The following is a 72,089-nucleotide window of genomic DNA, read 5'->3' as shown; positions in this document are numbered from 1 at the left end:
AGGCTACTTCATATTTTATTTTTAGTGAGATATGACATCCAAAGAGTAAACATCCACATTTCCAGAGATGAAATGTTTGTTTACTCCAGAACCGAGTCTTGAAGGATCAAAATGACCCATCCATCCAAAAAACTGCCGTGGGGGACGCATGCCAGGCAGAAGGGAAAGCAAATGCAAGATCCCGAGACAGGAAAAGGTCTGGCATTTTCCAGGAACAGACAGGGGTTCCACCTGGCTGGACAGCAGTGAACAAGGGGTAGCTATGTGGCCAGGGACAAATCCCACAGGTCTTACAGGTTATGGTAACATTTCGTATTTTATTTTACAACAGAGGGCTTTAAACAGGGTTGACGTAGCTGACTGAAGTTTTAAGATGGTCAGTGGACCAATTTCATGTCTTGTTTCTGGCCTGTCTGTGATGGTATTTGGTTGGGGCTGGAGGCAGGGGAAGGACTTGGGAGTATCCAGCTTCAACTGGAGCTGAGGTGGGATGCATGAGAAAAACCATTCAAAGAACACTAATACTACATACATACAGTATGCTGAACCCTAGATATTGATTTGTTTAATAAAAACATGTCTTTGAAATATTACTGTAACAGGATTTATTGACACCTGTTTCAGAGCACTTAATTAGTGGGTGCTTTAAGATTTTTGTGTTAATTATATACAAGGGCCTGAAAAAATTCAAGTGGGGAGCTTAAAGGTGGCAGATTCAGACCTGGCGGCAGCAGATAAGACAGGTAGCGAGGTGGGTGATGGAGGCCCACAGGTGATGCTGGAGGTGGGTACCAGAATAGCGGGAACACACAATCGGTGCCCAGGGAAAGACAGTTGGCGATTGTGCAACAGGAACCAGAGAGGTTTTCTTTGATTTTGTGTGGCTTTGCTCTGATTTGAGTGTTTGAAGGCATATTGCAGGGAGGAGCTAAGGGGTGTCCTACGATGGGCTCCAGGAGAAGGGAGACAGAAGCAGAAGGCATGGAGTGTGCAGAGGCAATTAGAAGAAAAGAACCATTTGAGGTTCAGATCCTTCCTTTCTCCCTCCCTCTCTTCCCCATTTTTTTTCTTTAAGATATGGGGCATGAGGGAAAAGAGATTTAATCAATGGGTGCTACCTTATTACGATTGCCACGGGACAAACTTATACTAATGTACTGTTCATTATTTATCTGAAATTCAAATTTAACTGGGCTTCTAGAATCTTCATTTGCTAAATCCTCCACTTTACGGCTTTGGTTTTTTTGCCACTTCAGCCTCAGTGAGTTCATCTGAACCACTCCCTGGGAATCTGAGTGGCCACCAGGAGGCAGCGAGGGGCAGGGGTGTTGCTGTCACACAATATGAGGCCTTCTCTGGGATTCTAGGTGGCCCTGAGACTCTCTACCTTCCTCGCCCTCCAACCCTTCTGATGCCCACTCTCAATCCAACCACAGCTTTCCATTGCTCCCTCCTGTGAAATAGCTAAACTCTAAAGAAACATCTAAAACCCATTTTAAAGGTCAAAAGAATCCATAATAAAAGATGCATCCTGCCTTCCTAATGAATTGCAATAGAAGAAATTAATCCTTCTTCCTTTAAAATCCTGAATTCAAAGATTCCCAGCACCGGTGGGTCACCTGCCTGACCCGGGCGGCCCCCAGCATTCCCTCCTGCCTTCTGTCTCGGGCTCCCTGCTCTCTCTCTCCCTCCCCCCTTTCCTCCTCAGCTCGTCACTATGGTTACATGCGAACCTGTTTCTGTGGTGCCCTCTTCCCTAGCCTGTTTCTGAGATAATTTCCCCAGTGAATTCCAACTCCACTCAGTTATCTCTGCCCTTATCCTCCTTTAGTGGAGAGAATGAGCATTCCGGCAGCTCAGAGATCAAAATTCTTTCTATCTGCCACCAGGAGACTTTCTCTCTAGCTAATGCTCCCTCTTCTTTTTACTTTCCTTCTTTATGAGGAAAGCCTCTCCTGACCTTGTGCCTCTGGTTTAAACCTAAATCCACATTCAACACTTATTCACTAAGCCTCTTGGCCTTGTGGCTATAACAATGTGATTTTCTCTATTAAATGTCTCCAATTCTGAAAGTTAAAAGGGTTCCCTTATGAGAGAACAATGATTTGAACAAAGAACACCGGCTCTGTCAGCAGAGAGGACATCAGGCGATCAGTCCAGGTCTCAGGGAAGCATTCCGAGAGCAGCCTAGAACCACAAAGGAGATCTGAGGCCAAAGTCCCTGAGAGAGAAACCGAGCAAGAGCTGAAATGTATCCAATGGTGTTCAAGCAGCCATGTTGATTCCAGAAAGCTTTTGGTGTAGGGCAGCAAAGATTAGAAACAGCAGAGTTCTGATAAGTATATGTTGGGCTTTAAGTAACTTGAGATTCTGTGTTAGGTCATTTTCTAAGCTCCCTGTGAGGTACAGGGTAACCTACTCAAATTATACAAATGTTCATTGAAAGGAAGAGGTAAAATTATGTTAGTGTTGGGAAGCAGACTTGGCTCAGTGCTTAGGGCATCCATCTACCACATGGGAGGTCCGCGGTTCAAACCCCGGGCCTCCTTGACCCGTGTAGAGCTGGCCCATGCACAGTGCTGATGCACGCAAGGAGTGCCCTGGCACGCAGGGGTGTCCCCTACGTAGGGGAGCCCCATGCGCAAGGAGTGCACCCCATAAGGAGAGCCACCCAGCACAAAGGACAGTGCAGACTGCCCAGGAATGGCACCGCACACACTGAGAGCTGACAGAACAAGATGACGCAACAAAAAGAAAGACAGATTCCCGGTGCCACTGACAACAACAGAAGCAGACAAAGAAGAACACGCAGAGAATCGATACAGAGAACAGACAACTGCGGCAGGGGGGAAGGGGAGAGAAATAAATAAATAAATTTTTAAAAAAATTATGTTAGTGTCTTCTATAATTTTATTTAAACTATGATTCATGGGGCCCCTTCTCAAAGAATAGCTCCTCAAATGGATACAGTCCAGTAACATTTCTTTAACATCACGGTAGGGCTGTAACACAGAGGAGCCCTTCTTAAAACCACATGTTCTCTCCCACCTACTTCCTTTACAAAGCTCCTTCTGGGCCTTTCTCATCCAAATATGCATTCTGACACCCACCTCTAGTAGAACCTGTGAATTTATTTGTGGTGTTCTTCTCCTCTTCCCCCAATTCTGCTTCATGGGAGCTCCCAAACAGGATTCTGCTGGGAGGGCTGTAGGAGAAGGAACTATGGAGTAGAAAAAGCCAGAAACTTCTAGCCTGGAGGGCCAGGGGAAGGGCTGGGAACAGATTGATAGTAACAGTTTTGCCTAGTTAGATGTACATTTTTATAACAAAGCTATTAATAATACCCCTCATGCCATTTATATTGGTATGGATCAGACCTTTTAATTGCCTGTCTGTGACCCTTGCCTTCACCATGACCTGAATCAGAAAACTGACCTGCCTGATAAGGCAACAGAGGGTAGAAGACCTATTGGGGCAAACAGATGTGGCTCAAGCAGTTGGGCTCCTGTCTACCATATAGGAGGTCCAGGGTTCGATGCCCAGGGCCTCCTGGTGAAGGCAAGCTGGTCTGTGTGGTGGGCTGGCTCACACAGAGTGCTGCCCTGCATGGTAGTGCTGCTCTGTGCAGGAGTGCTGGCACAGGAGAGCTGGCACAGCAAGATGATGCAACAAGGGGAGACAGAGAGGAGAGACAATAAGAGATGTAGCAGAACAGGGAGCTGGGGTGGCACAAGAGAATAATCGCCTCTCTCCCACTCCGGAAGGTCCCAGGATCAGTTCCCGGAACTGCCTAATGAGAACACAAGCAGACACAGAAGAACGCAGAGTGAATGGACACAGAGAGCAGAGAAGGGGGTGGGCATGGGGAGAAATAAATAAATAAATCTTTTTAAAAAATCTTTATTTAAAAATAAATAAATCTTTACTTTCATCTATTGGGAAGATGAAACTAAAGTGTGTTTATTTTATACCCCCTTTGTTTTGGAGGAGATAGACATTGGTGATACAGGGATCCAAGGGTCACATCTGTTGTGACCCTTTTATACCCTTTTATACAGAAAAGGGTGGTGGTTGTTTCAAGCTGAATTTAATTAATTGTTTATATCTTGACTGAGTCTTTAGGAGTCTTTGTTCCAGTCTTCACCTTTGCATGATCTAAATTGCCATTCTAACTATTCCTCTTGGGGTGACCAGGCTCTGGAGGACTAATCTAATCTCTCAAGAAAGAGGACAGTGGATTGATTTTAGGGCAAAACCTAACCATCAAGAGGAACAGAATATAGGTGCTGCCTTCCCCTTGGAAACCTATTTGGAATACCAAAGCAAAATACTATTTAAATACTTTCCTCAGTTTCAAACTCTGACTCCCACTGCCTTCCTTATCTGGTGGAAGCAGGACCTTTGCATATCTTTGTTTGTAAAACCTGAATGATCACCCAGTTCTCAAACCTCAATAGCCCCAGAAGTCTGTTCTTGGAATCTCCAGAACAGTTTTGCTGCCTTTGTCTGGGAAGGAAATCTCTTTCCCCAAACCCACTTCCCCGCTCTAGCCATGCTTTTTCCGGGGAGGACTCTTTGTGGTCTCAGTTTCCAGGAGCACAGATGTCCACAGAGCTGCCACATGGTCACTGGGCCACCTGCTCCAGCAGCCTGCTCTCCTGCCTGGTCCTGCTGGCCTCTGCCAGCCTGTTAACCATTTGGTTTCAGTCGCCCGTCCCCAAAAGGTTGCCTTTCCTGCCCTCTACCTCTCCTTCCTCAACATTGCTCAACAGGTTCCAGACCCTCCTATTATTAAGGAGTGTGGCATGAAGCCACACTGCAGCTTCCAGGTAGAGTTGATCTAACATGCCCAGTGAATGATTCTGGCATCCATCGTAATGGCTAATGGGTCATTTCTGGGAACGGCATAGAAATATGGCCAGAAAATCTCTGAGCTCATCAACTATGCCCGGACTCTCATTCGATTTGTTGTCAGACAGTGATATCTCTCTACCTTGCTCCCACATACTGAGGAAGAGTTCCCATTTGGGGGCCTCTAAACACAAAGCCACTTGCGACAGCATAATGATAAATGTTATTATGTTCACCCGCTAAAGTATCCTTGAAGTAGTTGCTGAGTATTACAGAAATTGCAAACATCAGCATCGGGTTGTCCCTTTAAACTGCAAATAAAGGGGACAAGATTTGGGAAGGTGTGGATGGAGGTAAAATCTGGTATTTTGGACACAAAGGACACTGAATAGATATCCCAATGTACTGGGTCCTTAAGGATCAATATTACATGTCAAATTTTCTTTTCTAATGTAGATCTCCTTAGAGTCTTGGGCTGGTCCCCCTGGCCCTTCCCAACTCACTAATGAAGGTTGGCAGTGTGACGTTTGGGATGTACTGTGGGGAGGATCCACTTACTGCATAGTCTCTTCTTTGCCGTGGAAGAGCCTTTTAGTAAATGGGTATGTTTAGAAGTGGTCTGCACTTCGCCGCCACATCAGCGTCAAGATTGTAAACAAGAACATCTGACTCATATTATCAATGACTGCAGGGCATATTGGCCTCAGTTTAATAGGGTGAGGCAGCAAAACTCTCATCAAGCACCAGTGGCAGCTCCAAGGGATGGCTTGGGGCAGGGAAAGATGAGTCCTTTTTAATCTTCATTTTTGGAAAACTTTCCTTTAAAAAAGTTATCCAAAAATTTTATGAAAATAGCTCTAAAAAATCAAATAGTAATACAAGAGTTCCAATGAAGACAGTAGTCCCTGCCCTACCCCTTCCCAGTCTCACTTCCCAGGGACAAGCACTTTCAGCTGTGTAAGCTGTTTCTTCTGATATGTGCTTCTGTATTCCAAATGGAGTACTATATGTGGGCTAAAATTTCTTACTTATCCGCTCTAGATAAGATCTGTTGGTTTATACTAGGGTAGATGAGGATCTAGCTCTCTTCCATACAACCTCCTTGCCCACGTTTTTCCTCTCTTCATCTACCCTCATAGTTAGAGCATGAGGTAGCATAGCATCGTAAATGGCAGGGTCTTTGGATTTAGATCGCTTAAGTTTGAATTCCAGCTGTGTGATCTTGGGCAAAGTACTTAAGCACTCTGAGCTCCAGTGTCCTCATATGTAAAGTAGGAATGTAGATAATAATAGCGTCAAAGATTGATGGGATGATAGGATGAACCAAATAAGGGACAGCAGTCAGAACATAGCAAGTGTTCCATGAATGTTAGCTTTTATTAAAAATTTTGCCTAAATCAATATTCAGTGTTAGGTCTCAGGATCAGTTTCTGGAGCTGCCTAATGAGAATACAAGCAGACAGAGAAGAATACACAGCAAATGGACACAGAAAGCGGACAACAGGGGAACAAAGGTGGGGAATACTCAGTGTTTATATTATTGTAAGTATATAAATATTGGTCCCTGCTAATCATTGCTCACTTTCTCTACTTATACGACTTTTATTTTTCTGGAGTTAATAATTGCATCGCTTTACTATGTACTTAGTTTTCTGTATACCTATTAACTGATTCTGCTCAAATCTTTCAAAGCTTTTTTTTTTTTCTTTTTATTTGGCTTTTTTTTGGTCTTTATTTTTTTAATGTTACATTCAAAAAATATGAGGTCCCCATATACCCCCCACTCCTCCCCCCATAACAACAATCTCCTCCATCATCATGAGACATTCATCGCATTTGATGAACACATCTCTGAGCACCGTTGCACCTCATGGTCAGTGGTCCACACCATAGCCCACACTCCCACAGTCCACCCAGTGGGCCATGGGAGGACATACAGTGTCCAGTAACTGTCCCTGCAGCACCACCCAGGACACTCCAAGTCCCGAAAACGCCCCCACATCACATCTCTTCCTCTCACTCCCTACCCCCAGCAGCCACCATGGCCACTTTCTCCACACCAATGCCACATTTTCTTCGATTACTAATCACAATAGTTCATGAATAGAATATCAGTAAGTCCACTCTAATCCATACTCTATTCCTCCATCCTGTGGACCTTAGAATGGCTGTGTCCACTCCACATCTATATCAAGAGGGGGCTTAGATTCCACATGGATGCTGGATGCAATTCTCCTGCTTTCAGTTGTAGGCACTCTTGGCTCCCTGATGTGGTGGTTGACCTTCTTCACCTCCATGTTAGCTGAGTGGGATAAGTCCAATAAACCAGAGGTAGCAGTTGCAAGTCTGTTGAGGCCCAGGCCTGGCTATCATATGGTCAGTCCAGAGATTTAGGTCCCCTGGGTATACATTAAACCCCAGCACCAACTACAGTTCCGGTAAAAGTAACAGGAGAGACTTGTGGACAAAGATCACGTCTAAGTCCAGCTCCATCACACAGAAACACAAACTCCAAAATAGGGCCAACTGACATGGCACTGAACTCCATCTGCCATGACCATAGAAACTGTGGGTCTCTGTAGCCCTCAGAAGAACCAATACCTGGGGTTATATCTACTTTATCTGTCTCTGGGACTCTGCTCAGGTGTGCATAAGGGCAACCCCTCTGATAACCTCCCGGCTCTTTTTGGAGATTCATAGCCATATAAGCTCATTTGTCCTTTCCATTTCCCCCTTTTATTTAGGTCAAAAAGCATTTTTAACTCCTGGTATTATATGTAGATTGAGATATTCTGCTGGTCCAAATTGATCCTTTTATTCAAAGTCATTTTCTAGTTACATCATCAGCTGGTACTTGGTAGTAATCCCTCAGGACCAGGGATGCTCATCCCCGGGAGTCATGTCCCATGCTGGGGGGAAGGCAACACATTTACATGCTGAGTTTGGCTTTGAGACTGGCCACATTTGAGCAACATGGAGGATCTCAGGAGGTAACTCTTAAGCACCCTGCAGCTGTAGGCCTTGTTCTTATTTCAGGTGCACAGGCTCACAAGCATAGTCATTAGTATCAAGGGCTCATTGTTGGCCCTCCCTTCTTTTTTGGTCTTTGCCATTGCACTTGGGGGATTGTTGCTGTTCCTTTAGGGACTGTGATAGAGCTCCTCTGGCTAGGAACTCAGCCCTCCCTCAGTTGTTGTTTTTAATTGTAACCACTATGAAAATATCTAAACATTTTTATGTATCCTGGATATATGCCCCATAGAACTTTCAAAGCTTCTTGATAATAAAAATATATGTATATATTACATAATCTCTCAGCCCCTTTTTTCCCCAGGGGCCTCTCTCCAGGAGCCTCCTATTCACCTTTACCTTTTTGGCCCATTTGCTGCCTGCCAGTTGCACAGCAATCACCTGAAAACCTACCTTTCATCATCATCCTAGGAATCACTCTGCCACTCTCCTGTTTGAATTCCTCTTTCTTGTTCCTATGTCTTTAGGTTTATGCCCTCATTTTGGTGGAGTACATCCTGCAATAGCTTCCAAGAGCAAGGTTTATGGAAGGTAGAATTTATGAGACCTTGCAAATCTGAAAATGTCTTTTTGCTACGCAGCAGGATCAAGGAAGAAGGCTAGGAGTCCCACCCTTTATGCAGGCTTTTAGATAACCCACTTGTTTTCAGCCCTGCACTTTATGCTGGTCTATGCTGTGCCTGGTGTCCTCAGCGAGGGTCTCTTTAGGTCAGTTTTCCCAGGGATCAAAGCTTTAGTCTCCTGACTAAGGTGTTGCTGGAAGGGGTTGTACATGATTGTATGAAGTGACTCAGGAGAACTAGGGTAAGTCTAACTGCTCCATATGGAGACTTTGGACCATTACCTCCATTCCTTTGTGGAACTTGGTGAATCAAAATCCAGAGCCTTTCTGGTATTCTTTGTGGAGATGTGGCTTACTTTTGATGTGCTCCCTTCTGCCAGTCCTTAGTTGGCAGTTTCCTTTACTCTGTTAAATCAGTTACAACTTTTCTTTTATCTTTAACCTCTGTCCCCTCTTTTGATGAGGACAATTGGCATTTTCTTAATCTTACATAAAGTACCATGCAAATGCAACTTTGAGATCCTCTTCCAACCTCCATACTGCAATTCCAAAACCCTTGCATATAAAATTCTGGAGCAGCTATCAAACTTCACCACAATAATTGAGATTATTCCAGGGGCTAGAGTTAGAAACAGATCTAGGCAAAGGACTCTCATGGTCATATGTCCTGGTCATGTTTCCTTGCAATTTTAAATGTGTTTTCTTTCATTTATCTATGTATCCATGCATGTACGAAACACATGTGTTGTGCTTCTACTATATGCCAGTAAGTTTCTAGGAGTTGTAGGTCAAGTACAGGCATGAATAGAACACAGTCATTATATCAGCATGGTTGTCATTAGGCCTGTTGCCAGTGGTTTGTTTCATTCTATTTCCTTCCAGACTCATGGTAGGATTACATTTCTCTATTCCATTGGTCTTAGGCATGACTTGCTTTAGCCAGCCAGTAAAATGTGAGCAGAAATGGTGTTTATCATTTCCAGGAAGATGCTTTAAGAAGTAGTGCGTATTTCTTTTTCTCTCTGCTGTCATTACTTAGCAGTGTTCTAATAGTAGCTATTCCATTAATTCAGGTCTCTGTAGGAAGACTAAGATGATTTGGAACAGAGTTGCCTATAGCATGAATAAGAAACAAACCTTTGTTATTTTAATTAACTAAAGTTTGGGGTTTGTTGTCTTAGTGTTACCCAGGCTATCCTGACTGATACAATCAATATAAATTTAGTGGTCCATCACTAGCGCTCTAATTTCAAACAAATCTGGGTTTTAATCCTGGTTATACTATCTGTTAGCGATATAACTTTGGGCAAACTTTTTAAACCCTTTGAATTTCAGTTCCTTTTCTAGAAAAAAAGGGATAAAATTAGGAACTGCTTTATACCATTGTTGTTAGTTTTAAGTGACTAAAGTCACAAAAAATATTTAGCATATGTTCTGCGCATAGTAAGTAATTAATGGTAGCTACTATTATAGCTTTCGATCATTAACAACATGTTTAGCCTATTAAACATAAATAGTCAAGCCATCTAAAGGCAGAGGGAACGTATGTGAGTCAGCAGAATTATTGCACTTGATGGAATACTCCTTTTTGGGAAATATATAAAGGGGTAAGTTCTTCAAGCTTTGTGATGAAAATAAACGTACACATGACTATTTTGCGATAATGGAAAGGAAGAAGTTTTTATATTTGGTCTTTTAAAACCGTATCTTTGCTTGCTCACAGTCCATGTAGTATACAAATCCTTCTTTGCTAAACCTTGGTGAATTCTGTACTAAAAATACTCTACTCCCATTTTGTGCAGTGAAATGTCATGTCCATTAAACACCAACATACCAAATGCTGCTTACAGATCCTCATTCCAGCAAACCCAAGTCAACAGGAAATTGTGATCTTCCTCAGCTTGTTCACACTGCACATCTCAACAGATACTTCTGAAGGATTATCTTGCTACCTTAGAGCTACAACTTGGAATCTTAAAAATGCACAACTCATCTATTGCAACTCTCACATTTTTTTTGAAGAAAGAAGACTGTCCTATGGAGCAAAAGTGATTTCTCAAGGTCACAAAACTATAAAAAAGGTATTAGACCCAGGTCTTCAAACTTTCAAGCCATTTTTTTCCCCATTAAAACATAGAATTTCAGCATTTTCAGAGCTAGAAGGAACCTTTACGATGACCTGTTCCAGTTCCATAATCTTATAAAGAAAACTGAGACCCAGTGAAACTTAAATATCTTGCCCAGGATAATACATAAAGCTAACATGTTCTAGAGCTTTTGTCTAGCTTATTCTAACCATAGGCTTGGTGGTCTTGACATGCCACTGCTAAGTCCAATGTGATGATTTGGACTAGGGGCTCCCAAATCCCAGTTCAGGAACTGGTGATGGCCTATGGACATCAGAATCACCTAAGAGATATTTAGAAAGAAAGGTTCCTGGGTCCTATATTTGGCGGGTCTGAGATGAAGCGCCAGGAATCTGTACATTTAATTAGCTTTCAGGGTGATTCCAGGGGCACTAAGTTTGAGGAGCCCTTATTAAGCCAGTGCTTTATATTCTACTGTTTTCTACTGTTATTCAGATTGTCCTATGATTATTTTCAGCTAATGACTAGGTACCTACAGAAAAGCTAAGTCAGGAAAAGTCCTGAGCCCCTCAGGAGCCTCTAAAATTTTAATCTGAATGCCAACCTCAAGGTGAGTAGAACAAGGAGAGAGGCCGGCTGAGACTGCTCTTGCCAGATAGAGATTGACCCGAAATGGAAACACATCCAGGAAGAGAACAGAAAGTGATCTAGGAATGGTTGGTTTCTCATTTCCCAGGGAGGGGTGGCCACAAAGTCAGAATTGGCAGCTCGACTTCACTTGGGAAAATATCATTCTGAAACAAAAGATTTCAGTTTAAATATTTTAAAACAGACTATTAGAAAGAAGAGAATTTAAAAATGTATATAGAAAATGTAACAGTGAATCATCATGACTAATGGACAAGAATAGGAGATTATATTCTGCCACATTTCACAAATTAAGAGTTGGAAGGGACTTTTTTTGTTTTTTAGAGATCTCAGGGAACTGATCCTGGGACCTTCCGGAGAAGGAGAGAGGTGACTACTCTCTTACACCACCTTAACTCCCTGTTTTGCTACATCATCTTATTTTCTCTCCTCTGTGTCCCTTGTTGCATCATCTTGCTGCTTCAGCTCTCTGAGTTGGTTGGCACTCCTGCGCTGGGCCGCGTTCCCACGCAGGGCAGCACCCCTGCGCGGGGCAACACTCCTGCGTGGGCTGGCACTCTGCGTGGGCCAGCTTGCTTTCACCAGGAGGCCTTGGGCATTGAACCCTGTACCTCCTATATAGTAGATGGGAGGCCAATTGGTTGAGCCACATGTGTTTCCCTGGGAGGACTTTTTAAACCTTTTAGGCAAAGTCATCTCAACATCTGGAGGTGGTGCCTCATGTTTTGTACCTCTAGCTCTCCAAGCAGACGTTCTCAGTGGAGACCATGCTTCTTATAGAAGTCACCTGTTGTTTTGCCTGTCCAGCATCCTTTCCTTCTTTGTAATAGCCCTCCAATGTGACGGTACAGAATCACCTCTACCTCCTTCTCAGACCACGTGGTTCTTTCTGGTAAGTTCTAGGGGTGGGCATTGCAGAGAGAGTTGCTATTTGGTATATTGTGGGAACAGACTCAGGCAACAGAAACTTTCAGCAAATGGCCAGTTTATTACTTACACAGCACAAAGGGTCCAAAAGAGCAGAGGAAGAGATCCCGTTGAGGCTGGTCTCCTGGGGTGGCCCAAACTGCTCATGTCTGGGTAGGTAAATGGCAGTCCCTCAGCCCCACTTTGCATCGGAGGAGAGAGACAAATCTATGCTGAGTGTGGTGCTTATCCACCCTGGGAGAGGTGGAACCCTACCACTGAGAATTCCTGCCTTGATTAGCATCTGGAGGTGCTTGTTCCTGGTTTCCAGGTTTAAGGTCTGTTCAGTCCTCTTCATTAGAGTTGATCTCTTCCCCAGGTTCTGGAATGGAAACAGACTGAAACGATGTGACACAATGGCAGAGGGAATGGTAGGTCAGGGCTGGGAGATGGCTGCTGAGCATGTCTGGAACTTCAGCAGATTCACGGGCTCACAAGCTTGGCCAATCAGAGCATTCCATTTTCAGATTTCAACGACTGCTTCAGGGATGAGCTCGGGGATCTAAGCTGGGCCAGAGAGCATCAGCTCAATACTTTTACTAGAATAACTGGGAAAGAGGTACTGCCTTTCTGTTGGGTGTGAATAAATTGGTAGGATGTAATTTTGTAGCTCCTGGTGGGTATCTCTCCACCATGAAAAGAAAGACTTAACTTGGGAAGATGCTAAATTAGTAGAGGAAAATAGAGCCTATTTCTTTTATTTATGATAGACTTATGAAAATATCTGAGTACCTGGTCCATGTGTTTTTGAAGCCAGATATAATTTTATGTTTACAGTGGTTTGAGTTGGAGTTTGGTAACATACAATCAATGAATCCTGACCACTATGTTTCCCCAGGGATCAGAATCTGGGATGGGTAAATGGTCATGTGTATTTAGGAAAATCCCCACAGATAATTCTCATCTAGACTGGAGACTGGATGGTGTTCAGGGATGGGAAATGGGAGTATGCTTTTTCTTGCCTGACCACTTCTAGTTGAGAATGACATAAACTAGACCCTTATCTTATAGATGAGAAAATGGCCACAGTCACATAGGTAGAACATAGTAAGCCCCTTGTGAGTTTGAGTCTGTCTTCTTTTAGGAAAAAAAGAGAATATATATACATGTATTTTTTGTCTTTATTTACTTTTTTAATATTACATTCAAAAAATATGAGGTCCCCATATACCCCCCACCCTCCTCACCCCACTCCTCCCCCCATAACAACAATCTCCTCCATCATCATGACACATCCATTGCATTTGGTGAATACATCTCTGAGCACCGCTGCACCTCATGGTCAATGGTCCACATCATAGCCCACACTCTCCCACATTCCACCCAGTGGGCCATGGGAGGACATACAATGTCCAGTAACTGTCCCTGCAGCATCACCCAGGACAACTCCAAGCCCCGAAAGTGTCCCCACATCTCATCTCTTCTTCCCATTCCCTATCCCCAGCAGCCACCATATATGTGTGTATATATATATATATATGTACTTTAAAATTACAGACATATGTTGCAGTTTTAAAAGCAGTTTTATTAGAATATTATTCATATACCATACAATCCATCCAAAGTGTACAATCAATGGCTTTAGTATAATTACAATGTTGTGCATTCATCGTCATAAAAAATTTTAGAATAATTTCATTACTCCAAAAAGAAAAACCCCACACCCTTAGCAGCCACCTCTTAATCCCTCTATCCTTCTCCAGCCCTATATAACCATTAATATAATTCCATCTATATAAATTGATTTATATTTACATTTTATGTAAATGGAATCACACAATGTGTAGTGCTCTGTGTCTGGTTTCTTTCACTTAGTGTAATGCTTGTGTTTTTTGGCCCATATTAACATCTTATAACGTTAACATACATTAGTTCAGTTTCAAAGAAAAATGGTCTTATATATGCAATATAATCCACATTCCTATTTCACATGTGCTTTTACTATGCTATACAGTCCCTTGTTACATTTTTTAGCTTTCCTTCTAGTAACATACATGACCTTAGACTTTCCCTTTCAACCACTGTCATACCCATATAATAGCACTGTTAGTTACAAACACTATGTTGTGATTTCACCTTTTCTATTCATTTCCAAAGTTTAACAAACAACTTTTTTACCAGTTTTGCATAGGTTGATCCTCAACTTTCCATTCTCTAACCTCTGTCTATTTTCTCGTGACCCATATTCTAGTTATTAACTCTATGAGTTTATACAATATATTTAGTTCATAATAGTGCACTCATACAGTATTTTTCCTTTTGCTTCACTTAACATAATGTCCTCCAGGTTCATTAATGTTATCATATGCTTCACTACTTCATTTCTTCTTATAGCTGCATAATATTCCACACTGTGTATATACAGTTTGCTTGTCCATTTATCAGCTGATGGACACCTGGGTTGTTTCCATCTTTTGGCAAATGTGAATAATGCTGTTATGAACATCATTGTGCAGACATCTGTTCATGTCACTGCTCTTAGTTCTTCTGGGTGTATATACCTAGTATGAGTGTTGCATATTAATATAACTTTGCTGACAGAGGTAAGACAGCAGAATTACTTGTTTTTCATTCAGGGATGACTGGCTTTTATTGACACAAAACCCTACTCAGAAACTCGAAGAGCTATTTTCTACACAATACTCCCTCCACTGATACAAACAGTGGCCACATTGCAACAAAAGCAAGTTTTATTAAATCAGGCGATTTCTTAGCATCCAAAGTCCCTTAATGTTCCTCAATAAGAATGCATGCATGATCACCCTCTGGGACTCCTGCTGGCTCCATGCTGGAGCCTGGAACACTGCCTGGCTGGTCTGCTCACTGCATTCGGGCGATCTTCCTGCCCCTGCCTGGCTGGGCTCATTTGCCTCTGATGGCAGGATGGCCTGGGGTTTTATTCTATCTCTTCTTTTAGAAGTGCACTGATTTTCCCAGCTCCCAAAGAGAAGAGTAAAGTAGTGCATAGAAGCCCTCTCCCTTACCTGATTGATGATTACCACTTCTGCACCACAGTACACCACTTTTGCAATAGTACACCAATTTAGAGATTAGAGTGGAGGGGTCCGATGAGGGCTCCAAGGTCAAACGCAGTAGCTATGAGGAGGTGGGCAGACTACTAATGACATCAGTAAAATGCAGGTAATAACAGTAACTGCCTTGTAGAATAGTTGTAAGAATTATATTTAATCTGTAAACCAAGTTTGCGATTCTCATAATTGGCATTTACCAGCGAGATTGATTAACTGGCCCTAAGTCATGAAGCTGGTAAAAAGCAGCACTGGAAGGCAAATCCAGGTCTGCCTGACTCTAAAACCTATGCTACTAATCCCTGCGCCCTCCTGCACCCAAGAGACTAGACCAACAGGCAAGAGGTGGGAAAACATGGGTCAAGTTTCACTTCTCCTCTCAACCCTTGTAGAACATGCTTTTGCCTTTCTAATGTCAATTTTTGCATTCTGTGTTTTAGAAATGAATCTCACCAGTTTGTAAACCTTTTAAAGGTAGGGAAAATTTCTTGCCCATTTTTACTTTCTTTGTATCATCTACCAAAGTGCTTTGCACACCGTTGTGTTCAAGAAACATCTTCAATGAGATTGAGTTTGTTGTATAAATACCTTCCAAAAATTCTAGACTACTGCAAACACTCATATCCTGCCTGAGTTACCTCTGTCAGTTTACAGAGTTCTGAATTTTTAGTATGTACTTTCTCTTTAGATAAAGAAGTCAAACTTCATAGCATGGTGCCACTGATGGATACTATCTCTCGAATTGTGTCCTCCAATAAGACATTCCCAATTCTCAACTCTGGAACCTGTAAATGTCACCTTCTTTAGAAAAGGGTCTTTGCAGGTGCAGTTCAGTTAAAGCTCTTGAGATCATTCTGGGTTAGGGTGGGCACTAAACTTAATGACAAGTCCTTAGAGAAGAGAAGAGGAAACGGACACAGATAGGCAGAGGGGAAGGCCCTATGTAGACGGGGGCGCAGATTGGCGTGATGCGTCTACAAGCCCAGGCACACTGAGAATTGACAGCAGCCGCCAGCTAGGAGAAAGGCATGGAACACATTCTCCCTCAGAGCCTCTAGAAGGAGTCAACACTGCTGATATCTAGGTTTTGGACTTCTGTACTTCAGAACTGAGAGAATAAATTTCTGTTGTTTAAACCCACACACAATTTGTAGTAATTTAATATGGCAGCCTTAGGAAACTTGACTTTGCTTCTTAACTGGCTATGTGACTATGGGCGAGTTTAACTTTTCTAAGCCTCAGCTTTTTCTTCTGTAAAATAATACTATTGTTACAAAATTACAGAGGATGGAATGAGAATATAGAGAACACACTTGGTATGGAGGATGGCACATAATAAGTGCTCAATAAAGTCACCTAATATAATAATTAAGACATTAAAGAATATGTCCTATATTAAAACTATTTCATTTAGAATTGTTAAATATGGATAGACCAGGTCATGGGAAAGAAGGACAAAGGACAGTTGTCCTGGGGTCTGGCAGTGTCATATGGACTGATTTTTAGGACACAGTTTTGCTGGGAATTATTGTTGAAGGCCTCAGCTATGGGCAACTCCTGACCCTGTAGCTTCTCTGAGAGTGCTTACCATGGATGTGGCTCCCTCTCTGGTGATACAAGTTTCAACTGGCATAGTCTTTCTAAAAGAATCAGTATAAACTTCTTGCCCTTTGGATCTCCATGGATTAATTAAATCAGTTCTCATCCTTCAGTGTATAGACCAGGTTTGGGGTAGAACTGTGGTGTGTGTGTTGTGTGTGTATGTGTCATAAGGATTTTCCTGGGAAAGAATTGTGTCTCTTTTGCCTTCCAGCCCACCCTGGTCACCCACAGGGAGCAGGAAGGCCTGGATGGGCCTATTCTTTGGGGGTAATTCATGTCCAGAATTGCTAATGGGGCTGAGAATTTGTCTTTGGGGATGCAGCTTTCTCTCAGTTATGCAAACAGGAAGGCTGGAGCTGCTGAGGCTTTAAACCCTTTCATTCCCACCAACTTTATGGGCCCTCTACAAAGTAGGGCTTTTCTAAGAGCTTGAGGGTGGGGTGGAATGACTGATGTGTCAAACACAGTCCTGACCCTCAAGAATTGGGTCCTGGTGAAAGAGATGGGTGTACCAACAGCTAACCATGAAGCAAGCAGAATGAATTATCAGCCTTGCTCATGAAAAACCCAGTGACCAAGAAAGCCAGAGAAAGGAGAAATTACCTCTGCCTAGAAGGATAAGAAAGGCTAAGATTTCAAAAGGTAGGAAAGTGGGGAAAGGCACTGCAGATGGTTGGGGAAGCCTGGGCAAAAGCATGGAAGCATGTCAGTGTTGGATGGACAGGGATGGCAAGCAGCACAGGCTATTGGAATGTGGATGAAGTGGAGGATGCGGAAGGAGAAGAGTCGGAGCCAGATCTTGAACTCTACCTTCAGGACTTTATAGGGCCTTAAGACCTTCCTAGAGCTGTGGTGTCCCTGAAGGGCTGGTGCACTTGGTAGCAATCATATTAAAATGCATCTATAGCTGACAATAAACAGAATTGATATATAACTATATAAGAGCTGAGTTTAGTGAGTTCAGATGAAATTGACTAGTTCAGTGCACCCATAGATATGGTCTTAGGACAGTGCCAGTTCATTGAAACCAGTTGGGGCAAGATAAGTACAGAACTTGAGAGGAAACATTTAGAAACTTTTATAGCAACGTGGCATTACTATGACAACCCAGCATGTGATCATTTTTCTAGATATTCATTTTCCTTTTATTTTCCCAAAATATTGATCCATAATGGACTGGAAATTTTTTTGAAGATTTGAGAAACATTGCATTCATTGACATAGCATTACTTTTTGAAGAAATTTGATATTCATAGCTCCTTTGCAGTTCCATTGTTTGGAAACAATGATTCTTAGGTGGTGATCTGCTTTATGGTCTGTGCTCTTCCCTGCAAGGTATGGGGGCTAGAATCCAGTCTCCCAGATATTCTTTATACAAATAAAATACAAGATTTTTGCTTCTTCTAGGGTGGTACAAGATCACTCTAACCCCTCCTTCCTACTGATAACAACTAAAACTGTGGTCAAAATGTAAATGAAGAAATGAGCAAAAAACCCCAAAAACTTATCTGAGGACTCTGAAAAGTAAATCAAAGGTCGATTGTGAAGAGGACTTAAAACTTGGAGAAGTCACCATCCCAGGAATAAGTTTTCCATGTTTTCTTTTGCAGCTTTTCCCCATGGGCAGGCCCTAGCAGCAGAGAAATGTCGTGGCATAGCCCAGAGATACAAACAGCTGGGACCAGAGAAAACAGAGGAACCAGGGAAAGGGGACTCTGTAGGCCAGAGGGTATAGAAAGAATTATAGAGGGAAGAGTGCCAGAGAATTATGATCACTTAATTCTGTGTATGCATCATACAGTCTTGGGTTAATGTCTGAGACACGAATGCCTAGTATACAGACCCAAAGCAGTCAAGAAAATGTTTAGAGGACCAAACTGAGATTTGAACTACTGTCTAGGGAAGGTAAGATGGAATTTGTGACCTAAATCTAAACCTGTTTGATTTCCAGTTTAAACAGAAGGATTATAACATGGCTCAGAGTCTACACAACATAACATTCACAATATCCAGGATACAACATGAAATTATTAGACATATAAATGTGACCATCTCAAAGAAAAAGACAATCAACAGATGCCAACCCCAAGATGACCCAGATGTTAGAACTATCAGAGAAAGCCTTTAACCATGCTCCAGGTAACTATGCTCCAAGAGGTTATGTAAAGCACACTTGAATTGAATGAAAAGATAGAGCTTCTCAGTAGAGAACTAGAAACTATAAAAAAAGAATCAAATGGATATTTTAAAACTGAAATATTAATTGTTTAAAATAAAGAGCTCACTGGATGGGCTCAATAGCAGAACTGAGAATACAGAGGAAAGAGTCAGTGAACTTGAAGATAGATCAATAGAAATTATCCAGTCTGAACCACAGAGAGAAAAATTGAAAACATCTAGTACTTCACCATCATATCTATGTTATAGTGAATTGTATTTAAACACTCTGACTTAGAATACTATTGTGGCAAGTAAAGAAATCCATTAAAGCCAACCTAAAACAAAACAAAATGTGTGTGTTTAGTGGGGAGAGGAGTTGTTATGAGAAGGATACAGAAGTGTCTCAAGACATTTAAGGGCAGGGAATGCACTCAGCCTAATGAGGGATGGAGCAAGACATGGAAATCATCGGCGGTCAAGGCAGCTCTGCCCCTCCCCTCTCTCCCACCCTTCCCTCCCTTTTCCTCTATGGTAGAGTCTGTTTTGCTCTGCCCAGAGCTCATTCAAGATTAAGGGACTGATTTTCCCAGTTGCTGAGGGCGCTGCCAAAAAAAGGGCCTCAGCTGTCAACCTTCCTTGTGGAATTGCCTTGGCTAGAGAAATTGACTCTCCTTAGGCCATGCTTTCTTCCAGTCACTACCCAAATGCAATGACCAATCCACATGGAGGTATAAAGGCCTGACCCCCTGGCTCCAATTTGGACCACTCGGAAGGGACATCACAGCTCTAGAACTCTCTATAGGATTGCCTTGGGCTTTAATTGGAACCACATCTGGCTTTGCTTTTCCCACTGCCTGACCCTGCTTTTTTGCCCCCTCTTACACAGGTGTTGATCCTACGAATCCTCCCTAATAAATGCAGGAACTTCTCAGAGTCTGTTTCTCAGGAAATCCAATCTGGGACACCACACCTCACATTCTTCCTTCCACTTTCCCTCCCAACCTCCTCTCCTTCCTTTTTGGTCTCCCTGCCTCCCTTCTTTCCTTCCTCCCTCCTCTCTCTCCCTCCTTCTCTCCCTCCTTGCCTCTTCTCTCCCTCAGGCTACATAATATCTCACCTCTTCTTCTTTCTGGGCTTCTTAATTCATTTACTTCTCACTTTGCAGACCAGCTTCTTCTGCTCTTCTGGCCCATGGGCCATCAGGATTGCTCCAACATGGTGTCTTCAACTCTTCAGTCACCATCACTGTGGCATATGGTGTTGATATCCCACCCCAATGCCCTTTATTAGGCTGATGCTCCTGTCCTGCAGCTGCTGTGGGTGTCAATAACAACTCACATTTGTACTCTTCTCTGGAAGATTATCCTTAGCCTACTGGAGCCTTCTCTCCTGGAGATGCCTCAGAAGTTATGCTCCACACGTTTTGGCTAATGACTGTCAGATTAGGGGGTATAAAAGTCCAGTCTCCTTGCCTAAGGCAGGACCACTCTGTGGTACAATTCATGTTCCAGAGATCCCCATGGGATCAGGCGGGGGCTAGATTTCTGAAACCATATCTTCACATAGCATCATGCATGGTTGGTAATGTTCTCTCACTTCCATAGAGGCTTAATCCTGAGAGCACTCCCTCAATAAATCCCTTGCACAACTCTGTTTTTATGGAACCTACTTTAGCATTGTTACTTTACAAATTTGGTGCCTAGGGCTAATTGGCCCAGTCTCTGCTGTGCTGATTCCAAATATCCAGGAAAGAGAACTGGATGACTCAGGCTGAGCTTAACCCAGATTCTCAATTAAACATCTATATCAGGAGTTCACTCCAGGCCCAGTCATCTGTGGCCAGGGAGAGGACAGAGTTACATAGCAGAAAGCAGATGAGGGATATGGGGAGGGGTATCAACTCTCAGAAAAGGTGGTCAGTCCCTCCAAGAGCAGACCCTCCTTCATGTCCTGCTCCCCAAACTGTCTTGATGTTATTTTCTCCGTCTGCTTCCTCACTCCTCACTTCTTGTCCCACCTGCAATCCAGGTTCAGGCTGAAGAATGAGTTTTGACAGCTGCACTACGTGAAGGAGAGAGAACTGGAGTTAGGAGACCTGGATTATAGATCTAACTCACCCACTGTACTTCATATCTCTGGGTCTCAAGTTTTAAAGTAAGTTAGAAAGTCTGCTCATCAACTTAAATTGTCAATGAGTCTGTGAAAATGAGACCTTTAATGACTGTATTCCCTGGACAATGCTGGCGCAGAGTAAGAGCACCTATACTAAATTGAAGTAAATGGAGACGTCTTTTAAAAATGAAAGTGAAGAGAATTGATGTAGCTCAAGTGATTGGGCTCCTATCTACCATACAGCGGGCCCTGGGTTTGGTTCCCAGGGCCTCCTGGTGAAAGTGAGCTGGCCCATGAGGAGAGCTGGTGCAATAACAATGAAAAAGAAACAGAGGAGAAACAGTGAGGGACACAACGAACCAGGGAGCTGAGGTGGCTCAAGGGATTGAGTGCTTCTCTCCCACATTGGAAGGTCCCGAGATATGTTCCCAGTGCTTCCTACAGGGAAGATGAGAAGAAAAGCAGACACAGAGGAACATGCAGCAAATGGACACAGAGAATAGACAGTGAGTGCAAGTGGCAGTGGCAGGGCTTGGGGAGGGTTGGGGGGGTGATAAATAAATAAATCTTTAAAAAAAAAAGAAAGTGAATTACATTAAGACCACAAAGTAGACTGTGACCCAAAAGAGCACAATATTCTGGGTGTGGAGTTACTAGCAAGAGCATCCATCACTTGGTAAGCACTAATTTGTGCCAGTTCCATGTTAAGTACTTTATTTGCTATTCCAATGACCATTACTGTGTGACAAATCACCCCAAAATTTAGCAGTTTAAAGAACCTTTTATTATGCTCATTGATTCTGTGGGTCAGGAATCTGGACAGGGTATTATAGGAATGGATTATCTCTGCTTCACAAAATCTGGGTCCTCAGTTGGGAAGACCCGATAGCTGGCAGTGACTTGACAGCTGGGGGCTGGAATCGTCTGGAAGCTTCTTTACTCCCATGTCTGTTGGTGGACATGGCTATTGGCTGGGATCTCAGCTGGACTATTGACCAAAGCACCTATGTGTGGTTTCTCCTTGTGGCTGGTACTTCCTCACAGCCTGGTGACCCCAGGCTAGTTAAGGCTTCTGACGTGGCAGCTTAGGGCTCCAAAGGTGAGTGTCCAAGTTTACAAGGCAGAAACTTCATTATTTTTTAGGACCTAAACCCAAAAGTCAAACTATATTATTTCCGCCACATTCCATGAGTTGCAGGCAAGTTACAAACCAGCTCAGATTTAAGGATAGGAGAATTAGATACTGCCTCTTGATGGGGAGGGAGCAAAGTTCACATAGAGCATGTGCGATGGGCGCTATTGCTGTGGCCATGTTTGGAAAACACAATCTGCCACACATGCCTCATCTCATTTCATCCTTCCACTGTCTTGGGAAGTGAGAATTACTGTCCCTCTTTTGCAGGTGGAAAAACTGAGGCTCAGAGATGTTAAGTAACTTGCCTTTGGACAATGCCAGTACATGGCAGAGCTGGACTCAAACCTAGTCTGTCCAAAACAGGCGTCCTCCAGCAGCATAAGATGCTGATTACTGGAAAAGGGAACTGAAAAAAGTAAAAGAAATTCAAAGGCCTGTTCTCCCTGTGCACAGGATGGAGAGTAGGTAAGCACTCGTCTTCTCCCCCATAACCCTGATGCCAGAGTTAATATGTCCCCTACATGGATAAAGGAATCATTCCCTTGCATACTCTGCAGCATTAAGTCCTGAAGGGTGTTGCTTCCGGAGACTCTGTAACTACCCTGAATGCCTTGATGCCTAAACCTGCCAGCCATGCGCTGGGCAGGGGGCTTGCTGTTTGCTCACCCCCAATCCCAGCCATTTGGCCAAGGAGCCAGGGAAACAGCAAGCCAGAGGAAGCACTGAGCTTCTCTGTGATGATTGTACACACATTTGTGCCAGGAATATCTTCTCTGCCATGATCCCCTTTTAAAATCACATTTTCCTTTTAAGTTCGTACAAGGACGACCTCCTCCAGCAATTCATCTTTGATACTCCTGTGATATTTATGATCTGCAATATTCAGATGACTGAATATACTCACTACCTTGCTCTGTGGGCTTCTGTGTCCTACCTGCTCAGTTAGTCTGGTAAGGTGCCAGGGGGAGAGGACCCTACCTTACCCTTTCTCAGTTCTCCCCAACAATACCCTGTTCTTAATAGGTATTCTAAATATTGACTGATAAGGTCAAGGGGCCTAATAAAAATAAGTTAACTATTTTAACAGGAGGACACATTTGTTTCTTCCAAGGCATTTTTTTTTTTTTTTTTTTTGAGAGCCTCCTAAGTCCCAGGTGCTAAGGACCCATGTGATCAGGAGCAGGAAGTTAGAAAATCAAATAAGAACCTCCTGGGCACTCACTCTGCAGCACATCAATAATGTATCAACATTGACATCTTGAGGCAGCCTTCATCAGATTAAGGGGCCCTCATATTGGGTACATTTGAAGCAACGGCTAGAAGATTTTGTTCTCTATCAGCTGTCAGATGATTCTAGAGTCAGATATTTAGGAAGTCTCTGATTAGGATTTTAAAAAACCTAAATCTTGATTTTTAACTTCTCCTATGATTATAGCTGGGGCTATCAAAAGAGAAAAGGATGGGTCTTACTCTTCTTTATTTCAAATTAGTCTTCTTCCAATAGGCAAATTTCTCTACCTTTCTTTTATTTTGTCACCATTTCACATCAAAGTGTTCCTAAATGCCCTGGCCTTTGGAAGCACTCTTGAACGTTCAGGATCGGCTGATCCAGTTCTATAGATAATCTGTTAATAATTGTGGATAATAAATATTGTTTTTATCTTCAGTCATTATTCACCCCATAAAGGCTTTATCCAAATATAACCCTCTTGTATAAAACTATTTCCACCAAGAAGAATAGAAGTAGTCCTATAAATCATTACCTTTAGGACATGAAAGAAAATGTAAACATTTTATTTGGCAGTTGTTTCTGGACACATGAATAAATAAATGGAAAAGTACATATTAATAATTATTTTTGGAGTAACAGATACCATTAAACCTTATTTACACATCTTCACTGCAAAGAACAGTTACACAATTCAATTTTGTCTTATAAAATGTAACTTCCCACACCACTGGACTGGACAGTTAAGGATGGAGATACTGGTAGTGCTTGGTTCTAGCAGTCTCAACGTTTGAAAGGCATTCAGTTGCAAGTGATAAGAAGAGTCATCATGCATTGAGTTCATCCGGGTCATGTACTGTAGAAAGTTTCTGATGGCAGCCACAGAATTTGGTGTGTCATGCGCTTAAGTCAACTATGACATGTTTGTAAATCTGTGTATTTCCTTTAAAACTGGAAGCAAAAAGAAAATTGCGCTTATTAATTGAGACATGTGTGAATGATCTTGGCGCCTGAACATTTAATTCCTGAAATTTCACAAATTTGGCTTTCTCTGCATCCCAGTTATACACTTGAGTAAAGGAGTAATCACTTCCGAGAATTGCATATTGGTAATTATTTATCTGAAGAGGCTGGAACACCATGGATCCTCGCGACGGCATCCTCTGAATATCCAGAAAGGAGGAGCCTCCCCATTTCATTACTTTGGAATCGCCAATGAATCTCGTCAAGCAAATATACACGTCACCTTTCACTGAGAAGTGCTTTACTGCGTACACATCCTCCATGTTAGGAATGTCAGTTTGGTTAGTGAATAATTGCATTGCTTTGTTCCACTGATAAATTACAGGACGCTGGGAGCTACTGGACAGAATTAAATGAGGTGTTCTGAGTGTTTGAGGTGTTCTGGCAATTTCTAGATATTCCACATCAGTGTCCCTGTACCACGCATGTAAAGATTGATGGGAGTAGAATCCATTTCCGTTCCATTTGTAAATGGTGGTAAAACCAGCTTTTGAACTGTCAGCAATGACAAAGTACCAGTTGTTTTCAATCTTGAATGTTTCAATGTCATTGGGTTTTCGGATTTTGAGAATTTCAATATCCTGAATTTTTATGAATTTGTTTGCAAAACTGTCTCGCTTATAGATGTGAGAGCCGCCAAACAGCTGGGCCACAATGACATAGAGCTGAGTTTCAATGACTATAGGCTTGCACACTACAGTGGACGTGCCTGAGAAAAGACAAATGAAAGATTAGTTGTATGGCCACCCTCTTTTGGAGCATGTAAACACATAGGCTGAGGCCATACAACTTCCACCCAAATCAACTTGAAACAAGATTCCCCTGGTTGATTAGGCAAGGCTGATCTCTAAGGCCCAATGACCAAGAGTTCCTGAAATTCTGTCTTTGCACCTCACAGGACTTTCTCACCAGCAACCAAACTGTCAGGTCACATCAACCTGCATTAGTTTGTTCAGGATACATAAGGCTACAGCCAGGGTTTTCTCTTCTTGCTTCTTGCAGAAAGAAAGCATTGCTTACCCTGACATATCATGAGTTAATCCTAGTAATCTTTATGAAAGCTACCATTTTCTGAGCACCAACCTGTGTTCTGCCAAATCATCTATTAAACTTTTCCCAACAAGTCTATGAGAGAAATATTATTATCCTACCCTCCACTCCCCATTCGTTTTTACAGGTTAGCAAACAAGCTTGGAGAGGCTAAGCCCTGGTAGGAAATGGCAGAGTTGGGATTCAAACCCAGGCCTACCTGCCTCCAGCGCTCCATACTTTTAACTCAAGCTGTGCTGAGGTTAATTGACCCAGGGTTTCCTTCATGGGCTAGAATCCCATAGATCACTAGAATCACCCTAAAAGGGCTTGAGTTGTGGACTGGGCAGCCCACATCTCTACCTGGAATTGTTTTGCTCTATGTGTGAACTGCCTTGAGCTCTAGAATAATCTGACTTTCCTCTGAGGAAGTCACTTAATCACTTTTCTGGAGCATTAGGTCTCAGGTTGCAGGAACGAGGAGGAGAAGGGGGAGGAAGACCTTGAGAAAAGTGAAAGAGGGGTTACAGTCAAGGGCCATGTGGTGTTTTCAGAAATCTCAGAAACTGATATGACATCTGTCAGCGGCCTGACTTGGATTCCTTTTGGTAAGGGTTTGACATTTATCAATAGATTCTGATCTCCTAAAGGAATATAGGAAATCCAAAGAGAAGCAGGGAAATTCTGGGATCCAGGCCTTTTCTGACTGTAGTTCTAGAAGCGAGGGGCAATATGCTCTACATCAACTCTTTATACTAATTGGCTCCATCTATAAGCAAAATTATTTTGTTTTTGATCCTTTCAGGAATAAATTATTGTGTGACCATGGGAAAACTCTCTGGGATTTTGTTTTTTATACAATAAAGGGTTTGGACTTGATCAGGGATGGCCAATAGATTTCAACATGCAAACCAACATTCATTGATCGATTGAATGATAATGGCTACTTGGAGAACTGTGTTGAGAGGAGTCTATGCTATGTAAAAAATGATAGATTAGCAATGTCTGTATGGGGCATGGGAGAGGATAGCAACAGTGTATGTGCCATATATTTGTCATACTACTAAATGAGCTGTGAGGTGCCCTTTGAAAGCCCCCAAATATATGCTGCATTTTTCTTTCTAGTGTTTACCTAAAGATTCATCCCAAGCAATTGACAGACTGTACACAGGTAAAAAGAACTTGGCTTCGACTGCATGAGGCCCTGCTGCAGTTCCCTGGAAAACTAAGAGGGGCTAACCTTTGTACTTGAGAAAGGAGGAGGACTATGGGATGGTCCCAGTTTGGAGAGGATTGCTTTATCTGGCAACCTCAGTCTCAAGCTTTATCTTTTGAGCAATGGAGCTGATGGCCACTAGCAAATCTCTAAACCTTGTCTAAATGGTGAACTTTCATGGGGAGGTTTGAGTGCTCTTATGAGCAAATTTAAAGGTGTTAGAATATAAAGCTGATGTAAATATTTATGACATAGCATTTTAAAAAATTGGTAAAGTGGGGAACAAACGTAAGAGATCATCTGTGCAACACTTTTTGTGGAAAACATTGGTTCCCACAGTCAAATTAAGTGGGAAAAATAATGGAAACAGATTTCCTCACTGCAGGACTTTTCAAAGTCTCTAATTTGTACGCTCTGAATCTCCAAGAGGGAGATAAGGTTCACCACAGTCAGTCCATAGATTTATTGGACCATAAAACCCTTTTTGTCACAAGGCATACATTAACATTTTGTAGAAGTAATGTTTGTGTAACAAAAGTTTGAGGTTCACTGAACTATAATGACCTTACTTTACATTTAAGGATATAGAAGGCTCAATGAGGGTGAGTGGCTTGCCTAGCTAGTTTGTGGGGTTAGAACCCATGATTCCTTTTCTAGTACTTTTCCTTTGAAGTAAAATAATCCATCTTTCATTGAATATTTGGTATGCTAGGTCCTATGCTTGAAAAATGATTGTGTTATCTTATAACAACCATGTTACCATTACTCCCATTTTACAATTGAAGAAATGAAGGCTTAGAGAACAATCCCAGGCCATTTAGTAAAAGTAGAGTTAGGATTCAAATGCCCAAGCATGATCAAAGCATTGCTTCATAACACCCTTCTTTTCCTATTGCTCTTGGCCTAAGCTGCTTAGCTTTCCACTTAAAATATGATTAGATTTTTCATACCTGTAATGTTGTCATAATTCCGGAAGGTCTTTTCTACGTGGTCCCACTCAAGGAAAATGCATTTTCCAGTAAAAGGCTGAGCAATGACTACATACTCATCGTTCATATAAGAAAAAGTGTCTATGGATAGTGATTGATAAGGCAGGTCTTGAGACTTCGCAAATTCTGCAAAAAGTAAGAAAAGATTATGAGTAACTCTATGCTAAGGCTTCTTTCCTTGGCTAGATTTCAAACATCCATAGGAAATACATTTATTTTAGAGAAACACATTAAAATGGCAATTTTCCTTTGCTTTTTTAAACATGCAGAGTTTTAACAGTTCATCATTTTTTTTTTAAGTTAAATTGCTCAGTTGGTTTATAAGTCATAAAAAAAAAATCAATTCCCGCAGAGGCAAAAATTGTAGCCCTTCTTTTTATTTTATGAGGTGGAATGATTTTAAATTCATTACCTGTAATGATGCAATCAAAATCTTTGGAGGAGAGGCTATTGATTTTGCGCTTTTTGTATTCCGGGGGGCCTTCGCAGTAGATGTCCTCAACAGTTGCGTTGGTGTGGTCTAGCCATTCCACCAGCCATTTCAGTTTACAGTCACAGTTAAATGAATTTCCTCTCAGGTCCCTGAAAGACAAACTGCAGCTGCTCTTGCTGTACAACAGCCCTACTGACCCAGGCAGGAATTCTACATCAGCCACTGGTGTGCAGTACGAGTTTGCGAGACTTTAGGTCTCAGAGTTTACATGATGCCCCATAACCTGCCTGGAACCTGACTGACCATCCACTTGGGATGAGTGGATCCTTGAGGGCCGCCCATCAGTGGAACCTCATTATCTTACTCCTTTTTGGATTCAAATGTGCCTGCGTCTAGGGTTATGCTCGTCAATGGAAATATAAAGTGAGCTACACGTATAATTTTAAATTTTTCTGTAGGCACATTAAAAAAGTTAAATGAAAGAGGTGAAATTAATTTCAGTAGTATATTTCATTCAACTCAATACACACCAAATATTTCATTCTGAAATGTAATGAAATGCAGATTACTGAAATATTTTACGTTCTTCTCAAAAATACTGTCTTTTTAAGGCTACTGTGTATTTTACACGGACAGCATTTCTCGATTCAGATGATAAATTTTCGTCAGAAAAATACTTGATCGGTATTTCGATTTTTAAAAATTTATAGTGGAAAAAAATAGAGTCACATGCCCAGGTTATTCCAGACATTCTTAAAAGGTTTTCTATCATTGAACTGAGATTCAGTTTTTAAAATGAAATATTTTTAAATTTAATAAAACTTAAACTTCAGCTCCTCAGTTGCACTAGCCACATTTCAGTAACCATACATGTCTGGTAGCTACTGTGTTGGACAGTACACGTCTAGAGGACTGATTGTAGTGGCTATTGAATTATATTTAGTTAAATTGAGTAAGTTATTTGCTTTTTTTCTTTCTCATAGACATAGTTAATCCTGAGGCTATCCCATGGGTCACAATTTCAATTTTAATAGGAAATGACTTGAAGCAACAGAGTTAAGACAGACATACAATAACTCATACTATACTGTACTATGCAGCATAGACAGTTTAAATTTCCACATAGGATCCCAAATTACCAAGTTCTCTGTTTATATGCATCACTCTCTATTCATGAATTCCAATTCCTTCCTTAAACCTTACCTAGTTACACAGAATTCCTAAGATAGGTACTGCCTACTCTTCACACGACACATACATAATTTTTTCAACGCCCAAGCATTGAAAAACAATTTTTAGGAGATATATTCAAGAAATCCACTAAAAGGCAAGCTGGCAGGAATCCTTGTACTTCTAAGATAATTCTTGATTTAGGCATATGAGAGTAGGCTTAAGAGGCCAAATCCATTACGGGATTCCCTAAAGACACTGCACCAATCTTAAGTGTTTTTTTTTTCCCTAGTACTGGGCATAGACCAACATAAGAATGGGCCAGAGGATTCCCAATTAGCTGCATCCCCAAGTTCACCATGGAGCTCCATCTAACTTCCAAAGACATCCCTAGAACTGACCTCATGGCCTAAGAATACTCTGACTCAAAACAGTGAGTGCCAGCCTTTCTGGGTTATTGTAAACCAGAGCAGGTGATTGTGGTCTGGGGACTCTCTTGGTAGTATCCTGATTCTGGCACTTTTCTTAGAAATAGATCATCATTCAGGAACAGAGGGTGACTGGCATGGGGGAGGGGCTGGAGGAATACTGCAAGGAACAAAGGAAGTTTTTCATTAGTTTTTTAATTTGAAGTTAAATACTGGATTTAGAAGAAAATATTTGACTCAGATTCTTTGTTATTGAAAAGAGATTGCTTTGACTTTATGTTTATTCTATAGCAAAATGTCTGATAATGAGAAATCTTTTGTTGTCAAACAGTTTTCATTTGTTCCGGTATTCTACGTTATGACATTTAAATACCCTCCCAATGTTCTGGAAGGCCCGTAAGGAAGCTAAATTGCTTTCAAGAGGGTTAGGCATATATTACTTGCTTTGCTTTCAGAAAAATATATGAATTCCTTGCAAAGATCTTTCACTCTGAGGCTTAAAAGTCAAACTTTGAAAGCTCCTTTGTTTGAAAAAGGGTCAAAAATAATTAAGTTCATTCCCTTCCTGGGGTTTAGGCCAAATTCCTGGGGATTAAGCCTAGAGTTGTTGTTCAGTCTAATGAGAGAAAAGACAAACTTTCCTCCCTTCCCCCACTTCCTGCTCCACTTCTCTGTTGACTGACCAGCCCATGGGTGTAACCTTTCATCTCTGCTCTGTCAGTTCCCCAGTCTCCTTTATGTTTTTCCATTGTAGCCACATTTCCTGGAGCTCATAAAGGAGAAAAAAAGTATCTTGAAATTTCTTTCAAGGATTCCCCTTCTTACTCACTCAACTTTATCTTCACTCCCTTCCCGTACAGACACACATACTTTGTCAAAAGAATGCCTGGATACTGTATATTCAGAATTTCCAGTGCCATAGATCATAGAAGAGTCAAAAGTTAGTCCAAGTCAATTTCAAATTTAAGCCAATTAAACTTTTTAATTTTAAAATTCTAAAGTAATTTCAAAGCCAATTTAAAATCCTAATCATCAATACCAGGCTTCTTTGTGAACTGCTAAAAATTAATTAATTAATCAGCAATTTCTGAGGTCTTCTTACACATTTGTCAAAGAATCCAGGCCTTTGAAAATATCTTTTGGGAGTGTCTGGAGATTGTTGTTCGCAAGGCTCCTGAAAAGAAAATCAGTGTTGTAACTGTAGTCATAAATCAAATAAATGCATTTAATGATAGAGCTTAGTTATGAGTTCCTTTTGTTCTTTCTGTTCTACACTAAATTTACTTGCAGCACTTTTTTTTCCTTCTAAGAGGCCTGCTATTGTATTTTCAATTCCTGGCCTCTTTGTTGTGACACCCTCAGTGTGTGGGGGTGGGGGTAGGGGAGGGGTAAGGGGAATCCCCTAGACTTCCTGTGTGATTTTTCTGTAAATGTAAATTTAAAAATTCTCTAAAAATAACTTTTAAAATATGCTTTTTATAAACTAAAAACAAAACAAAACAAAACAAATGATGCCTGAGCATTGATATTATTTAGATCAGAAAACGAAAATCACACTCTAGACGTTTAGTCTAGCAGATGTTTCCCAAATGATGACTAACTAAACAGGCGGCAGCGTCAGTCTCCAAATGCCCTCTCTCCTGAGGCTCAGCCTCCCCTTCTGTTCCTTTCCTCCCCCAGAGACCAGCGAACCTCTCCCACTGCAAAGTGCCGGCAGCTCTAGAGCGTTAGGACCATCTAAACTTTCCCTTTGCCATCACATCCTTTCTGCTTTCCAAAGTACGTATCCCTTTTTCTAGAACTTTTTTCCTTTTAGCTCCATACATTCCATCTCAGAAAATAGCTTTCTCACAAGTATGTATCCATCCATCTATCCATCCATCCTCTTCTTTTTCCCCCACTTCCAGTTTTTTCCCCTATTATCACAAGGGTTTTTCCTTCTCTCTTTTTATTTGTTCTTCCACAGATTCCTGAAAATTTTCTAATCCAGGTTAACAAGTACAAAACAGTTTGGCAGTATAAAGGAAAGGGATATGTTCATATATTACAGGAAATGGGGACACAGTAAAGAGCTGATGCTGTGTCATCAGGGAGGGGCACCAGATATGGTAATTATTATTTTTTTTTAGGAGGTACCAGGGAATGAACCCAGAACCTTGTACACAGGAAGCAGGAGCCCGACTACTGAGCCTCATCTGCTCCCCAGTGAAAGCTAGTTTTTTTCCTTTGTTTGTTTTTAGGAGGTATGGGGATGGAACCTGGGCCCTCAGCCAGGGACAGCATGGACATGGACAGCAGGCGCTCAAACGCTTGAGCTACATCTGCTCCCAATTATCTATTTTTAACGTGCACTATACATATATACATTATATACTTTTCTATGGGGGAATATTAATATTATTTAATAAATACATTTAAAAAACAAAATTAAACTAAAACCTATGTTGTTGGCCTCCAAAGCCCTTGGAAATTCTCTAATTCCCTTGAAAATACTCTTAAAACTATTCCATCTCTTTTTACGCCCCTCTAATTTAACCGGAGACTTCTCAAGTGCAAACATTCAGTATTTTAAAATTCCATTTTTAAATTAGTTATATTGTTTTTCTAGGTTTTAGAAATTAGTACCCTGCTGGCAAATGTTTTTCAGTCTTGGAAGGTAAGAATGGGAACTAAGTCAGAATGTTCCAGATCCAGTGATTGTCCATTTTATGGTAAGAGTGTGGCTTTGGAGTCATTCCGAGCTGGGTTTGAATCTTGGCTCCAGTACTTGGCTATGTGATTGTGGTTATGTATCTTCTCTGGACCTTATTTTTTTTGTTTTGTTTTGTTTTTCCTTCTTTTATTTTAAAGTGGAGGTGTCTGCTCTCAAGAAAGGGTAGTTTTGAGGAGGAGAGGAGGATAAGGAGGAGGACTTCTGTAATACACTATCCAAGAAACAACATTTTGAAAACTGACCCCGTATATGAACTATTGTCACTGTCCATGTACAGTCGTATTAATAAACTACTGCTAAAGAAGAATATTCAAGGGAATGTGTCCATAATTCAGTTGCCTGACTGATGTTTGAATGAGATTTCCTGGTGTCTTGGACTAGTTCAGAGTCACTACCATGTTATGTGGCTCAGTTTATTTTATGGCATGTTGTGTCTTAAAGTTCTCATGCTGACTTCTCCCAATGGACATCCCTCCCCCAGAAATCAGTGAGTGAGCCAGCACAAACTCTAAATGCCACAGGGCACACGCTTAGAGGAGGTCTGGTCATAGGACAGTGAGTGTGAAATAATTCAACAGGAAGTCCTAATTCATGCTGCCAAGAAGGATGCACTGGAAGAGGCACCATATTTACCCAAAGGGGGGTTCTTTTAAACACCGTGTGAAATCTGGGAGTTCCACTTCCTGCCCAAAGAATTAGAGCTCTAGGCCTCACACAACCCAGATGAGGGTCAACTACAGAAGTCGCTGGCAGTATATTCAGAGACAGACTTGCAGCTATAAAGACATGAAAAGATGGAGGACTTTTAATCAGCCAGTATCCAGGGTGGGGCTAAGAAAGCCAGGCTCGCCTGATGGACTGTGGAATGAGGGAATGGCGTTATTCTTCTGGGGGACTTCCTTGACAGCTCGGCTCTCAGCCCAAGAACCAGAGGGTAGGGGAGGCAAGGCAGCATGAGCGGTGGTGCTAGGAGAAGAAATGGAGAATGGATTTACTGCAAACAGTGTGACCCTTTCCTTGTTCCATTCTAATAATTCAATAAAATATTGACTCACTGTGGATTACTTTTAAAGGGATATGATGGAGCTTCACGTCTAGGTTTGATGAAGGGTAGGCATGACAAGGCCACCTGGACTCATAGAGAAGTAGAAATAAGAGGAAATAAAGACTAGAAATGAGAGGGAGACTTCAGGAAACCCAAGGCCCCATAACTGGAGTTCAGATAGGCTCCCTAAGTTTCTCGGAGGACCCATGACATCTGGGTTCCATTTGGCTAAAAAGAAAGCAGGCAGTAGGGACTTGGGAAAAGAATATTTTAGGAAAGGAATGCTGACAGAACCTGGGATTATTCTTAAAAAAAAAAAAAAAGTAACAAGGACCCTGCTGTAACAAGGCAGCCTTCCAGTGCAGGCTGATTGGTACCAGGTAAAGGACATGGAGGATGCACATTAAGGAGGATCAGCAAAGTTAAGAAGGAAAACATGAAATGGCCCCACACTGAAAGAACTATATCTTAGCGGTGGTCAATAAAATTTTTTTTATCAGTTCCCAGGTGAAGAGAAACTACATTTGAAGCTCACTGCATGGGTGGGAAAAGATTAACCAACCATTGTTTATCTTATCATAGCAAAGAACTGGAAACAACCTACATTTTCATTAATAAAGGATCATGTATATAATGATGGTTCACACTTAACATGGAATATTTTGCAAGAGATTTTAAAAAACAAGGTAGATCTTTGTGATTTGGCATGAAATGATGCCTAAGTAGAAAAAGGAACTTGCAGAGCAGTATTTATATTGTCATCCCACTGGGGGTGGAGGGATCATGTCTATAGATGCACAGACAATGCTCTATAAGAAGATGTAAAAATGGTTACCAATGTTACATCTTGGGGTGAATTTACTGGAATTTTTTGCTTTTTGCTATGTAATTTAAGTGTCTAGATTATGCATGTATTATCCTTTTATAACCCGAAGAAGCAAAGAATGCAGTTGAATTTTTAAAAGATCCTTATGCCTTAGTATTTATGTATGTATACAGTTCTGACAAGTTAGGATTCAGTCATTCTAAATAAATTATTTGGTTGTATTCAGGTAGTTCCTGGATCTTCAAGGCTTTTATTATTTCTTCACCTTCAAGAAAATTTGGAAAGTGCAAAAGTTATCTAATAAAGGAGAAAATAATAATAATCCTGGCAGAGGCAACCACTGTTAAGATTTATTCAAATTTTCTTCAGTCATTAATACGCAGTCCAGTTCCTGGGGACATTAATGTGGAAAGCATGTGATTCCAGAGAGTCATATTCCATTACTCATCTCCAAGGTGTCTCTAGTCTTTCTCCCTCTAGACTATTACTCTGAATCGACATGGGGTGGGGTGAGGGGGTTGGACTCCTTCCTCTTCTGAGTTCTGTCAGCTGGAATATTCTGGCAATGGTGAGGGTCAAATCAGTGCTGGATTTTAAAAAATTAAACAGAAGTGCTTTCAGGCATAAGAGGAAGAGAAATTAGGGAGATAGGGAGAGAGACGGAGGAGAGGGGGAGAGGCAAGGAGTCAGAGGTAGCCACCAGACTGCCAGGAAAAGGACTTTCTATGTGGTATGGTTCTAGGTTCAAGGCTACTCCTTGGCCAAAACTGACCCCCTTGCCTGTCAGACTTGCTTTCGGGCTTCCTGAACTCAGCAGCAGAATGCAGTGGAAATGACAATGGACGACAATGGAATATTTGGGCCTGAGCTTCGGTAGTTTCCTTTTCTGTAAAGCAAGTTATCCTTTGATTTGAATGATCTCTAAGTTTTATTCTGGCTTCTAACTCACATCTTTTAAACTCTCGCTGTGAGAAGCTTAGGGCTTCCTCTTTAATAAAAATCTTGGAGAGGGAAATACTCCAAGACACATAGTTAAGAGTCAGTGAGTTTGAGAATAGATTTTGCTAGTGGGTAGAGAAGGCATCAGAATATCTGATGGGGTGGAGTGAAGCTGATGGGGAGAAGGGTGAAGACAAGAGTGATGAGAGATTAAGAGAAAATTTCACCAATGTTAATTTTTTTCTGGAATGATTCTGCAATGAGTACTAGAAGGATGTTTTTTCCTCCCCCACTGTATCCCCAGTGCCTAACATAGCACCTGGCACAAAGCAAGCCTTTAATAGATATGAATGAATGAATGAATGAATGAATGAATGAATGAATGGAGCAGGTTGGGTAAGAGTGGATGAGAAGTGCATGAGTTGGGGCACCAATCTAGACAAAGAAAAGAACAGAAGAAGCTTCTTTTAGACCCCTGATGCCAAGACTCCGAGTTAAGGTGAACTGGCAAGCCCCACGAGTGACCTTTGCCAACTGACTATCAAGAGGTGTGGGTCTGCTGCTCCCTCCCCTCAGCCTCGCAGTGGCTGTAACTCCAAAGCAATGTGGAGGCTCTTTAAAGGATGGCTCTTCAAAGCATTCTCTAAGTCTTGATTCAAAGTCCACCTGAAAAACATTTTTTAAAACACCCAGGATACTCACCCAACTGAACATCTAATTGCCTTGGACCTGGCTGAGTAGGGTCAAGCATTCTCAGTGGCAGATAGCCATTCCTCTCCAATAGACCATTCCCTCCTCTTTGGTGTTTTCATGGTTTACCTGAGAAAACCACTGATTATGACTATGGAACCCACTAGAAAGTCTTCTCTCTAAGGAAGATCAGACTGGCTCAGAGAGCAAGTTTGTTTCAGTGCCAGTGGGCTCTGCTGCAAAGAAAGCATTGCTCACAGCCATCTGGGGTGCTCTCTGCCTCCCTGCAGTGCAGATTCTCCACTTGGGTTTGTGTCTCACTGTACCTGCAGTGTTTTAATTGCAGATATTTTAATGTCATATAAAATGTTTAAAGGGGATAAGAACACTGTGGCAATTGGAATCCTGATCCAGGTCAACAGAGGTTAAGTAGTGGGTTTTAGTTTGTTTTATGTAATGGGACTTTCTACATGCTCTGCTCTAAGCACGTTGCATATATTAACTTGCTTAACCCTTAGCAACCCTAGGAATTAGGTCCTATTCTCATTATCTCCATTTTACAGATGAGAAATCTGAGGCACAGTGAGGCTAAACAACCTGCCCAAGATCCCACAGCTACTAAGGGGCAAAGCCAGCTTTGAACCCATGCCATCTGGTGGCAGAGATCACCCCTCACCCCCTACATTGCACTGCCTCTTTCCAGTGTTTCACTGCAGAGGCAGAAACAGACTCATCCTGCCACCTGATTGGGGACACACGGGCATCCTGAGTGTGGGTCTGTCATGTACATGTACATTGTACATTCTAGTACAGTGGTGAGCAACCAGTAGATAATCCACACACTTATAGATTGATGACAATTTAACCCTAATATTTTCACACATGCACACACACAGTCTCGCCTCCACGGGACTTTAGCCACGGCAATACTTATGTGACACTCACGAGTATCATTATGAAAAAGCTCATGGGTATTTGCAGAAATCAGTGTGTGGTGCTTGGGGATTTTGTCATCAATGGCCAAAAAAGAATTTCTTAATACTCATTACTAACTGGGGGGTGGCTTAACTCAGTGGGTATCTCTGTGTTCTCATTTCATTAGTGGGAATACTGCTACTGCCCTCTCTGCTACCTAAGATCATCAGGAGACAATAGTGAGGCCAAGAATACGAAAAAGCTTTGTAAACTGTTCTTGTGGTATTCGCAAGTTAGAGGGTGAGGCGGTCAATTTTCACAGCTTGAAGGTTTGCCATTCATTGAGAAGAATTGAACTGAGGTAGAGAAAAGGGCACTTTGAATCTTAAAATGTTAAAAAGGAAATCCATAGCTCAAATAAATGCCAGATTTATTTATAAGCAGTGAATAATGAAAAATGGACTTGAGCTACTGAACATGAAATCAGAAGGCTATTTAGGTTTCAAATGCTCCCTAACCGAACCCTCCTTAAAAGGAAGGAAGGAAGGAAAGAAGGAAGGAGGGAAGGAGGGAAGGAGGGAAGGAAGGAAGGAGAGAAGGAAGGAAGGAAGGGAGCGAGGGAGGGAAGGAAGGAGGAAGATACATTAAAGAATGGTATAATTAGAAAGGAGAACATAAATTTGGGCAAATGTACAGTGAGAAAATATTTGTTTCTCTAATTCCTCTGCTAGACTGAACTTTAGGGTGGGACATGAAATTATTCATCTCTATGAGCCCTACTCCTTGTAATGTGTTTGCAACACCCTAGAGACTAAACTAGGATAAACCATATACCATTGCCATTTTTGTAGGTAAAAAACAGTCTAATATTGTCAGTAGCATCTGGTTCAACCTAATGAGTGTTAGATAAAGATGCAAGAGACCTAAGGGTCATATTCATTCTGTCAACTTTAATCCCTGGTTCCTCACAATACCTCCTTCCCACCTCTAGCACCAAGCCAGGGCCTTCCCTTTCACTGTCTATATGACCCTGTAGATTCATACCTCTCTTCCTGAAGGCTGCACTTAGTGTTCCTTTGAACTTGAACATTTCTAGATTGTAAGAACATGCTATGACCAGGCTCCCATTCGTATAGGCTCCTTATCCCGTAAGAAGTTGCCTGATTATGACCCAAATTTAAATTCCCATTTTAGTGATGGACAGAATAGGCTCTACTCAGCAAAACTGGTGTCCTTCCCTAGGTGTTATACAGATTTCTTTCTTTCTCTCCTTCCTCCCTTCTTTCCCCTTCCCACATTCTCCCACTTTTCTCCTTCTTTACCTTTTTCTTTCTTTCTTCCCTTCCTCCCTCTTCCCCTCTTCTCTCTTTTTTCCTTCCTTCCTTCCTCTCTCCCTCCCTCCCTCCCTTCCTTCCTTCCTTCCTTCTTCTCTATCTCTTTTTCTCTCTTTCTTTCTTTCTGACTTTGGAAATAATTCCCTCTGGTTTTGTGCAGGAAACCTGGGCAAAGTCCCAGGACTTTAGGCTGGAGAGAAGACAAGCCTGCTTGGACTAAGGGGCATAGCCAGGCTCATATCACAGGTTCCTGGAGGGGACACCTAGATCTTCCATCCTTCCTCCAGCCCTTCATGATGCTGAGCATTGCACACAGGCCATATTGAATGGGATTTATGTGAACTGAGTGGCTGTCAAGCTGAGCTCATGAACTTTCATTTTTTTCCTTCTATGTATTTGCTTCTTTTCTTCTTTAATTTATTATTTTTATTTTTCATCTCTTTTCTTTTTTACCTTTGTCTGAAAATGGATGTTTGGCTCTGTGATAAAATAGCATACCATTCATTCTTTACAAAGCCATTGTGCATCGTATTATATTATTGACACAGAGAGCAGCAATGCAAAAGCTGTTTTTATTATAATCACTAAAAATGGAAGCCTTGAAAAGCATCATAATTTTATTTAAAAAGCCTGGCCATTGGCTCCCCTGGCTGCAAACCCAAACAGCAGGAGAGAACGAGACCTGGTAGAAAAAGTAAGATGACCACATGGACACACTGGAGTGTTGGCTTCTTTGTTCCTTGCTGAATCCTAGGGCCTAGAGCAGAGGTGGGGCTGAGGGGTTGTGAGGGAACAGGGGTTAAGGCCAATGGAATGATTATGACCCTTAGATTTCTTGCATCTTTATCTAGGCCCTGAGTGGATGCATAGGCATTGCAATTCAGCTATTGAGTCGATGTTGTCATAAATCCACAGCTAATCTCATCACTAGGCATATATCCTCTCCAAGCCTCCAAGGCTCATTTGTAAAACGGAGATTATTATGCCTATTTGGCAGGATTGATGAAAGGATTAAATAAAAATTCACATAAAGCATAATGATCACTTAATAAATATAGTATCTTTCCTGTAACACCCTTCTAGTTCTCTAAAAATGTGTGTGTGTGTGTGTGTATTTGTGCTCGTGCGGAGTTGGGGAGATGAGGGGAAACAAGTTGGTCATTTGAATCATGTAGTTCAGAGTTTCTTAACCTTGGCACTATGGCATTTTGGGTTAGATAATTATGTATTGGGGGGACTGACCTGTGCATTGTAGGATGTATAGGTGCATTCTTGGCCTCTACCCACAGCACCAGTTATAATAACCAAAAATGTCTCTAGCTATTGTCAAATGTCCCCTGGGAGGCAAAATTGCCCCCAGTTATGAATGACTGATGTAGCTCTAATAACCCATTGAATAATTAAATATTTCATTTATAAACGCATTGTTCAGGTACTGTGTTGGCATTGCCTATAGTTATAGTTACAGAAAAAGAAAATCAGCAAATTCAGCTATATAGTCAAGCTATAATTATCCATGAAGTAATGATGTAGATGACAAAAAATTATTTATATCACCCAATTTCCCTGCATTAGATTACTTTCCTAATTATGGTTGGTTTAGGCTAGTAATAGTAACAGTAATAATAATTTCCTAAGCACACACTGATGACAGGGAGAGATGGCAAATGTGCATGGAGCAGAATCATTTGAGTTTCTTAAATTTTCATGGACATTCAGAAAGTGGATGCTTTGCCCACTGATTATCAAACCACACTGTTCATTACCAAGCTTAAAAAGTGATGGCAACATTTATACTTACAGGTGAATTAAAGACTTTAGTCCCCGGAAAGTATGTCTTGAAATTGACTTGATGTTGTTATTTTCTATGAATCTGCAATAGGGTGTAATAATTTTTGTCAGAGAGCTGTAGGAATTTAAGAGAACTTGTCATGAGTCATTATGATTAATTTTTTTTTTTACTTACAAATACTCTAGATGTGGAAGACCAATAAAAGCATCATCACTGATCACATCAAAGGAGTTCGATGTGAATAACCTGCCCAGAAAAAGTATACAATGAAAATGATGAAACAGCCAGATTGTCAAGCTCTGTTGCTTTTATCTCTCAGAGAAACGAGTGTTAGTTGTATACAGAAAAATGTCTGGATGTCTGCCTTCTACAGTGTTATCTAGCCAGGTAATTTTTGCAACTCCCCCCACTCTCACCCCCAACTCTCGTTCAATGCTCATGGGGGGCGGCACCCCTACCCCTCACAGAGGTGCTGTCACATGCCCTGGGTGACATTGTGAGTTACAGACAGGGCAGGCATGACCGATGAAGCTGCCAAATCAACGTTTGGCATGCTTTTACCATGAAGCCGCGTTTGGAATCTTGTCTGCTTGCTAGAGAAACCTCTGGAGCATTCTGACCAGGCAAAATCATGGTGTTTAGGGGGTTCTAAGCCAAGAATACTGAGAAAATTGTAGCTCCATGGTGGGTTGAGTTGTGATATCTCCTGGCAGACAGGCTATTGACATGGTCTCAATGAACACCCACCAGCCTCCCTCTTTGAAAATAGAACAAGCTTCAGATGGGAAACATTGACGTTTAGGGAGAGTTTTTAGTCCATTTTATTGCTAAACAGTTGAAAAAACACTTGCACTTGGACAAATTGATATGCATTTTCAAAATCCTAGGAGATTTGGGTTTCAATATTACTGATAAAAAGGAACATCAACCAGTGGGCTCCTGTTGAACTCTCAGGAGAACCTGCCAGTTTTCTGAATGAGAAGCTTAAAAGAGGTACTTTTAGTCCATATAATATAAACCATTATTATTTTTTAGATTATTATTTTATGGAACTCTTTAGTAAAGTGCAGATACAAGCTGAAAATAAGGTTTTAAATGCACTGATGACAAATTTTAATGGGTTTAAGTGATGCACAGTCTATATTTGGAAGTTCTTGTGGGGGAACATCGTATTCCACTTGTAACTATTGTCTGAGATGTGATAGTGGTCTTGGAGCAGAATAGATGTTTGACTTAATTCGATAATTCACATCTCATACATACTGTATGATTCCACTTATGTAAAGTCCAATGTTCCCTGTTAGTAAATCCTGTGACTTTTAATTTTAAAGCTAAGGGATTAAAAATACCTGCCTCTAACTAGCTTAACTAGGTTAGTAGCGTCATCTCTCTGAGCCTGATAACTAAGCGGATTAAAACTAGATTGTCAGTTTTTGAAATTGAACAATAAATTATTTTTGACATCTGGGATTGGTTCAAAATAATTGGGGGTAGGCAGCATGGGATTAGAGATGAATTGGGCTTGAGTTGATAATTTTTGAAGCTAAAAAATGGATACATAGGAGTGTATTTTACTATTACTATCTCTATTATTATATGCTTGAAATTTTTCATAAAAATGAAAACAAAAATGAACCAAGCAAACAAAACCAGATGGTCTCTTGTATTTCTTCCAAAGATATCAATCCTAGGTAGTGTTGGATTAATTCTCCTCTGCTTTCTCTCCCTCTAGTGTCATGGCTTTATACTCAGGCAATAAACTAGGCTCTGAAACACCAATTCTAATGAACGGGGATACATACTTGGACACCATATTTATTAAAGGAAATTCAAAACCTTATGATTTCAATCACAAATTTGACAATAGTCTCTTCTCACTTCATGGTTCTGGAAAACAACAAGATTGTTCAGCCTCACCCCAGGTAAACTAACATCCAAAAGCTCGCTTAGGCTCAAATCTCTTCTTCCGCTTTGTATAGGTGGAGGCAGGGATGGAGAGAGAGAGAATGGAATAAGGCAGAAATGGGTACAGAAAAATACCTCCCAGACTCCCTGGTATGCAAACCGCCTCATGGTTCTAACAGCAATTTCGTAATCACACTCTCCAAGTTGTCAGAAGAAATAGCTTCCATCACCTGTTCCCCTCATGTTAAGTCAGATGCAAAACAGAGCAGGAAATGGATATTAGTGGGCAGAACCTGCCCACACATGACAGAGAAAAAAACCCAGAGGATTTCCACTAAGACTTTTGTCTACTTATTCATTACTTATCCCCAGCACCTATAATGTGCCTTTCCCATGGTAAGCGCTGAATAAGTATTTGTTGAACAAAGAGGAATTCACATTGCATTAAATTCTAATAATTACTAGATTACTATATTGAATGTTCCTACAGCAGAGACTTGCCCTTATTTATTTTTGTGTCCCCAGCACTGACCATAGTCTGGGCTGAATAATGTTTGTTGAACTAGATTTCAAGGAGTAAAGCCTCTAGATAAAACTACAATCTCATGCCAAACTATGGATGTATCTCAGAAGCATAATGTCAAGGGAAAAATCCAGAACACCAGAGTACATCTTATATGATTCCTCTTATACAAAGTACAAAATCCAGTAAAACTAACTATGCTGGTAAGTAGAAGCAGGAATTGAGATTCCCTGTGGAGGCAGGTAATAAATGGAAGGGATCACAAGAGGATCCTTTGGGGTAATGATAGTTTTTGGTTTCTTGACCTGGGCACTGGTTACAAGAGTGTTCGCTTTGTAAATATCACCAAGATGTATATTTATGACATGTGCACTTGATTGTATTTTTATTAGGCTTTAATAAAAGTTTCTTATAAAAGAAAAAAAATCCTCCTCACTAAGATAATGCATGCCATAGTCCAATTCTAAATTCAATTGTAGTTTTCTGTGGAAAAAGATTCTATCTTGTGATGTATAAAATTGTACATACATTCTAAATATAGTTGAGGGAGCTACCCATTTTACTATCTAATATATATTTTAAAAGACTCCTGGACCATTTTATATAAAGAGGGTGAAATTCTAGTCCATAGTTTAAAAAATAGATTCCTCAAAATATGTTTGCTTTTTCTATTATGACTTGTTATTGAACCAGATATGTTTCAGTACCCCACAGTCTTTGCTGAGGAAAATTGTGCCCCAACCCACCCCATCTTCACACACAACAGTCCTGGGGCAGATCTGGGTAGCTGTGTTTTATATGACATTTCTCCTTCCCTTTTCATAGATCAATCGGGTAAGAAAGACTCGGCTCCTCACCCAGAATAGCCAATCCATTAGCTAGTTACATCTCATGGTCTAAGGCACCTGGTCAAAAAGATGAGCTGGGCCAAGAGTTTCCTCTTGGAGATTTGGAATTGGTAGATTGAGAGGGGGGGCCAGTCGGCACTGGAGATTTAGAGTTGAGTTAGATCATGGAGACAAAAGTGTACTCTTAGGAGAAAGAAGAAAGTGGAGGAGAGTCCATAAAGCAGAAGTTCTTAACCTTTTTTGTTCCACAGACCCCTTTGCCAGTCAGGTGAAAACCACGGACCCCTTACAAAGTCCACACTCTACTGTGTATTATTTAATAAATCTATCACACCTGCACCAACATGTCCCCACAAGAATAATGTGTTTTTGAATTTCAATTCAAGCTCACGGACTCCGTGTTAAGAACCCCTGCCATAAAGCGAGGTTTGTGAGAGGGCAGCAGGGGGAGAGGCCTAGAGCTGCCCTAGAGCCTAAGCTGGTGGTTCTCAATCTTGGTTACACCTGGAATCACCTGTGGAGCTTTAAAATGCTAGCTTCCTACCCCTGGGATTCTGAGTAAGCCTTATACCTGGAATGTGGCCTGGACGTTGGGACATTTAAAAGCTCCTCATGTGATTGTTTTCTACTGTGAGGGCTGAGAACCACTACGCTAAACTCAGGTCAGTTACAATTAGCCCTGTTGGAGATTGAATCCTGTACCCCACTAAAGGTGTGTTCTTAATCCTTTTCCGCTTTCCTGTGGGTGTGAATCCATTTGTTAAGAAGACCTTTTGAAGATCTTGTTATTAGTTAAGGTGTGGCTAAATTGAATCCCAGGGTGGGTCTTAATCTACATGACTGGAAGTCTTATAAAAAGAGGAAATTTGGGTGCAGTAAGTAGAAACCAGAAACGGAGGAGCCAGAAGTCAGAGAAAGCCACTGGAGGAGACCAAAGACATCACCATGTGGCAAAGGCAGCCAAGGTGCCCCAAGGATTGTGGCAAACCAGCTCCAGAATGCTACAGACTCCCACAGAAAGCATGGCCTTGCTGATGCCTTGCTTTTGGATGTTTAACCTTCAAAACTGTGAGACAATAAATTCATGTTAAGCCAGCCCGTTGTGGGGTATTTGTCATACCAGCCTTGGCAAACTAAGACACACCCTTTACCTGTGGGGACGGAGAGGGCCTTGTTCTGTGCAGCAAGTCTGACTGGAGCAGTTGCTTGGTACATAGAAGTGCTGTGGATTGTCCTATCCCTCTAACCACATGCAGCAAGAATCTGTGTTAATATAATTCTCACCATGCTGCGGCATCATGGTGGGGTTTGGGGAGACCAGTGTACAGTCTGAATGAGACACAGATCAGAAATCAGGATGCCACAGACTTGCTAGGTAGCCATCCGTGGGTTTGTGCAGGGGTTGTATAGAATTTGCCCTTGGCTACTGATCCTGTGGGAACATTTAGGGTCTCTGTCACTTCTTCTTTTCTTAGGGAAGGGAAAAGCCAGGCAATTTCCCCTGGACTTTTGGTAGGGATGGACACAGGCATGTGCCTTGACCTACCTGGCCTTCCCCACCTAGGGTTGTGCACTTAGGTCTCTTACCATCAGCCCCCTGAATTCTGTAAGAAAAGGGCCGGTGGGAGGTGAGGAGGGGTGGGGAGGATTTGTTTCCCTCTGAAATCAAGGGAGTGTATATTCCCTTGCAAAGAGGAAAGATTTAGGACGACTATGTACATCCACTATCAATTTCAGGCAGGTAACAGCTTTTTCTTTAAATGATGGTCATTGCCTCCATAATACCTCACATTTCGTAGATTCTGGTTTTTGGAACAACTCTGTGAAAGTGGTAGAGCAGGTTTACCTTTGTTTAACAGAGGAGGAAACTGAGGCCCAGAGGCTGCTAAAGACTTTGTTCAAAGTCAGGAGGCCGAAGTCCCCTGGTCCAGTGTCCTTTCGTACACTGGAAGTTTCTCAGTATTGGGCCTAAATCTGCATAATGACGTAATGTCTACATCCCAGCAAACACACAGACTAATGCTGTTTGGTTAATGTGGATTTAAGAAATTTGATTGAGTAATAAATGTCTTTACAGGTCCCTTCCTCTCTCCCCACTTTCTTCCTTTCTTCCTTCCTTCCTCCCTCCCTCTCTTCCATCTCTTTTTCTAATTTAACTCTTTAATCCATTTAGAACTTACTTTTATGTTTGCTGTGAGGTGAGACCCTACCTTAATTCTTTCCTATTTTTTTTAAAGATTTATTTTTTATTTATTTCTCCCCTTCCCCCCCGCCAGTTGTCTGCTCTCTGTGTCCATTTGCTGTGTGTTCTTCTGTGACCAGGAATCTGTGTTTCTTTTTGTTACATCATCATGCTGTGTCAGCTCTCTGTGTGTGCGGCGCCATTCTTGGGCAGGCTGCACTTTCTTTCATGCTGGGCGGTTCTCCTTACGGGGCACACTCCTTCACGTGGGGCTCCCCTACGCGGGGGACACCCCTGTGTGGCAGGGCAATCCTTGCACTTATCAGCACTGTGCATGGGCCAACTCCACATGGGTCAAGGAGGCCCAGGGTTTGAACCACGGACCTCCCATGTGGTAGGCAGATGCCCTATCCATTGGGCCAAGTATTCGTCCCAATTCTTTCCTATTTACCCAAAGTTTTCTCCAGCTTGTGAGCGTCACTTCCTTTCATTTCTATTATTTTATTGGATTTCTCTAAGAACCAAATCTTGGTCCTTACCACTGTTTCCCAATTTATTATTTGATCTTTTTATCTTTATTATTTATTTTCTCCTGATTTCCTTGGGGGGGGGGGGGTTTATTGCCTCATTTATTGAGTTGAGTGCTCAACGCATGTATTTTTATTCTCTCAAATTCAAAATGAAAGTATTTAGAAATAAGACTTTAACTCTGTGTAAAGCATCCAGTAAATTTTGATATGTAAAAGTCTTAAAATTATTTTCTAATGAATCTACAGTAGCATATTTTATTAACAGGCATTTAGAATAGTATTCTTAAAAGTTTCTGTTGATGATAACTTTATAAAAACTTTCATAATTTTATTATTAATACTACATTGGAATCAGAGAATGTGGTCTATAAAATGTCTGCTAACACAAACAAGCTCTGTTCCTACTTCCATCTGCCTAAACATCCAACTACACATAGAGTGGGTCACAGCTCTTCATTAACAACAAATCAGCACCAAGGCCATGAGATTGTTAGGGGGCTCCTGGTTGGACTCAAAGCAACAGATGGCAGAATTTAATTGAAAAGAGCAGATAAGTGGGCAACAAAGTTAGCACAGCACTCAGAGTTCAGAGAGAGCCTGAGGTCAGCCACCGAGAAGCGAAGGAAGGACCAGAGAGTCAAGGGATGAGGCTCTAGCTACGCTAGAAAAGGATCTGGAAGAGCAAAAGGACTGGGCAGGCATTTTTGTTGGTGCCAAGGTTAAGGGGCCACTGCAGCAGGTTCCTGCCGCAACTTTTTACCTCTTCCAATGTGCAAGGAAAGGAGCACCCTGAAGGGGCAGTCAGGAAGTCTGAATCTTAATTCCCACCTGGCTATAAATTCTCCATGTGGCCTTGAGCACATTGCCTATCACTATGTTGTAAAACGAAGAGGCTGAACTAAATAATTTTGAGGTCCCTTCCAGCTCTAAAGGTGTATGAACCCATGCTTGTAGCACCGAAATCTTCCTTCATGGAAGAGTAGGCATGGGCCCTGCATGGGAAGACAGGGGTTGGTGAGGATGGCTGAACTGGGGAGGGGGCAGATGAGCAGATAACCCCTGTTGAGAAAATCTCCCCTTGTCTCAAACCAGACTACTTTTCTGGCTGTGTGTCAGTGCCCCCTGGCTCTAATGGCATTGTTTTCTTGACTCACTGCTCCCTGCAGTCACCTGTCACTTCTTGACCTCCATCAGAATTGTCCTTGGCCCATGAGTGGCCTGCATCCTATCTTCCAGCCCAGCGGCAGGTTCTCCTGGCTCTGGGGGGGAGGTGATTTAGGGAGCACTCCCATGCAATTACTCCCTTGGCAGTAACTACTCTGGATGGAGAAAAGAAGAGGGAGCACCTGACTGTTACTTGGAGACTGCATTCATTGGATGTAGAATTGAGAATCTGGTTTTTAAGCTTTATAAATACATGACTTATTAAGTAAGTGAATCTGTTGCATCATTTATTTTTATGGGAATTATAATGACAAAAAGACTTCATGAATGAATCATAGGAGATAATGTATATGAGCATGTTTCCTGTGCTTCTGCCAAAGAACAGCTAAGCAAAGAGCACAGATATAAAGTGTCAAAGTAGAAGAGACTTTAGATTTAGCAAAGGGCCCTAATTTTACTGCTAAGGAAACTGAGGTGCAGTGAGGTTGTCACCTGCCCAAGTGAACTTTCCTGGGCATCAAAAAGGGTATTAGGCTGTCATGGGTGGTATGTACAAATATGAGCGTGCACACACCTAGGTGTCTGTGTGTCAGTGTGTTTGGATATGCATGTGTATATGTACATAACAGAGCAAAGCATTCTGCACAGGTTATAGCTCTTGGAAGATTTGGGAGGCACAGCTGGAGGGTTTTGCCAACTTGTTTAAGAGCTGGCTTTGCCTAAATGATTCAGATCCTCTGGTTGTTAATAATATTTTCCTTTATCCAAAAGAAAAGGGCCAGTTGAATGCTAATTAACAATAGACTGATGATTCACTTTAGTTAAATGCACATGTTCCACATGAATAATTTTCATTTGAATATTTAAAAATATGCTCTAAAGACACGAGAGCATTAAAATGTGAAGCATCACACACGAGCACATGATTTGACAGTTCTTTTTGACTCTCATCCTTGAAAAACATATTCAATGTAATCCAGCTGATCTTTAAGTACACCACCCCTTCTTTGATTTGAATTAATTGAGAATATCCTTAATGTGGCTCTCCATAAATCCAAAGGGGGAAAGTATTCCAGAGAGATAGGTAGTTCAATGCCCTCATTTATAGACAAGGAAACTGCAGAGGTTAAAAGATGTGACCAAAGTCACATTTTTTGTCTGCAGCAGGAATGGGGTTAGGATATAGGTTTCAGGATCTGCAGTGTGGCCCTTAGGAATATGCACACCAGCCAAGATGTAAGCGTGGGACCTCCCCTTTGGTTTTATAGACCAATTCCTCTCGTGTCCCAGCAGGCAAAACTAGTCAACAGCTCCCCTCCTGTGTTGTTCATCAATTCAGCCTGTGTCTCCTTGGCCCTGGCATACCAGGGAGAAGGGACTTAAATTTTATCTAGAGGTTACTCTGTACCAGCATCTTTCCAATGACTAACTCATTTTAATCCTCATGATAATACTATAGAATAGGTTTTTCTATTTTCTCCACTTTAAAGATAAAGAAAACAGAAGTGAAGGAGGTAAAGTCACCTGAAGCTTCTAAGTGGCAGATCTTACTCTTACATGGTCTTTCTGCTCAGGCCTGACCTTCCACCACGGCTGGTTAATGGCCATGGGTGAAGCAGTTGTCCTCTTTTTAGTCACCTCAGATCCGCCTCTAGACCAGCTTTGACCAGGATTTCCCAGAGTATATTCTCCGGAATACAAGACCTTCAGAGGGTTGAGAGGAGTAACAGACTCAAAAAAGGCAATAAAATTTTGGGAGTAAATGAAGTTAATCGGGTGTTTTAACTACTCAAGTCTTTTCTATCCTTAAGTAAAATGAGACTCTTCAAAAGAATTAAATGTGTAGTTTCCCACGCTTACTGCTAATGGAACCCTTTATCATTGAGCTTCACAAAAAAAATAGTCCATGGAACATTTTCTGGGTAATGCTATTATAGTGCTTGGGAAAGAGCTATGAGGGAATCTAATCCAAATTAAAACTGTGACAGTGTAAATTTAAACTCAGGGGCTTAATTTTTTTCCTTTTGAATGGGTTGCAAGTGATAATCTACTTCCTCCAAAAACTGAAGCATTCTCTGATGGTGTCACCAAACAAGGGGTATGTTCAAAGCTGCTTGACCAGGTAGGTAGTCTAGTGGTGAGACCTGACTCTCAGATAATCACCTTCAATGAATCCACACTAACAAAGTTGTCTCCAGTTGCTCCATCTATGGGGGCTGGATGGTTTAATGTATCCATCAAGACGTAATTCTTCCTACCTTCCTGAGCACTGCAATCAAGCCTCTCTAGAACAAGATGAAGTAAAAATAAGTACTCTAACAAATAAAATGAACAGCAAAGGCAAAAGTTCCCCCAGTGGATGTTCACAGAACCAGTATTCCATGGACCATTAAGAAAAGTTAAGAAGCACCGTTAAATAATTTCAGAGGTTTTCTATGTCAAGGTGCATCATGAATAACTAAGCGGGGATTAACATGCAGTGTTTCTCAAATTCATATGAGCACAGAACCCTTTCCTACAGGACCACCGTTCCATAGCATACAAGTTTAGAATCATTTATCTAAAGTGTAACATTAAAGTAAACAAGGCCTTTCTCTTTCGCACTTTTCTCTTCCTTTCTTTCTTTCTTTTTTTCTTTTTCTTTTTCCTTTTCAGCAAGGAGACCAGAGCTTACACATACAAATAAGAATTGACTCCTAGGGAAACTAGATGTTCTTGCCAGCAATGCTGCCACTCTTTCAACCGGCCTTTGAAACTCCTATTCAATCATTGTCTCCAGGAACCAGGACACATTTCCCTGAATACTCTCTTTAATGGCAAAGGTTGACCCTTTGAGAGGGGATTTGATTTGGGGAACAAAACTATGCAAAGTCAAGCCTGACAATTCACATTCAGGAGAAAGTAAACAGAAGGGGTTAACAGTGAGGTCCACCACTTATTAGGGGTGTGACATTGAGGAGAGGACCCAGGACTCCATGCTCCATCTGTGAAATGGAGTGATTATACCCACCTCGCACAGTTATTGCGATGATGAAAACAAATGAGACCTATTAAAAGCATTTAGCAATATGCCTGGTAGGTGTAAGCATATTGGTATCAATCCAGGCAATATAAAAATAGCAAACATCCCCCAAACAGCTGGTTTTATCACATGGCTTGTAATCTGGCAGTGAAGACAATACTCAAAGAGGGGTCCAGAAATGTTTAGTCATGGAAACACAGTTGAGAAGAATCCACAGCCCCCCACTAGGAATTCTCTGCAAGTCAAGAGTTATTTGCGGGGATGGTATATGGGAACTCTGAACTTTATACATGATTTTTCTGTAAACCTACAATTTCTCCAATTAAAAAAAGGAATGAAAAAAAGAAAGCAGTACAGTTAATTTTCCCAATTAGTAAATATAACCAAGACCATAATAAACAAGTTATTTGCACATACAAATTCTAGTCTGATTATTTTTTAAAGCTTTTTTTCTAAAGTATATACCAAGGATTGAACCCAGGACCTCATACATGGAAAGCAGGTGCTTAAACTATTTAGCTATACCCACTCCCAGTTTGTTGCTTTATAATCACCCTTTACATAGGCAAACACCTGCCATCTTACTATATAAATGGGACCAGCAATTCTTTTCCAATCCCTCCCCAATGGGAGGGATACTACATCACTGTTTTATCATCAACAGCCATGGGTAAGACCTGTGAAGATCCCTTTGAACCTGTTTACACAGGGAGATTGGGACTTACATTATTATTTTCATAATAATTATTTAAAAGCTAATTCCATACCATGAGGCTCTTTCAATTAACAATCCAATACTGCTAGTTTATTAGACTCAAAATAATAAATGTCCATTTCTTTAACAAGAACATTTCCTATACCGTATTAATTAAAATAACTCTGTAAATTAGAATAGAATTTTTAAGTAAAAAAGAGAACTTAGATAGAATTGAATGTGAAGGTTTCAGAATCCCAACCTGTGTTTTGTTTGGTCTTCATCCCATTTTAAAACTCTGTTTCCAGATATCTACCTTCCCTTAAAAATTAGGACAACATGGCCCCATACCCATGTACTACATTACTACATTACCATCAATAACAATCAGCTAGAGCCAAGGAATATTCTCTGGTTTTACCCCAGTCACCACCACTCCCTATTGTCTTATACTCAACTCCTTCCCTCATTTACCTTACCTGTCCAACTCTCTTTGTCATTTCACTTTGAGAACCATAATTTAACCTATCTCTGGTACTTTATGCATATAAAACTTGTGGTCCAGGGATATTTTCTGACTTGCCTAGGGTCACATAGCCCAATAGTGACAGAACTGCATCTCAAATCCACATCTCCTGACTTCTAGTTAAGTAAGGCCTCTTTCCATATCTGTTCATAGTGATCACAGGATCACTCATCTGAATACTTATGAATGTTAATTATTCTAAATAAAATCTGACATATTTTACAAAATGTGGTGCCAGCTATTTTTTTCATGAGGAAGAACTGATTGGATTATGACTTTATTTTGAAGAGTAAATAGCTCATTCTTTCTGTAAGAAGTATTTTAAGGAATACTTAGCAGACTCTGATGAAGGCCTATGCCTAGAACCACAGAAACTTAAAGCTGGGAATGTAGGTGAAGCCCGCCTATACACACATAACCTGCTGTTATGGTCGTTCACATTTTCAGATACTATGATAAAAGCTAATGTCTATCGAGTAACAACAGGAATTGTGTCAAGTGCTTTACATGCTTTTTTTCATTTAATCTTCATATAATCCTGTGCAATAGACACCCTGGTTATTTGGGAATTTTGTAGATGGGGACACTGAGACTTGACTAAGCTCACCCCAAATTATACAAGTGGTAAGCTTCAATCCTTCCTTATATAACAAGTGTAGAAAAAGTTTAGCAAACTTCAGTAGCTACCGAAGACAGATCTATCAATTAAGAGAGTTTTTAGAATTATGAGCTGGTGATAGGTGAGCGTGTTTTGGTTTGTACCCAGCTGATGCTCCTACAACTGAATGAAAAGAATACATTTCAATCATCTAGGCTGTTTTGTCCATAATTTGCCCAATAGCCATAGATCTGAATTTTAACTTATGAATTAACTGCCTGGTAATATTTTAAAGGACATCCTTGTTTTGTGGACAGTATGTCTATTTTCTTTGTTAAGCCAAAAGGTGAGTGGCATTGACTTGCCATCCCACAGGCATGGAGGCAAAATAAAATCTGGTGTTTTTGCTAGACTTCTTATTTAAACAGAACTTCATTTAAACAAATTTTTTCATCAATGTCACACTAATATTTTGAAGGACCAAATGACAGGACCTTAGTAGAGATGGCCTTGTTATTTCTCATGTTCTGTCTATGCTGTTTGCTTTCCCATTGGTTTTTAGGTTTCGATTGATTATAAACTCTGTACTTATGCGGTGATTAATAAAAAATTTTAAAAAAGTTATTTTTTTCTCCAGAAAGATTAATTCTGTTTTTCCAAACAAGACAAAATCATACTGGAATAAAGAGAAGATTTTTTTGGTCACAAGGAATTCTATATAGATTAAGGGGGTGGGTGTGATTCCTAGATCAACTCTGGAACTCACTCCCTGCAAATGAAACTCTTTTGGAAGTTGGAGGAGTTTAGTTCATTAAAATATTTTATAAACGAATGGCAAGGCAGTCACATTTTATCCTCATAAATTTGAATTTTACTTTGCCGTGAATAGTTGAGAAGGAACAGGACTGAAATATGTGAAAACACATTTCTCTAAATTGCAGTCACTAAAAGTACCACTCCCTATCCACTAAATCAAACCAGAATGAATAATCATTCTCATTGGTTATGTTTCAAAAACTGGCCCTATTCAAAACACGAAAGAAATTGTGTTTGCTTAGAAATATTTGTTTAAAATCGTAAGTGAGAATTTTTAAAAAACATGTTGTGTATAGCTAATCTGGTGAAGTTTTATTAGCTACTTTTATTCTTTCTCTCCTCTCTACAATGTGTGGGCTTTTGTTTTTCTGGTTCTCCAACATAAACTGCCAACCACTGCCTACCAGAATCTTTTCCCCAAACACTGCTTGTAACTTAAGGAAGCATCATGTCTGCCTTCCTCACTACCCCTGGCTGACACGTCAAAAAGTACTTCCCCGGGAGCGGGTGTAGCTCAGAGGTTGAGTGCCTGCCTCCCATGCACAAGGTCCCAGGTTCAATCCCACTAGTCCTTCCACCGAAGATCTGAAATAGCATTTGCAGCCTTAATTAAAGTATCAGATTGTTCGGGAAGATAATGGGAATTTCTTTTCCATTTTCAACAACAGAGCAAAAAACGAACTGCCTTTGTACATCAACCAAGCAGAATGGATTCTGAAGTTTATCCCTTCACAGGGTATGACCAGTTAGTGCAGCCATTCATGGTCACCAATGTCATTAGCCTTCGCCGCGATCCCCAAGCTGCGTTGGTGTGACGGCAAAAGTCGCCGAAGGCCAACCGAGGCCTTTGGGCCTGCGTCTTTCAAGGGTGTGCCGACAGCCCACGTGGGGTTTCCAGGGCACTGGACAGCCCTGTTCCCCGGAACACGCCTTTCTCTTTGTGAAACATCCATCTCTACCACGTTAGGAGTACAGCCCAGTTCCTATTTGGAGCCTTATCGTTTATTTCCTCCTCAGTAAAAATGAGTTTATTAGACTCATTTCAGAGGACGGGAAGAAGCAGAGGACATTGGGCAGGAAGGATGGGGAGCAAAGTCTTAGGAAACAGAATCCTAGAAATCAGAGATCCGGATAAATCTGCATAAGCCCAGCCCTGGCATAAATCTACCATTTTGAGGTGGGCCAATGTGAGTTAAACTGAGCCTGTACGGGGCAAGAATTACTCGCCCTTTTGTTATTTCTGAAACCTGAACTGCTTTTAGAAATAAGGGCTGGAATGTTCCATAGGAACTCGGAGCATGGGACACAGGGGCATGGCACATACTCGGTGTGGGCTATTTAAAAACCAGTCCCTTGGCTTCTCTCTCTGATTCTAAATACGTGTAATCACATTACCCAGCAGCAGTCGGTAACTATTTCTATAACATTGTCCAGCATCTGTGGTTGCTGTGGCTGGGTCTACACGACAAAAACAAAGTGGAGATGGGGTAGCTGGTTAAGCTGATCAATCCAGGCTTTCTGTGTCACAGCTAACGTCCACCTAGTGTCAGAAGAAGTGTCGATTGACACTTCTCTTTGAATTCGAAGGACTGATCTGTTTAACTGTCTTTAGGGGGAAGGAGGTGCCTTAGCAGATCAAAAGGGTACTTTATAAATGAGCCATTTATTTATTTGATAAATGAACCAAGAGGCACAATTTATCACTTTCTCAGCAAATTCTTATCCTATGGAAGGATCCCAGCATTAGAGGCTCTACCCCTATATGTGTTAAATGGTCTATTATGAACTTGTTTAATGTGCTAAAAATTCTCTTAATCACACCATTAGCCATCAATCAAATAAACAAACCCCTTGGGAATATTCTACTCAATTGTTAATCACTCAAAAAACAGTTGCCAGTGGATGGACATTAGCCAACAATGTTACATAACACCTGGTCAGGTTTGTGAATTCAGTGAAATAGCCAAACCAGTTTTGGGGTTTCCTAGAGACAGAAACAATAAATTAAGTAATTTTAAACCTTTCAGTTTTATGTAAAAATTTTTTAATCTGACCATGTATAAAAATTTGTGTAGCCATTTGTCATACCATATGCCGAGTGTTTCATATCAGCTTAAATATTTTTAAACTCTAATAACAACCCTTAGAAGTATATATTTTCACCTCCATTTTACAGATGAGAAGACTGAGGCTCAGAGAGGTTTAGTACTTTGCACAAGATTACATTTCTAGTTTCTAGTGAGTGGTAGGTGAAATTTAAGCATAATTCTCTCATTTCAAATCCATGCTGTTTGCATATATAATATAACCTCAAACAGTCAAAATGGTCAATTAAGGCAAGAAAACAAAGAAAAAGCAAAAAACAAACAAAAAACTTGGGTCTTGAATCATGCAGTTAAAATACCCAAAACTCAGTTGATGGATTAAGGGGCTAACTAATCACTGGAGCCACGTAGCTGCAAACCAAGTCCCTTGCCTGACACCTGCGTACCGGCAGGCCTCTTGACCCCCACGTGGTACTGCTCTAAGAACTGGAACTCTAACTGCCCAACATTACACATCAGAACAGATTATACATATTATACATTATGCCCGTGGAGAGATCTGATTTCTTAGTGAAATATTATTTTTTGGAAGCTTTTCGGGCATAGTTTTTATATGTGGTTCCCTTGTGGCCAATTCAAAGCACATAGCAAAGACTAATCCTTTGCACTATCCTATGTTAATATTATCTTTTCTTCCTTGTAACGGGACTAGTTATAAATTAGCTGAAATTAGAAAACAGTCTCTTGAGAATTAATATTTTAAGGAATTACCTAGAAGGAACCGAGATGTTTGTTTCCCTCATGGTAAATCATATAGAGCCTGCCCCAGGTCCCTGGGAGAGACAGCATCTTGAGCACACATGTTATGCCGGGTTCAGTATTGACTAATTCAAACCCTCCAGGACAAAATAACCAAAGTGCCCAAGTTAAAAATGAAAGTAAAATATTGGAATGGAATTGGGACCATTGTAGCAACATTCCAACAACTTCATAAATAGCCATTAAAGTAGACTGCACTACAGGTTAGCAAAATTACCATGGCGAGAATCAACCTGTACTCTTGGTTTCAAGTCACAAACAAACCCATCTATTTCTCCCCTTACTGATATTCTTTTTCTTTTCAAGACATAATCACGCTTGGAAAAATTAATATTGAGATCATTTACCAGAGGACTTATTCAAACATATGCTATATTATAAATAGTCACGATATAAATATTTCTCACAAGAGCTGCAGCGATGGTGTGAATAAAAAACTCCCTTCTGAGATTTCAGTAAAACCAGATCTCACAAAGGATCTGAAAGAAAACATAAAACAAACATACACACAAAGAAACACACACACAAAACAAACCTTATGTTAATCCGGTTTAGCATAACAGTCACTATTTGACACTATTATATGAGGTACGATAGATACTGTTCCTTCCCAGATGAAGTCAGAGAGATGAATCTGCTACAGGTTTCTCATAATAATGTTTGGGGGTGGGGGGGATCTAAGCATGTTCAGTAGCAGCTAATAAAAATCCAAATTTTAAATGCAGCAAAATGTTGGCACTGTCAGATGGCTAAGCATGCAAGAGAAACCTCTCTCTCCATGCCCTTCCACCAATACAGACAAAGCCCCAAATACACAGGCTTGAATTTTTAAATCGTAAATTAGATATCAAAATGCTTACGGGCCTTACAATGAGATAACATCAGGAGGAACGGTGCGTGGAATGGATCTGGCATTCTCACATAAAGCATTATCTTTGGTACAAGTACACACGGCAGGGCATTTTGGCTTCGCTGGTTTCTTCCCCTCAGTCAGCAGAAGCGCAGAAAAGAGACATAGGAAATAAGCAATTCTTTTCAGGGGGATGCAGGCATTTCCCATCCTTTGGCTTCTCTCTGATTCCATGTGGTCGAAAAAATATCCCGAAACATGAACAAGGCTTCTGGAATTCAGATGGTGATTGTCTTGCTCTAAGACCAGGTCACACAGGAGTCCACCCTTTTCCTCTGCCTCTGTATCTCTGCTTTTCAAAACAGGGACCTGCAGCTGATTCGTGAGCTGCTACTGGCTTCAGCAATGCACTGATCGGGAAGAGACCTGTGAGGTGCTGTGTGAGATGGGAGGGATCCAACTGCTGGAGGAGAGAGCAGACTTGCATCACCGCGCAAACACTGAGCACAGACCAGCCTTCGAAGGCAAAGTGAAGTGATGAAACAGAAAATAAACAGCTTTCTGCTTTCACTGGGAGGCCCTTTAATTGTTACCAAAAATAGGATGGCATTATGTCTTATTAGTGGGTGGGTGGGAGCCGGCCTCTTGTATTGGATCTCCGCGCTCTCAGAAACCTCCGGGAATTTGCTTTTCATGTAGCAAACAATCTAGTAAGAAAAACTAGCTTTGGAGCCAGCACTGGCTGGAAAAAATGAAGTTAACAGAAACTCTTTCTGCAGCAGCATTCGATGAAAACCTTGATGTTTCTTGCTGAGTCCACCTGAGTGATACCATCGTTGAAAGACAAATAGGAACACATGGAGAATGTGACCATCAGGGAATGAATGTAAGTACTTTCTGACACTTGTCAACTGGAATGAGTTATTAATTTTCGTAATCTGCCTCCTTTCCCATCTGTAATTCATTCCCTCCTTCCACGATGAGGGAGGGAAAGAGAAGATTTGATCGAATCTGTGTATAAGCCACCTGCCTCATTCCCCACACCCGCACCTCCCTGCCTTAGCCCTAGCATCAGCAGCCTGGAAGGAACTCCCTGCCAGCAGGAGGCAGCCAACTTCGGCTTCCATGGGCAGTGAAAAGACCTGGCACCCAGGAGGCTGTGACCTGATGGGGAAAACCCTGGACTAAGAACCTAGAGACCTGAATTTAAGTCCCAGTTGTGCCATGAACTAGCTGATGATATCTCTGGATCTAGTTCCTGTCTGTGAAATGGGGATGATAGTACAGACATGACCAATTGTTATGAATTAAGTGAAAATGGCTGGCTATGTTAATATCATACTTGATGGGGAAGTAGATGCTCCCCTGGAAAAGGAAATTCATTTGAAAAAGAGAAACAAGAGGCCCTGGCATTGTGGGGGTGGGGGGGTGGTATAGTCCAAAAGGGTGGGGAGACCCTTAGGGTGGCCCAGATGAGGAAAATGGACCTCTTTTCCTCTTAGCAAGCCGAAGGCACCATCCTCCAAGCTGACATATCTGGCCAGGGGATGTCAGTCCATAAATGTCAGCCCACAGTCCTTTCTCCTTCAGCTTCTTGGACTCAAAGTGTTTAAAAAAAAAAAAAAAAAAGCATCGAGCAAATGCATGATTCAGACATAAACTCATCCTGCATGGGTGCTTGACACACTGACGTGCTATCCTTTCCCTCTCCTAGTGTGACCCACGTTTACTCTGTGAGGGAAGGGCAGTGAGAGCCATGTCCATCCTTGTCTTTGGTTACTGTCTGTCTACCCCAGAAGACTAAGCCCCATGAAGAAGGAGCCCTGCTGGGAACTCCAAGCTGGAACAGTGTCTTGCGTGAAGTAGGCACCCAGTAGCCCACGTGAGCAGCAACATAGAGTGCGGTCTTTTCCTGGTAACCAAATGCTCATCCAAATAAATGTCCAATTGCAACTCAGAGTAATAATAATAAAGGCATTTGACCTAGTCAAGGAAGTCAGGGGCCACTTTTCCTGAAAAAGTAATGACTGCCTTGAGTTCCAAGGTCAGAAGGAGTTGGTGGAGGAGAGCATTCTAGGCAGAGAGCAACAGATGCCAAGGTCTGTTTTTTTGTTTGTTTTGTTTTTGTTTTGGTAAGAAAATATTATTAGAAAAACTGTAACAGCCTTATTGCAGAATTTTAAGGTGAAACAACCTAGACATAAGTCCTGGTCTTGCTCTTGAGATCCATGGGATGTCTCTGCAGAGGTTTAGGTAGAGAAGTGATATAATCTAGTTTGTGCTTGAAAAGGAGCAGTGGGTTATTACATAAAATAATTTTTGAGGGTTTGCAAATATGTTGCTTTTCTTACAGGCAGGAAAAAAACCCACATACAACTCAGATGAGAAGTAATAATTTTAAAATGGATTCTACCAATGCTTCGCCTTTTTGTGTTTTTTAAAAAATTTGTTATTGTCTTTTTTTAAAAAAAATACATAGATCACACAAAATGTTACATTAAAAAATGTAAGAGGTTCTCATATACCCTACTTCCTACCACACCTCCCCACACTCCTCCCACATCAACAACCTCTTTCATCAGTGTGGCACATTCATTGCATTTGGTGAATACATTTTGGAGCACTGCTACACGGCATGGATTATAGTTTACATTGTAATTTACACTCTCCCCCCGTACATTCAGTAGGTTATGGCAGGATATATAATGTCCTGCATTTGTCCCTGCACTCTCATTCAGGACAACTCCAAGTCCCCAAAATGTCCCCATATCACACCTCTTCTTTCCTCTGCCTGCCTGTCTAGGACTCTATGGAGAGGGGCTGGGAGGATAGGATACTGTTTTTAGAAATCATGACCTACTGCCAGCCTCACTTCAAACAGTAGAAGTAGCCCTTCAACGTTGACTGTAAATCACATTTCTGTAAATTGAATCCCATTTCAAATGCATAGTGAAAACTTGCTCCATAAAAGAGTCAAGTGGTGAAAATTCCTTGAGATTATTTTTATGCAAATAGCCACCGCCTAAATTATCTGACTCCTAAAGGATGCAATCTGTAACTACAGAAGAAAACAGCAGGGTCATTAAAGACCTTGAAAACTTTCAGGGACCTCAGAGATCGCAGATCCAATCCCACATGGTACAGATGGGGAAGCCAAGTTGCCGGGGGGTTGGATGGCTGGTTAGTGGCAGAAGTGCCACCCTGCGTGCTCACCACAAAATGGTACTTGGGCAGGTCCTCTGTTAAAATGATTGGTGCAAACAACCAGGATAATTCAGCTCCTACGTTTCCCTTCCAAATGCATCATATTATCAAGATGCTTGATCAGCCCTTGGCTTTGTGTTCTGCAGACACAGTCAAGACAGGGTGAGCAGTCTTTCATTGCTAACTTAGTAAAGCTGGGAGAGCAAATGAATGAGGGATAGAAACCATGTTCCATACTGGTCGCTTCACAGCTGTATTTCTCTGGTAATTCAGTTTGTCAGTCCAAGTGAAGAAAGAACCGGGGTGGGGGGAATTTAAGGACAGATTACAATGGGCATTCTGAAAAAGACAGTAACTTTTTCTTTTTCTATGGCATTTAAGTCCCAGGCTTGCATTCATTATTCAATTTAAAACACCCACTAATATCAGGCAGAATTTTAAAGGACTTTTTGGGGGGAGAAGGAGATATGCTTCCTGGCTCCAGAGCTAAATCTGAGGAAGGGCTGGGGAAAGGAGGGTGGGTTGCTGAGACTGGGGTCTTGAGGGTCCCGGGGCGGGGGCGGACTGCTGACCTGCCCTCTCCTACTCCTCTGGGAAGCTCTAGGGAGGGAAAGGAGGATGTAGGAAGGGAGAGGGGAAACTTAGGGATTTCCACCAACTTGGAGGCTTTAGCCAAGGTTTGGCAACTCACCTTTTGGTTATGGTGGGGGCCTTGGAGAGAAAGGACTAGAACTGATGAAAGCAGAGCTGGAAGGAGGCCCAGGGAAGCTGAGAGGCTGGCTAAGGCCGACTTGATGCCCTGGCAGAGCTGTAGAGGAGCCCCGGAAGGGCCCAGGACTGGCTCTGCACTTTGCCGGCCGTGTGAGCTGGGGCTAGCTATTTAACCTTGCTAAGGCACGGTTTTCTCTTCTGTAAAATGGAGCTAATAATAGTATATATCACATAGGGTTGTCTTGAGAATTCAATCAGATAATGTATCTACCGTGCTTAGTATGGGCCTGATGCATGGGAAAGATTTAATAACTGGTTGTCACCATCATCACCAACAGGCTTGCAACAGGACTTGAATTCTGAACATGCAACTTCTGGTACATGGGAGGAAAGCTCAAATAAAAATGAATTTAGCTTAAGTCTATGTTCATTCTAGGAAGCAGCACTTTTGGGCATGATGAAAAACTAGCCTTGCCATGACTCTGTTTACATGAAGGAATCAAGGATGCTCCTGGGAGAGAAAGAATTCACTGTTAGGGTGAGAGTAAGATCACAGAAACTGGGTCCCAGGACAAGGACTACAACTGAAGAGAAAGACATAGCAGTGAATATAGGATGGAGATTCTCCCCCTCACTGCCCTTGACTGTGTGCAGGTTAGAGGGGAGTAAGAGGAAGAACATCTTCGTTAAAATCTGCTGTGGGACTCCAGGAACAAAGGGAGGGGTCTCTCCCCTTTGGTCACCATCGCGTGGGGTGCTATGGGGAAGCACACGGGGTGGTGGCACCAGGGGCTGCTGAAGAGATGTGAGGTGACAGCGTCCCCATCCAGGCCCGTGGCCCAGGCACCGGCAACAACACTGGAATCTTCACCAGGGGCAGCTCAGCCCTAGTGGCCCAGCACCAGTGACTGCCCCGCAGACCTCAGAGGAACTGGAGCCCATCCCAGCAGGGAGCAGGAGCAGAAGGGAAGGAAACACCCCCAAAATGGGATCCCCAAACGGGATGTTTGGGAGCACACATGCAACTCTCCCTGTGCATCCTCAGAGAAACTGGAAGGGGGTCTTTGTTGGGGACTGATGATTCTGGAAGAGCTGATGTAAGCAGAGGGAGAGAGGAACAGCCTGTGCTTTGATTACCATCCCAGTTTTCCCCGCAGGCTGGTGTGGCCTAGGAAACACACATTGTGCAAGTAAACAAATTGTTATTAGAAGGCTTAAAAGATCAAACCTGGTCCTGCCTCCTTTTACAAACACGCAGACCTGCAAACTAGTGCCATTTTAAGCTTTCTCATTAGAGCAGGGTTGTTGAAACTTCGAGTCAGATACCTTAGTGGGCAGAGCAAAATTTTTAACAAAATAATTTAGAATGCAAAATATGTGCATGCATCATCCCTCAAAGGGTAAATACTGCCTTAAGAAGCCTTTGTTTCCTTTTCTTGTATATGTATGTATGTGTGTGTGTGTGCAGGGATGCATTTCTTACAATTGGTTTGTGAACAAAAAAAAAAAGAGGAGAAAAAATAAAAAGAAAATACCTTATTAGAGGTTGCCAAAGATCCTTACCCACCCCTGGCAGTCTGAGAAGTGGCAGAGAAATGTTGATCTCCATTCTAATAAACTTTACCAACTGACTGAGGGCAGCGATTACACAGACCTGTTGTGGTATCAGTTCTGTTATTTAGATAGCTGCATGACCTTGGAAAGATGGCTTAGCTTCTCTGTGCCTCATTTTCTACACTGATAGCTGTTTTGCAGAGTTGATATTAAGATCAGTGATAATGCTTGTGGAGGTCATGTTGCAAAAAAGGCAATTAATTACTGATAGCCCTATCAGAAGTAATGGGTATATATGCGTGTGTGTGTGCACGAGCGTGGGTGGTGGGTGGCAGTGAGCAAAGGACCAGATCTTAAAGATTACTTAGTAGTAATGTGTTACTTAGGACTTTTTGGTAGCAAGTGACGACATAGACTCTGCCAACCTAAGCATAAAAAGATCTTGTTACCATGGTGACAGAGTGACTCGAAGAATCTAAGGCAGCACTGACCAAACAGGCCTAGAAACTGAGGGACCCATGGGAGCTTGGGGATCTGGGTATCAGGAGCTAATGCATAATGTCTGCAAGCGACTCTGCTCCAACCAGATTTATACCCATGTTCCTCCCCAGAGTAGAGTCTGACCGGCTGAGCTTGGTTCAGACATCTACCCATTTGCCATGGGAAGGCAGAGCACCTTCACCGGCAGTTCCACAAAGAGTTCACTTGATGGAGAAAGGGTGTCCCCCAAAGGAGACTTTGGTGCTGCTCCTGGAAGCAGAGAGGATGGGTGCTGGGCACGCAAAACTCAGGGGTGTTCACAGTGGAAGGTATGGTAAGACTTGTTAGCCAATAGCGCTTTCCTTTTGCCCCAGCCCAGCACCCCAAACCCAGCCTCATGATTTTAAAGAGAAATGACTAGAGGACAATTTATACAAATCGACGTGGGTAATTTCTCAAAGAACAGTTAAACTCTGGTATGGATTTGGGATTTTCAACTCTTAACGGTTCAAGAGGTTAGAGCTTTGGCCATGAGGGGATTTGAGGAGGCAATATAAAAGCTGACACTTACAGAATGCTTATTATTTGCCAGATGCTGTTCTAAGCACTTTATGAATATTAACACATTTAATCCTTATAACAATCCCATGGGGTAGATGTACAGAAAATGAAACTGGGATCCAGGATATTAAGTAGCTTGCCCAGCGTCCTGCAGCTAGCGAGAAGTGGTGCTGGGATCTACCCCAGGAGGTCTGATGGCCATGTGTCAACCACTACTGGGCACTGCCTCTCCAAAGAGCAGTGTAGAATGTGCAGTACTGGGAGTGCTGAGGGGGCCCATTGCTCTCCCTGGCTCGGCCCGGCTAGTACTACAGTTCCCAGCATGCACTGGGCTGGTTACCTTCTTAACCCCTTCGTCACCAAAAGTTACTCATTTTCTTGGTTAATTTTTTTAATGGTAAATGTGGCAAAATCTGACCTCCCTAAAGGTTATTATGTAATTGAGGCATAAATGCAGATGTAAGTGAGGGTTGAGAGTGGAGATGGTAAGAGTGTAGATTAAAATATCTCCAGGGTTTTCCAGTGTTCAAAGGAAAATTTCGGAGATTATCATGGCAAAGACTTTTTTTTTTAACTGACAAATGTGTACTGTTGATAAGGGGATTTTAAAGCACCAATTCTCAAACTTGGCCAGAGTTTTTAAAAATACTTAATGCCTGGGTCATACCCCTAGAGCAAGGGTTCTTCACCAGGGGTCCACAGATTTCAGGGGTCCGTGAGCTTGAATTGAAAATTCGTTTTTGTGGGGATGTGTTGGTGCAGGTGTGATATATTTATTAAATAATGCACTCATGGACTTGGTATGATTTTTACTTTGATGTAGCATGTCCTGAATACAGTGGATAACTGCCTGCAAAAGGTTGGTAAGGATGGTGGAGATGGTTTTATGATGCTATGGCAAAACCCAAATTTCTAAATATTTGCTGAAAATGATCATCTGAACAGATGTTGAACCATGTTAGGTTATCAAGTATTGAAATTACTGGAAAGTTGTAAAACATAATTTTGAATAATCCTAAACTTTAAAGACATGCCGAATTTGAATGTCATAAAACTTTCTGCTGCTACATTCTGAGAAGGGGTCTGTGGTTTTCACCTACTGGCAAAGGAGTCTGTGGAACAAAAAGGATTAAGAAGCTTTGCCCTTGAGTTTCTGTTTATTTGATCTGGGGTGTGACCTGGTCTCCCAGACTTTCAGGGCAGGGGGTGGGGTAGGGGACTGGGGCCAGGGATTGAACCGAGGACCTCATCCATGGGAAGTGCTTGAGCCACATCTGCTCCCCTTCCCAGGCTTTCAAAAGTTCCCCATGACATTCTACTGCATGCAAAATTTGAGACCCATTCTTTTAAAGGGGAAAACATTAATTATATTCAGGTGTGGTCATGAAAGCGCATCAAATTGTAAGTAGATCAAGAAAGCTTTTGAGAACCACTGCCCTAGGATGCTGGCTCCATGGAGGCAGAAACGATATGTTCACCAATGTGCCTGGCAAAGCAATAGGCACGTGTGATATGCTCAAGGTTGTTTGTTGCATTGGCAGCCCCCAATGAACCACTCCTCCCAGTGTGCATGCCTTTGTGTCCCCTTCCGTGGAGTCTGGTCTAACCTTGTGATTCTCTCTAACCAAGAGAATGTGGCAGAAGTCACGTTGTGCCAGTTTCTTAAGAAGCCAGAATCTTAAGAAGACCCTACAGTTTCAATGTTTGCGCTTTTAGGAGCCCTGAGCCACCATGCAAGAAGTCAGGCTACCTGTGAAGAGGCCACCTGGAGAGATAGAAGCCCTGAGTCTTCCTTGAGAGAGAGAGAGAGACCCAGGTATTCCAGCATCCAGGCTGAGTCCAGCCCCAAACTGATCTGCCAGGTGAAACAGAGTGACCACTGGCAGGACCAGCAGAAGAAACTCCCAGCTGAGCCCAGACCAGACTAAAGTATTATGAGCAAATAAAATGACTATTTTTAAAGCCAGTATGTTTTGGGGTAATTTGTTAATTCAGCAACAGAAAAAAATGAAACAGCATTCAATAAATACTTGTTGAATTAATGGGTAAACACGGAGCTGGGACATAGCCTTTCTCCTTGTCAAAGGTGAAAAACAGGAGTTACAAAGAAATCAGGAACACACTATCCTATATTTGTCTGATTTCCAAGTTAAAGCTTTTAAGCATATAGTAGCTCCAATATTCTGAAAATCTGGTTAGTGATCCTTGTGGGTAGTTCCTTCTGAAGGTGGTGGCAGAAAAGAGTTACCATCTGTCATCAGTTGTAAATAAATAAAATACCCTATTTTAGCACATGGACAGATCTCCAATTTTAGGCTAGAAGTCAATAAAAAAGTAGATTTCATATTAGAACTAAAGCTGGTGAATCACTTCTATTTGGTAAAATAAAGAAAACTAGTAATCTTAGGTCCAGCTCTCTGTGATGAGGGAGAGTTAGAAATTTAGGCAGTCTGAGAAACTTAAGCTAACCTCTCAGTCACAGAAGTGACTTTCTTGAGCAGAGTTGCTTGAGAAAAACAAGGCCAAATGCAAGCCATACTGGAACAGCTCTTTTGGTCTTTACTGCTTCAAAACCATACAAAAGTTTTTGTGACCATTTCTTTTAAAATTGTACAGACAGAAGCTCCAATATCTTCTGAAGGGAGTATCTCAAAATCTTCATCAATTATATACGCAAAGCTGCATGGTTGGGTAGGATTTATGGGAACGAGACAGAGAGTCGGTGGGTTCCTAGGAGGCTGGGAAATAAATAACACCCTGCTTTCTATGTATTCCTCTGTCCTTGTTGTTTGTTCCTTATTCATTCATTCACGAGCTCAACAGGTACTTGTGAGTGCCCTATTACGCTCAAGACATTGGGAAATAGAAAGATGCCCAAGACAAAGTTCTCTGTCTTCCATGAGCTTCTATAAGTCCAGTGAACTGGAGGCAAATGGATTCTCTCCTTCTTATTCGCCATTCTTGTTCTCTCTGATTATTTTGGGAGGCAGCTGGAGAATTGTGGAATCTAATAGATCCATGTTCAAGTCCAGGCATTGCCACCTACTGGCTGTGGGACCTTGATCAAATCACTTAAACTCCTTGCGTCGTAATGTCTTTATGTATAAAATGAGAATAATCGTGGCAACCTCATAGGCAGGATGAAATTGTGTCTACGAAAGCATTTTCTCAACTCTAGTTTTCTACAAATATGAGGTGTTATTATCCTGTCCTACTCATGTTTACCAGTTGAAGTCTACCCTCCTTTCCCAACTACCTCTTGTCTCTACTTCTTTCTCCCTTTTCATATCACTCAGTAGGAAGCAGCTGACGGGGCTCTGAGAGAATAGGACTAGCAATGGAAGCCTGGGAACCATGGGGGAATGGAGGCAGTCTGCAGGAAGGGAGTAGAAGGGCCAGTGAATCCAGAGAGGATTTCAGCCCTGGCCCTATTTAGTTCACAAAAATTCTAAGCCCATCACAGAGAGAAAGAGAGACCCAGATGAAAGGGATGAAAGTATCATATTTTAGTGTTTATAGAGCCTCCTTGGGAAAAATACACCAAATGTAAGATATGGACTACAGTTAGTAGTAATGTTTTGATGATAATCTTTCATAATTTGTAACAAATGTCTCACAACAAGGCAAGGTGGTGGTGGTGGGGTGATGTATGGGACCCCATATGATGTTATGCATGTTTGTTTTGTAAGTTCACAACCTTTACTATGCACTCATTTTATATATATGGTCATGTATGAATGATATACTTCAATACAAAAATTTTAATGAAAAAAAAAGCCTCCTTGGAGACAGGACCCACAGTTTATTTATCTATCTATTCCCTTGACTGAATAATCATTAACTAGGAGAAATAGTTTAAATGGTTTTGTAAAAAGAATCAATTTAGAGATGTAGATGGGTACTTTTCTTTACCCTTAAAAAAACTTCTTTTGTTTAATTTTTATTACCCAAGTTAAGAAGGCTTAGTTGATACATTTCTATACCTATCTTCAAAGCTGAGTAGAAACGGAATTAGCTGTGAACTGGAGGCCAATGCTTATGTTCTCAAAGGAAGAGCCCCTTCTGATTTATGCGGGTGGGAGACATTGAACCAGGCCTGCTTTCTCTCTTTCCTGGTTCAAGTCCCAGGGGAGGAAAGTAGATGGAAATATTGATGATGATGATGATGAAGAGGAGGAGAGTGACAATGACTACAACAAACAATTATCGTATGTTTATTATGTACCAGATCCTATTATAGGTGCTTTTGACCCATTTTCTAATTTAATACTCATAATATAGGGATTATTATTGACCCCACATCTATAAATGAGGAAACTGAGGCACAGAGAAGTTGGGCAGCTTGCCCAAAGTAAGGGGTCAAGTTGACTTAAAACTGAGGCATTGTACCTTTGCTTCAGAGTGGTCTCCTAGGGTAAAGCAGATCTCCCCTCATTCATATAGGGGCAGGCAAAAATTGTGTGAGTACAAAATTCCTATAAGGCAATGAGTATTGGGTTCTTGGGCTAGTCTGTGTGCGTAACATGGGTTGATTCTAGGAAAAGCTGTGGAGTATGGGAAGGTTATTTCTGGGGCATGAAGGAAGAGAATGGGTCTTGATCTGGTTCATCCATGGATGAGCTGTGTGACTTTGGGCACAGCTCTTAACCTCTAGGCTCTGGTTTTCAAAGGAAGTTGTGGGGCAGGGTGATCCCTAATGATCCTATTCAGGTAAACTGCCCCTGCCAACCATCTAATTGGGAGTGGTTGTTGGAAAAGCAAGGAAAGAGATGAGCAGGTCCTCGCACATCCAAAAGTAAGTAGCAAATAGCTACTTGTCTGCCCTCAGGAGTTCTGAAAATGTTGGACCTAGGTTCCTTTTTCTACGTGTTGCTCCATAGGCATCAAGGTGGTGAATGGATAAACATCATTTGTGATTATCCTTACATGTTCAAGAAACTCTGAAAAGAAGGAAAGAATGATTATTCAGTGAGGAGAATATTACAGAAGACTCTGGGGAGGAGAATGTAGGGAGGAGGGTAAGGATTTATTGTCATTGTTTTGGTCCAAGAATTCCTGATTATGTGCTGTGGATATCAACAAATGGCAGTATCAACCTCCTAGGAGGTGTTTGGAAATAAGTGGGGCTTATCTGTTGTTACTCTAACTGGAGAGTGCTACTTGCATTGGCTGGACTAGACATACGTTATCCTGCAACTCTTGGGACACAATGAAGAATTGTCCTGCTCTTATCATCTCCACTGAGAAGGACTGAAAGAAATTCTTGTAGCAAACCTCTTTGTGCATTTTTCTGAATATTAAATCAATAATTTATCGACTCAGGAAAGCTGAAAGCTTGTCATACAGAATCCAGAGTAAACTGAAAGATATCCTCTGGCAAGGATTGTGGCAAGGCCACATGGCCTTAGACAAGACTCTCTGTTGCATAGCCCTCACTTTCTCCATCTTTACAGCAGTAATATTCTCTAACTTCATCATTTCTATTTTTAGAAAAGAAAACTGCCTTGTAAAAATAGATGTTTGGACAGACTTTGTTTTCCTCATTTTGTATATGGTGGATACATGTTTTGTAGCTAATCAAAATGCATATATCAAAATTTAAACCAAAAGTTTACAAAAGGAAATGAACCTGGAATCTTTGGGCTAAAGTACTTTAATGTCTTAGAATTTTCTCTGACAATATATTTCAAATTCAAATTAATTTTATCAGGGCCAAACACCAAAAAATTGTAGGCCATTCTTCCCACTGGCTAGCCTTTAATGGTGAAAAAGAGAAGGTCGTCAGGGAATAAACTAAGGATGATTCTATGTCATGACCAAGATGAAAATAATTTAGCCAGAAAATATATTTTGGGATGTGCTAGGGAAAAGCAGTGGTTCTGAGAGGTCCTGCCAAGAGTGGGTATTGGAATAGAAAGTTGAAAATATGGTCACTCTTCTTCTACTCTATGCCCAAATCACCCCCAAAATGGTTCTTAGCTGTTTTGTTTTTTTAAAAAGAGATGCTCCTTCATTTTTCAAGACCATCAACTGCTTTGTTTAAGATTCTGGACTTAAAAGGAGAAAACGTGCAAGTAGATGGCTCTTGCTTTGGAAACATGAACTTCGTAATTGGATTTCAGGCTTTTTGCTTTTGTCTCATCCCTTTCGAAAGGTTCAGTTTTGTTTTGTTTAGCTTTATACTCTCATTTTGAAGAGCAAAAAGCTTTCCATTGTTTTCCGTGAGTGGTGGTCTGTATTACACCCATTAATTTCAGTAGGAAATTAATTCCAAAAAGTTTGGAATTTGACCCTGAGAGTTGTCAAGAGAATGAAAGAAATGGTCATGAGCTTAGGATCGGTGTCCTGCAGGCCCAGGATAGGGATGGCATTGGCAGCAGGGAAGCCAGCAGGCCCATACGTGGGTAAATTTGGCCCACCGCTTCCTGCTCCAGCAGTGGAGTGAGGAAGGCGGAGGAACAGATACTTGCTGGGTGCCTCCTACGTCCCAGATACCTCCTTTCATACATCTTCTCAGCTGATCACCCACCTGTCCTGCAAGCAAAGCATTATGATCCCCACTGTGTAGCTGAGAAATGGAAGCTTAAAGGGACCACATCATTAGGCTTCAAACTGACTTCTGTCTTTCTCCAAAATGTTTACCATGTTATTCCATGCTTCTGATGTATAGGAAATTATGGACTAGTACTTATGTTGCTCAAATTAGGACAACTAAGTAAGGGCTGTGATTTTTCTTTTTTTTACTACGAACAAAAAGAATCTTATTTCATACTCAGCATGGTTGTTTCAGTTATTCTTTCAACAAATATTTATTAAGTGCATATTCCAGGTGAGGCACTTTGCTGGGCACTGGGCATTGGGTAGTGAACAAGACCGATAGAGTCCCTGCCCTTGGGCACCGTACGGAGTAGTGGAGGAGAAAGGCAAATTAAATAAGGGAAAACAAAGGGCAGTGAAGTCCCCCTCAGGGCAAGGTCAGGCTGGGGAGAAGGTACAGAAGCACAGAAGCCTGTCTCAGGAATTTTAACAAAACCCAAAAGGCTCTGACTCTGTGTTGGTCCAGGCACCTGTGTCAGACAGCTCCTCAGGTGCCTTGGTTTCCCTGTGAAGTCAGGTGGCTGCAACCATGGACAGCATCCCACCGCAGCCTATCGCCTCCCAAAAAGATCTGTGAGAACTCCTCCCTCCTTTGCCTCTGAATCCTCACAAAGATGACCAAAGGCTTTGAGAAATAGTTTCTAAGAAAAAGGAGGGAACAAGGGGAATGAGACAAACGAGGAGAAAAAGACACAAAGGGAAAGGTTTCGTGCCTCACTGCGCCTTGCTTGGGTTTTGAGCATTGCACTAAGAATCTCATGTGTATATTGCACTGTATTATTTATTTCTCCTAACAACTTTGTGAGGCAGGAGTTGTTGATATGCCCAGCTTTCAGAGGCTTGATGGGTTAAATAAATAGATCATCATTTCAGCCAATGATATAGCTAGGATTTGAACCTGGAAAATGAGTAAATAAATTGATCGTTTCTTAGTAGAGGCAATTTTGGGAGGGAAATACCATTGTTCCCATAAAGGGAATACTTGGTAAGAGTTGTAAATCCTCTGGCACTTGATAGTGTTAGCCACAGGAAGAGCTCAATAAATATTAATCGAGTAGGGCAGTGAGGGAGACATGAAAAAGAAAGGGTAAGGGAATGAAGGTTAAGAGTCTTCCTTACTAGGGCCCATCCAGGCTTTTCTCTCACCAATCCCCAGTCGAAGGCCAGCTGCTTTCAACCTCTTCATCCTGCAGGTCCCAGGAATTTGGGCAGCTTGGCAGCTGTTAGTCACCATTCTCTATGGTCCCTGAAACTCTCATAATGCTAGCTATGACCTGGGACTCAGTTTCCATGGTGTGTCCAGATGATACTGTCCCAGAAGATAAACCTACAGTGCCTTTTCATTTTAAGGGTCAAAGGATTCCAACAAATAGCAAATACAAGGAAATTACTTGTGTGGTATGTGTGGTATGGTGAAATCTTCCCAAAGCCCTCCACAAATGGCCCCAGTTTGGCTTCCAACTCCCTGTGAACCAGTCTCCCCAGAGTCAGACTGCATCCATCCTTGCCACCCACTACCCAAGTGACGTGGGACAGTTATTTAACCTCCCAGACCACATCTGTAAAATACTCTTTTCTCTTCAGATTGTGTGGTGGCCTTCCAATAAGGTTGTGTGTTTGAAATCTCATAGCATAGAGACAGTGCTAAATAAATGCTAAATCCTCCCTTTTCTTGCCTTGCTGTTTGAACATACACCTTCAAAGGCAACTCAGAATTTGAATCAAATATTTTTAACCGGCTTGAGCCACTGGGACTGAAAGCTTGGAAAGAAGGCAAGAGGAAGGCAGCATGTTCTTTTGGTGCTGTGCCAGAGCTTTATTTACAGGCCCACCCAAGGATTATTTAATTACCTAGGCCAAGAAATGGACTTTTGTTTGACTTTCTGTGTACTATTGCTCGAAGGCCCAGACTCTTAAGTTACATCTGCACTTGTAGACTTGTGTCCAGTAGAATGCAACTGATTTCTGAATGGTAGAAAACATAATCTTAAAGGTTAAGGCTTTTTGCTTGTAGAACATTAACCAGTTTTACATCTAATCCAGCCATTTTATTCTAACATACTTTCTCCAATGCAAAGTGATTCCAGTTCCTCTAATTCTCTTTAGAACCAGCTCTATCATCCCTCACAAATGAACTGAATAACTCTTTCATACATTTGTTCTATATTTATATGAGAGTCATGTACTTGACTTTTTGAAAAGCATACTTTGGGAAATGGTTGTGGCTCAATTAATAGAGCATCTGCCTACCATATGGAGGGTCCAGGGTTCTATACCCAGGGCCTCCTGACCCATGTGGTGAGCTGGCCCATGCACAGAGTTGCCATGTGCAAGGAGTGCCATGCCGCGTAGGGGTCCCCCATACGCAAGGAGTGTGCCCCGCAAGGAGAGCCACCCCATGCGAACAAAGTACAGCCCACCCAAGAGTGGCACCGCACACACAGAGAGCTGATGCAGCAAGATGATGCAACAACAAAAAAAGCGACACAGTTTTCCGGTGCCTCATGG

At 41.6% G+C, this 72,089-nt stretch overlaps 1 protein-coding gene across 2 annotated transcripts; it reads right to left on the bottom strand.

Moving 5' to 3' along the window:
• Window positions 1-23,960: 23,960 nt before the first annotated feature.
• LGI1 (leucine rich glioma inactivated 1) lies at window positions 23,961-57,481 on the bottom strand. 2 transcript variants are annotated; one of them, XM_004450010.4, is made up of 8 exons: window positions 56,494-57,481; window positions 56,032-56,103; window positions 40,127-40,198; window positions 39,962-40,033; window positions 30,801-30,872; window positions 28,080-28,249; window positions 27,629-27,793; window positions 23,961-25,142 (listed from the first exon to the last, which is right to left on the bottom strand). In XM_004450010.4, the coding sequence occupies exons 1-8, from the start codon at window positions 56,706-56,708 to the stop codon at window positions 24,307-24,309; spliced, it is 1,674 nt and encodes a 557-aa protein (XP_004450067.1). In that variant the 5' UTR covers window positions 56,709-57,481; the 3' UTR covers window positions 23,961-24,306. The 2 variants fall into 2 exon arrangements, with proteins under 2 accessions (XP_004450067.1, XP_004450070.1); XM_004450013.4 differs by having other exon boundaries at window positions 23,961-24,361; window positions 56,494-57,147.
• Window positions 57,482-72,089: the final 14,608 nt, after the last annotated feature.

Source organism: Dasypus novemcinctus, chromosome 6 (assembly GCF_030445035.2).
Source record: "Dasypus novemcinctus isolate mDasNov1 chromosome 6, mDasNov1.1.hap2, whole genome shotgun sequence".
Lineage (NCBI taxonomy): Eukaryota > Metazoa > Chordata > Mammalia > Cingulata > Dasypodidae > Dasypus > Dasypus novemcinctus.
This window is presented reverse-complemented; position numbering and strand designations above follow the sequence as displayed.

Bases quoted from the DNA above. Each gene is read 5' to 3' on its own strand.
- LGI1 (XM_004450010.4), bottom strand. From the start codon at position 56,708: ATGGAATCAGAGAGAAGCCAAAGGATGGGAAATGCCTGCATCCCCCTG. The intron at 40,199-56,031 runs GTGAGAAATATT...TTTTCTGGGCAG, and splicing joins ACACCATCGCTGCAGCTCTT to GTTATTCACATCGAACTCCT. The intron at 25,143-27,628 runs GTATGAAAAATC...GTCTTTTCTCAG, and splicing joins GAATTATGACAACATTACAG to GCACGTCCACTGTAGTGTGC.